Source organism: Diceros bicornis, chromosome 24, assembly GCF_020826845.1.
Source record: "Diceros bicornis minor isolate mBicDic1 chromosome 24, mDicBic1.mat.cur, whole genome shotgun sequence".
Taxonomy (NCBI): domain Eukaryota; kingdom Metazoa; phylum Chordata; class Mammalia; order Perissodactyla; family Rhinocerotidae; genus Diceros; species Diceros bicornis.
Window position 1 is genome coordinate 2,655,360 of NC_080763.1, and position 72,089 is coordinate 2,727,448.

At 39.4% G+C, this 72,089-nt stretch overlaps 1 protein-coding gene and 1 pseudogene across 1 annotated transcript; both read left to right on the plus strand.

Moving 5' to 3' along the window:
• The first annotated feature begins 33,756 nt into the window (after nucleotides 1–33,756).
• LOC131420748 (olfactory receptor 8H1-like) lies at nucleotides 33,757–59,047 on the plus strand. The gene is given in 3 exon segments (XM_058566910.1): nucleotides 33,757–33,795; nucleotides 57,940–58,298; nucleotides 58,301–59,047. Coding segments are annotated over 2 exon segments (942 nt in total). The 5' UTR covers nucleotides 33,757–33,795; nucleotides 57,940–57,958; the 3' UTR covers nucleotides 58,903–59,047.
• Nucleotides 35,355–36,274, plus strand: LOC131420749 (olfactory receptor 8I2-like; annotated as a pseudogene).
• Nucleotides 59,048–72,089: the final 13,042 nt, after the last annotated feature.

Here is a 72,089-nt window from a genome sequence, read left to right on the forward strand (position 1 = left end):
GTCACAGTAAGATGTGATAGACCACAGAAACCTGGGAGTGACACCTGAACCCTAAACCTAACGCTATCCCTAACACTAACTCTAACCCGAATGTGAACCCTAACCCTAACATGAACCCGAACCCTAACCCGAAACTGAACTCGAACACTAACCAGAACACTAAACCAAAACCTAAGCATAACCCTAACACTAACCCGAACCAGAACAATAACTCTAACCCTACATAACCCTAACTCTAAACATAACTTGAACTCTAACCCTAACCCTAAGCCTAAACCTGAACTTAACCCTAATCCTAAACATAAACCGAACTCGAACCTGAGCCAGAACTCTAACCATTAACTAACCCTAACCTTAACCTGAACCTGAACCCTAACCATAACCCGATCCCGAACACAAAACCTAACCCTAACCATAATCAGAACACTAAACCTGACCCTAACGTGAGCCCTAACCCTAACCCTAACCTGAATTCGAACCCTAACCCAAACCATAACCCTAACCATAAACTGAACCCAAACCCGAACACTAACCAGAATAATAATGCTAAACCTAACCGTAAACCTAAACCTAAACTTAACCCTAACCCTAAACCTTACCAATCCTGAAACCTAAACCTAAGCCTAAACCAAATCAGAACACTAACCCGAGACCTAAACCTAACACTAACACTTACCCTAACCCTAACACCAACCCTAACCCTAACCCTAACATGAACCCTATGCTTAACCCTAACCCCAGCCCGAACCCTAATTCTAAACCTAACCATATCCCTAACCATAGCCCGAAGCCTAAACATAAAACTAACCCATACCCTAAGCCTAACCCTAAACCGTACACTAACCCTAACACGAACCCAAACGCTAACCCTAACCCAAAACCGAACCCGTACCCTACCCCTAACCCTAACCTGAACACTAACCCTAACAATAAACCTAACCCTAGGCATAACCATAACATAAACCTAACCCGAACCCTAACCAGAACCCGAACTCGAACCATAACCCTACCCCTGACCCTAACCCTAACAGTAACCCTAAAACAAACCCATACCCAAACCCTAACCACAAACCTAACCAGAAACCTAACCTGAACTCTAACCAGACCCAAACATAAAATTAACCCTAACCCTAACATTAACCCTAAACCTAACCCTAAGCCTAACTTTAACTAACCGGACCCTAACCCTAACCCGAACCCAACCCTAACCCTAACCCTAGCTCTAACGCTAACCCTAACCCTAACCCGAACAGTAACACTATCCCTAACTCTAACCCGAATCCGAACCCCAACCCAAAACCTAACTCTAAACCTAACCCTGACCCAAAACCTAACCGAACCATAACCCCATGCTAACACTAAACCTAACCGGATCTTGAACCCAAACCCTAACTCTAACCATAATCTGAACACTAACCCAAAACCTAAACCTAAACCTAACCGTAACCCTAATGCTAAAACGAACCCTAACTCTTAATGTAACCTAAACTAACCCTAAATCTAACCCTAACACAAACTCTAACACTAACACTAAACCCAACCTGAACCCTAACCTGAAAACCAACACTAACCTTAACCAGAACACTAACCCTAAGCCTAACTCTAACACCAACCCTAACACTAAACCTAACCTGAACCATAACCCTAAACCTAACATTAACCCGAACCTTATCCTGAAACCTAACTCTAACCCAAACCCTAACAGTACCCTAAGAGGAACCCTAACCCTAAACCTAAACTGAACCCTAACCCTAACCCAATCCATAACCCAAACCCAAACCCTAAGTCAAGCCCTAAACCTAACCCTAACCCTAACCCAAAATATAACCAGAACTCTAACCATAACACTGACCCAAAGTCTAACACAACCCTCACCCTAACCCTAAACCGATCCCAAACCAAAAGCTTAACCCTAGCCCTAACCTGAACACAAATCATAACACTAAACCTAACCCTAATCCTAAGCCTAACCCTAACCCTAACCAGAAACCGAACTCAAACCGTAACCCCAACCCAAAACCTAACCCTAAACCGAACCTGTACCTGAACCCTAACCAGAAACCTAACATTAAACCTAACTCTCAGCCTAACACAAACCCTAACCCTAACATAACCCTTAACCTAACCTTAACCTGAACTCTAACCCTAACCCTAATCCTAAACCAAACCCTAACCCTAACCCAAACCCTAACCTGAGCCCTAATCCTAACCTTAACTGGAACACAATCATAACCCCAACCGTAACCCTAATGGTAACCCTAACCCTAACCCTAATCATAAACTGAAACATAACCCTAACCATAACAATAACCCTAACGTGAACCCTAACCCAAACCCGAACCGAACCCTAACCCTAACCACAGCCCTAACCCAAACCCTAAACCTAAACCGAATGATAATGTTAAGCCCAATCCTAAACCAAAACCTAACCCTAACCTTAACCCTACCCTAATCCTAACCCTAACCCCATACTAAACCCGAAAACTAAACCTAACCTCAATCTGTACACTAGCCCTAACCCTAAACCTAAACCTAACACTTACCCTAACACAAACCCAAACCCTAAAACTAACCCTAACCCTAACCCTAGACCTAACCAGAACCCTAACTCTAACCCGAACCAGAAACTTAACTCTAAGCTGAGCCCGAACCCTAACGCTAACCCTAAACATAAGTTGAACCCTAAGCGTAACCCTAACCATAAGCCAAACCAACCCTAACACTAACCTGAACCCAAACCCTGAAACTAACCCTAACCTGAACCCGAACCTGAAACTGAACCCTAACCCTAAACAGAACCATAACCTGAATCTGAGCCCGAATACTAATCCTAACCCTAACCTGAACCTTAACCCCAACCCTAACCCCAACCAGAACCAGAACCTTAACACTAACACTAACCGTAATCCTGACCAGGACCATAACCTGAACCCCAAACCTAACCCTAAACTAAAGGCAAACCCGAACACGAACTCTAACACTAAACCGAACCATAAACCTATCCCTGACCTGAACCTGAAGCCTAACCCTAAACCTATCCCTAACTCTAAACCTAAACCTAACCCTATCCCCAACCCAAACAAGAACCCGAATCCAAACTCTAACCCGAACCATAAACCTAACCCGAACCCTAGCCCTAACCCTAACCCTAACACTAAACCTAATTCTAACCCAAAGAAAACACAAAATCTAACTCTAACCCAAACCCGAACCACAAAACTAACACTATCCCTATCCCAAAAATCTAACCAGAACCCTAACCCTAACACTAAGCCGAAGTCTAACTCGACCCTAACCCTAACCCTAACATGATGTCAAACCCGATCCCTAACACTAATCCTAACCTAAACTCTAATCCTAACACTAAACCTAACCCTAATCCTAACCATAACCATAACCCTAACAAGAACTCTAACCCGAAGCCAAATTTGAAACCTAACCCTACCTCTAACCCTAACCCTAAACCGAACCCATACCCGAACCCTACCATAACCCTAAACAGAAACCTAACCTGAACCATAACACTAACCCTAACTGGAACCCAACCATAATCCTAATCTTAACTTCAACAGTCACTCTAAATCTAACCCTAAACAAACCCGAAACCTAACCCTAACCCTAACCTTAACATAACCCGAACACTAACCCTAAACCTAAACCTAACCCGAACCCAAGCCTAAACCTAACCCTCACCCAACACTAAGCCTAACCCTAAGCAGAACCCTAACGCTATCCCTAACTCTAACCCAATACCTAACCCTAAACCTAACGCTAACCCTAACCTGAACACTAACCCAATCACTAACCCAAACCCTAACCCTAACCATAATCCAGACACTACCCCTAAAAGTAAACCTAACCCTAAACCTACTCAGAAGCATAATCCTAACCCTAACCCAAACCCAAACCCTAACTCTAACCATAAGCCCTACCCCTAACCCGAGCCCTAAACTGAGCCTGTACACGAAACCTAACCCTAACCCTACCTAGAACCCTAACACTAACCCTTACCCAGCCCTAACCCTAAACCTAACCCTAACCATAACCAGAACCCTGACTCTGGTTCTAATGCTAACCATAACACTAACCCTAACCCTAACCTGAAACCTAACCCGAGCCCTAACCCTAACCCTAACCCTAACAGGAATCCAACCATAACCCTAACTTTATCCGTTAGGGTAACGCTAACACTAACCCCAAACTTAAACTGCAACCTAACGCTAATCCTAATCCTAAACCTAACCCGAACCCTAACCCTGACCCTAAACCGAACCCAATACTAAGACTAACCCCAGCCCTAACCTTACACCTAAACCTAACCCGAAAAATAATGCTAGGCCCAACCCTAAACCAAAACCTAATTCTAACTTTAACCCTAACCCTAACTTAAACCCTAATCCTTTAACACTAACCATAACCCTCACCATAACCTTAACCTGATCCTGAACACGAAACATAACCCTAACCCTATTCGAATACTAATCCTAACCCTAAGCCTAACCCTAACCCTTACCCTATCCTTAAATCTAACCCAATCCATAACCCTAACCATAAACGGAATCCCAATTCAAACTGAAAGCCTAACACTAACCCTAACCCTAAATCTAACTTTAACCCTCACTCTTAACCTAATCCTAACCCGAAAACTAACCCGAACCCAAATCAGAACCCTAACCCTAAACCGACCCCTAACCCTAAACCTAGCCATAAGCCAAATCCTAACCCGAACCCTAACCATAAACGATACCTAAACCTAACCCTGCCCTAACCCTAACAGTAAACATAACTTGAACCTGAAACCTAAACCAAACATGAACCCGAACCACAACCCTAACAATAAACTGGACCCGAACCGAACACTAACCAGAACCCTAAAGCTAAACCTAACTGTAACCCTAACCCTAACTTTAAACCTAACACTAACCCTAACCCTAACCCTAAACCTTACTCAAACCCTAACCCTAACCCTAACCCTAAACCTTACCCAAACCCTAACCAGAACCCTAACCCTAACCCTAACTGTAACCCTAACCTTAACACTAACAATAACCCTAACCCTAACTCTAACCTGAGCCCTAACCTAACCCTAAGCAGAATACACCCATAACCCTAACATTGACACTCACGGTAATGTTAACCTTAACCTTAAGTTTAACCTGCAACCTAACCCAAACCCTAACCCTAACCCAACTCGAACCCAACCCTAACACTAACCCCAGCACTAACCCTAACCCTAACCCGAAAGATAAGGCTAAGCCCAACCCTAAGGCGAAACCTAATCCTAACCTTGCCCTAACCCTAACTTAAACCCTAATCCTCTAACCCTTACCCTAACCCTAACTGTAACCCAAACCCTAACCCTAACCTTAACCCTAACCCTAAACCCTAACCCAAACCCTAACCCTAACCCTAACTCTAACCTTAACATGAAACCTAACCCTAACCCTAACACGAACCCTCGCCTTTACCCTAATACGAACCCAAACCCTAACCCTAACCCGAACCAGAACCCTCACCCTCATCCTAACACTAACCCTAACCTAAAAGTCTAACCCTAACCCTAAAGTGAACCTGAAACCTCAAACTTTATACCTAACCATAACCATATCTATAATCCGAACCCTAATCCTAACCCTAACACTAACTATAATGCAAATCCACACCCTAACCCTAACTCTATCCGAAAACTAACCCTAACTCGAAGGCTAACACGAACCCTAACCCTAACGCAAACAAGAACCCTAACTCTAACGCGAACCTGAACCCTAAGGGTAACCTATCACGTATCCTAACCCAAACCCTAACCCTAACCCAAACCCAACCATATCCCAGACACTAAACCTCACCATAACCCTAAATCTAACCTTAAACCAAAGACTAACACTAACCAGAACCAGAACCCTAACCCTAACTCTAAAACGAAACATAAACCAAACCAGAACCCTAACCCTAACCCTAACCCTATCACTAACCCTAACCTTAACCCGAACACCAATACAAACCCTAACCCTAACCCTAAACCTAACCCGAATCTTAACCCTAACCCGAACCCGAACCATAACTTTAACATGAACCGTAACCCTAACCCGAACCAGAACCCGAAAACTAACAATAAACCTAAAGCTAACCCTAAGACTAACACTAACCCTAACCCAACCCAAACCCTTACACTAACCCTAAAACTAACCCTAACACTAACACTAACCCTAACCCTAACACTAACTCTAACCCTAATGCTAACTCGATTCAGAACCTTAACCCTAATCCGAACGCTAACACTAACCCTAACCCTAAGACGAACCCTAAACCTAACCCGTAGTCTAACCCTAACTGTAACCCAAAACATCACCCAACCAAACACCAAAACTATCCATAACTCTAAGGAAAACCATAACACCAATCCAAAACCTAAGGCTAATGCTAACCCTAACCCTAAACCTAATCCTAACCATAACCCTAACGTTAACCCTAATCCTAACGTAGAGCCTAACCCTCTAAACCTAAGCCTATCCATAACCCTACCCATAACCTTAAACATAATTTTAACCCTAACCCGAACTCTAACCCTAACCCTAAACCATAACCCTCTCCCAAACCCTAACCTGAACCCAAAACTAACCCGAACCCTAACCCTAACCTTAACCTGAAGCCTAACACTAACCCGAACCCTAACCCTAACTCTAACCATGAACCTAAACATAACCCTAACCTGAACCCTAACCCTAACTATAACCCTGAACCTAAAACTAACTCTAACACTAACCCAAACCCGAACCCAAACACTAGCCCTAACCCTAACACTAACCCTAACCCAATCCCTAAACCTAACCCTAACCCTAGCCCAAAAGCGAACCTTAACCCAAACCCGAATGCTAAATCTAACACTAACACTAACCCTAACCTAAACCTCAACCCTCTAACCGTAACCATATCCGACAATGCATGTGAAGTCACACAACAACCTGGTGATGTCACTGACATTGGGAGTTGTGTCTCTAAGGAAAATGAGTGTCAATTCACACAAACAATGAGAGTTACACAAAACACACAAGTGGGATTTAAGTCAGAGTAAAATGTGAGAGACTTAACAGTAACCTGAGAGTGACACCCGAACCCTAACCATGACTCTATCCCTAGTCCTAACCCTAACCCTAACTCCAAGGTGAACCCTGACCCTAACAGGAACCCGAACCCTAAAACTAACCATAACCCAAAACTGAACTCGAACACTAACCAGAACACTAACACTAACCTAACCAGAACCCTAACTCTAACTCAAACCGTAACCTTAACCCTAAACCTAATCCGAACCCAAACCCTAACCTGAACCGGAACTCTAACCCTAACCCTAACCCAAACCCTAACCCTAATCCTACTTAACTCAAACTCTAACCATAACTCGAACCCTAACCCTGAAACCAACCCTAACCCTAAGCCTAAGCCTAAACTGAACTCGAGCCGGAACCCGAATGCTAAACATAACCCTAAACCTAACCCTAACCCAAACCCTAAGCCTAACCCTCACCCTAACCCTTACCAGATCCTGAACATGAAACCTAACACTAACCCTAATATGAACAATAACTCTAACCCTAAACTAACCCTAACACTTACCCTATCCCTAAGCCTAACCCCAAGCATAACCCTAACCATAACTGAAGCCAAACTCGTACCCAACCCTAACCATAACCATAACCCTAAACCTAACTGTAACCCTCACCCTTAACCTCACCCTAACCTGGCCACTAACCTGCCTGAATAGGACCCTAACCAAACACTAACCCTAAACCGACCCCCAACCCTATCCCTAACCCTAACCCTAACTCTAGCCAGAACCATAACCCTAACCTTAAACATAACTCGAACCTGAAACCGGAACCTAACATGAACCAGAAACCTAACCCTAACCCTAAAGCGAACCTGAACCCAAACAATAACCAGAACCCTAACGGTAAACCTAACCGTAACCCTAACTGTAACCCTAACCCTAACCCTAACCCTAAACCTAAACCAAAACCTAATGCTAACCCTAACCTGAACCCGAACCTCAAACCTAACCCTAACCCTAACATGATCCCAAAAACAAAACCTAACCCTAACTCTAATCAGAACACTAAACCCAACCCTAAACCTAAACCTAACACTTACCCTAACATGAACCCTAACCCTACCCCTAAAACTTACCCTAACCCTAACCCTAATTCCAACTCTAACCCTAACACTAAACTGAACCCTACACCTAACCCTAACTTGAACCCGAACCCTAACTCTAAACCTAACCCGAACCCGAACCCGAACCCGAACTCTAAACCTAACACTAACCTGTACCATAAGCCAAAAGGTAACCCAAACACTAACCAAACCCGGACCCTAACACATACCCGAACCCTAACTGTAACCCTAACATGATCTCGAAACCGAACACTACCCAGAACCCAAACCCTAACTCTAACTGTAACCCTAAATCTAAACATAACCAGAACCCTAACCCGAACCCTAACCCTAAACCAAACCCTAACCCAAACACTAGCACTAACCCTACCCATAGCCCTAACCCGAACACAATGCTAAACCTAACTGTGGCCCTAAATATAACTCGAACCCTAAGGATAACCCTAAACCTAATGCTAACGCTAAACGTAACCCTAACACTAATCCTAACCCAAAACCCAACCCTAACACTAACTTTAACCAAAACTTAATGGAACCCTAACCCTAATGCTAGCCTGAAGTCTAACACGACCCTAACCGTAACCCTAACCTGATGCCAAACCCTAACCCTAACACTAACCCTAACCTGAACACTAATCCTAACACTAAACCTCACCCTAACCATAACCATAAGCATAACCCTAACCCAAACCCTAACCCGAACCTGAACTTGAAACCTAACCCTAACCTTAAACCTAAACCTAACCCTAAACTGAACATATACTCGAACCCTAAAGATAACCCTAAACAGAAACTTAACCCGAACAAAAACCCTAACCCTAACCGGAACCCAACTTTAACCCTAGCCCTAACAGTAATGCTAACCCTAACCCTAAACCTAACCCAAAACCTAACACTAACAATAACCTTACCCTAATCCAAACCATAACCCTAAGCCTAACCTGAACCCAACCATAAACCTAACCCTAGCCCTTATGCTAACCCTAACTCTAACCCGAACCCTAACCCAAACCGTAATCCTAAACCTAAACCTAACCTGAACACAAACCCTAGCCCTAATCATAAACCAAAGCCTAATCCAACGATAACCCTAACCCTAACCATAACCGTAACCCATCCCCGAAAATGAAACCTAACCCTAACCATAATCCAAACACTAACCCTAAACATAAACCTAACCCTAACCCTAACTGGAAACCTAAACCTTACCCTAACACAAACCCTAGCCCTAAATCTAACCCAAACCCAAACACTAACCCTAACCTTAGCTCTAACACTAATCTCAACCCGAAACCTAACCCGAACCTGAACCCTAACCCTAACCCTAAACAGAACCTAAACAGAACCCTAACACTAACCCTAAACCTAACCCTAATCCGATTCCGAAGCAGAACCCTAAACCTAACCCTAACCCGAATGCTAACCCTAACACTAAAACTAACCCTCACCCTAATCTGAAACCTAACCGTAACCCTAACCCTAACCTGAACACAAACCCTAAAACTAACCCTTACTCTAACCATAAACCCTAACGCTAATGCTAATCCTAAAACAAGCCCATACCTGAACCTAACCCCAACCCTAACCAGAACCCTAACCATAACCCTAACCAGAATCCAACCGTAACCCTAACCTTAACCATTACAGTAATGCTAACCCTAACCCTAAACTTAACTGCAACCTAACACTAACCCTAACCCTAAACCTAACCCGAACCCTACGCCTAACCTGAACCCGAACCCGAACCCAACCCTAATACTAACACCAGCCCTAAACCCTAACCCTAAACCTAACCCGAAATATAAGGCTAAGCCCAACACTAAACCAAAATCTAATCCTAACATTAACCCTAACCCTAACCCGATGCTAAGACTAATGCTAACGCGATCCCGAACACGAAACCTAACCCTAACCCTAATCCGAAAACTAACCCTAACCCTACCTAAACCTAACACTTACCCTAACCCAAAACCTAACAAGGACCCCAACTCGAACACGAACCCTAACACTAAAACTAAACTGAACCCCAAGCCTACCTGGAAACCTAACTCGAAACCTAACCCTAACCCAAACCAGAAACCGAACTCTAAGCCGAGCCCAAACCATAAACCTAACCCTAACCCTAACCCTAAGTCAATCCCCAAGCCTAATCCTAACCCCATCCCTAACCCTAACCCTAACCCTAACCCTAACTTGAAACCTATCCCCAACACTAACACGAACCAGAATCCGAAACCTAACACCAACACTAAGCCCAACCCTAAACCTAACCCCAACCCTAACTCTAACCTGAAGAGTAACCATAGCCCAAACACTAACCCTAACCCCAACCCTAACCCTTACCCTAATTCTAACCCTAAACCTAACCAGAACACTAACCCTATCCCTAACCTGAATGCTAACCCTAACCTTAACCATAACCCTAACCCTAACCTGAACCCTAACCCTAACCCTAATCCTAACCAAAACCTTAAGCAGAATGCTAACCCTAACCCTAACCTTAACATCAACCCTAAACCCAACCCTCACCCTAATCCTAACCTGAACCCTAACCCTAGGCCTAACCTGAACCCTAAACAGAACCCTAACCCTAACTGTAATGCTAACTTGAACCAGAACCAGAACCCTAACTCTAACCCTAACCTTAACAAAACCATAGCCCTAACCCTATACCTAACAGTAATTGTAACCCTAACCCTAACCTTAACCCAAAACCTAACACTAACTCTAACCCAAACATGAACCCGAATGCTAATCTGAACCACAACCCGAAACTGAACCCAAACCAGATCCTGAAACCTAACCCTAACCCTAACCCTGACCCAAATCTGCACCCTAACCCTAACCGAACCCTAACCCTAACCGAACCCTAACCCTAACCAGAACCCAAACCCTAACTCTAATCCTAACCCGAACCCTAACCCTAAACCTAAACCTAGGGGTCCGCCCAGTGGCTTAGCGGTTAAGAGCACACACTCCGCTACTGGCAGCCCGGGGTTCAGATCCCAGGCGAACACTGACACACCGCTTTTCTGGCCATGCTGAGGCGGCATCCCACATACAGCAACTAGAAGGATGTGCAACTATGACATACAACTGTCTACTGGGGCTTTGGGGAGAAAAAGGGAAAAAAAAAAAAAGGAGGAGGATTGGCAACAGATGTTAGCTCAGGGCCGGTCTTCCTCAGCAAAAAGAGGATTAGCATGGATGTTAGCTCAGGGCTGATCTTCCTCACCAAAAAAAAAAAAAAAGAAAGAAAGAAAAGAAACCTAACCCTAACTCGAACCATAACCTTAACACGAACACTAACCCTAACCCTAAAGGGTAACCCTAACCCTAACCCAAACCCAAACCCGAACCATAACCCTCTAACCCTAACCCTAACCCTAACAGTAACGCTAACCCTAACAAGAAACCTAACCCTAACCGTAACCCTAAACCGAACCCTAACCTTAACCCGAACTCTAACCTAAACCTTAACCTGAACTCCAGTAATGATTCACACTCAGATACAAAGACGTTTCTTTCTGTCAACTTACAAACCGAGTGAAGAAAGTGTGTTCTCTAAGGAATTTGAGAGTGTTCCTGTCTCTCGGAACTCCACGGCCGTGTTTCCAAACATGCTTTGGGATGGTGATCCTTAGCAGGTGGAAGGAAGAGAGACTGGGCATGAAGTTACTTCCAGGAATGGGTGTTATCCATCGTTTAACTAAGCTGCAGTAGTGATTTTCACTCAGATACAAAAATGTTTCCTACCAACTACTTACAAGCCAGGAAAAGAAAGGACCTTCTCTAAGGCATGTGAGTGAGATTCTCTATCAAGGCCCTTCACTTCCGTGTGCGATACCTGGTTTGGGAAGGTGATCCTTTGGAGTATGAAGGAAGGGAGATTGGACACGAAGTTGATATCAGGAATAGCTCATATACATAGTTTAATTCAGCTTTACTAATGATTGCTACTCAGGAAAAAAAAACATGTTTCTAATCATCTACTTAAATTCCGGGATAAGAGAGTGTGTTCTCTAACTCATTCGAGAGTGGTGTTGTCTCAATGCCCTACATGGCCCTGTTTTGAAACCTGCCTTAGGAAGACTATCCTTAGGAGATAAAAGGAAGGCAGACTGGGAAAAAAGGTATTTCTAGGAACTGGTCTTATGCTTAGTTTAGCTCAGCTGTAGTAATGCTTGCCAATCAGATACAAACATGTTCCTAACCATCTACTTAGAATCTGGTATCCAAAAATGCATTCTCTAGGCTTTTGAGTAAGATTCTGTCTCAAGGCACTACATGGTCCTGTTTCCAAACATGCTTTGGGAAGGTGATCGTTAGGAGCTGGAAAGATAGGAGATTGGGCATGAAGATACTTCCAGGAATGGGTGTTATCCATAGTTTGCTCAGCTGTAGTAGTGATTGCCACTCAAATACAAAGATGTTTCTTACCGTCTACACACAAGCCAGGATAAGAGTGTGCTTTCTCTAAGCATGTGAGAGAGATTCTCTCTCAGGGCCCTACATGGAATGATGCAAAACCTTCTTTGGGAAGGCAACCCATAGGAGCTGGAGGGAAGGCTGATTGGGCATGAAGTTACTTCCAGAAATGGGTGTTATCCATTGTTGAACTCAGCTGTAGTAGTGATTGCCACACAGATAGAGAGATGTTTCTTACCATGTACTTACAAGCCGTGATAAGAAACTGCCCTCTCTAAGGCATGTGAGTGAGATTCTCTCAAGGCCCTAGATGGCCCTTAGTAAAACATGCTTTGAGAATGTGGTCCTTAAGAGCTGGAAGGAAGGGAGTTTGGGCACAAAAATATTTCCAGAAATAGGTGTAATACTTAGTTTAACTCAGCTGTGGTAATGATTGCCTCTGAGAAACAAAAATGTTTCTAACCATCTACTTACAACTCTGGATATGAAAGTGTGTTCTCTGAGGTATTTGAGAGTGGGCCTCTCTCAAGGCCCTACAAAAATCTGTTTCCAAACCTGCTTTAGGAAGGTGATACTTAGGAGCTGGAAGGAAGAGAGATTGGACTCAAAGTTATTTCCAGGAATGGGTGTTATATTTAGCTTAGCTCAGCTGTAGTAATGCTTGCACACCATATACAAACACATTCCTAACAATCTACTTAGAATCCGGTATCAGAAAGTGCATTCTTTATGGCTTGTGAGTGAGACTCTATCTCAAGGCACTACTCGGTCCTGTTTCCAAACCTGCTTTGGGAAGGCGGTCTTTAGGAGTTGGAAGGAAGGGAGATTGAGCATGAAGTTACTTCCAGGAATGGGTCTTATACATATTTCACTCAGCTGTAGTAGTGATTGCCACTCAAAAAAAAAGGTGTTTCTAACCATCTACGTACCAGCCAGCAGAAGAAAGTGCATTCTCTAAGGCGTGTTAGTGAGATTCTTTCCCAAGGATCTACACAGTCCTGTTTCCAAACCTGCCTCGAGAAGATGATCCTTAGGAGCTGTACATAAGGGATATGAGGCATAAAGTTACTTCTAGGAATGGGTGTTATCTATATTTCAACTCAGCTCTAGTAGTGATTGCCTATCAGATAGGAAGTTATTTCTTACCTTCGACTTACAAGACAGGATAAAAAAATCCCTTCTCTAAGTCATGAAGCTGAGATTGTCTCTCAAGGCTCTTCATCACGCTTTGTAAAACCTGCTTTGGGAAGGCGATCCTTAGGAGCTGGATCAAAGGACGCTTGGGAGTGAAGTTGTTTCCAGGAATGGGTCTTATATGTAGTTTAACTCAGATGTAGTATTGATTGCCACTCAGATACATAGATGTTTCTTACCATCTACTTACAACTCAGGATAAGAAAGTGCTTCTCTAAGACATGTGAGTGAGATTCTCTCTCAAGGCCATACATGACTTTGCAGAAAATATTCTTTGGGAAATTGATGCTTAGGACCTGTAAGGTAGGAAGTTTGGGCACGAAGTTGTTTCCAGGAATGGGTCTTATACATAGTTTAACTAAATTGTAGTAATGATTGCCACTCAGAAACAAAGCTGTTTCTAACCATTTACTTCCAACTCGGGATAAAAAATTCTGTTCTCTAAGGCATTTGAGAGTGATCCTGTGTCAAGGCCCTACATGGCCCTGTCTCCATTCCTGCTTTAGGAAGGTGATCCTTAGGAGCTAGAAAGAAGGGAGATTGGGCACAAAGTAATTTCCAGGAATGGGAGTTAAACTTAGTTTAGCTCAGCTGTAGTAATGCCTGCCACTCAGGTACAAACATGTTTCTAACCAGCTACTTAGAATCCAGTATGACAAAATGCGCTCTCAATGGCTTGTGAGTGAGATGCTGTCCCAAGGCACTACACGGTCCTGTTTCCAGACCTGCTTTGAGACGGCGATCCTTAGGACCTGGAAGGAAGTGGTTGGACATGAAGTTACTTCCAGGAATGGGTGTTAACCATAATTTTACTCAGCTCTAGTAGTGATTGTCACAAAGACAGACTGATGTTTCTTACCATCTACTTACAAGCCAGGATAGGAATGTGCCTTCTCAAAGGCATGTGAGTGAGATTCTCTCTGAAGGCCCTACATGGACGTGTGCAAAACCTTCTTTGGGAAGGAGATTCTTAGGAGGTGGAATGATGGGAGATTGTGTAAGAAGTTACTTCCAGGTATGGGTGTTATACTTTGTTAAATTCAGCTATAGTAATGACTGCCATTCAGATACAAAGATGTTTCTTATCATCTACTTACAAGCTGGGAGTAGAAAGTGTGTTGTCTGCTGTATGATCTCACTCATATGTGGAATATAAACCAACACATGGACAGAGAAAACTGGACTGTGGTTACCAGGGCACTGGGGGTGGGGGTGGGCACAAGGGGTGAAGGGAGTCATATATGTGGTGATGGACAAACAAAAATGTACAACCCAAAATTTCACAATGTTAGAAACCATTAAAATATCAATAAAAAAAAAAAAAGAAAGTGTGTTGTCTGAGGCATTTGGGAGTGGTCCTGTCTCAAGGCCCTACACAGCCCTGTTTCCAAACCTGCTTTATGAAGGCGATCCTTAGGAGCTGGAAGGAAGGGAGATTGGGCACAAAGTCATTTCCAGAAATGGGTGTTATACTTAGTTTAGCTCAGCTGTAGCAATTCTTGCCATTCAGATACAAACATGTTCCTAACCATCTACTTAGAATCAGTAAGTACGCTCTCTATGGATCGTGAGCAAGATTGTCTCAAGGCACTACATGGTTCTGGTTCCATACCACCTTTAGGATGGTAATCCTTAGGCACAAGAAGGATAGGAATAGGATATTGTGCATGAACTTAGTTCCAGGAACTGGTGTTATCCGTAGTTTAACTCAGCTGTAGTAGTGATGCCACTCAGATAGAAAGATGTTTCTTACCATCTACTTACAAGCCAGGTTAAGAAAGTGCCTTCTCTAAGGCATGTGTGTGAGATTCTCTCTCAAGGCCCTACATGGCCCTGTGCAAAACCTGCTTTGGGAAGGCAATCTTTAGGAGCGGTAAGGAAGACAGATTGGGCATGAAATTACTATCAGGAATGGTTGTTATACATAGTTAAACACAGCTGTAGTAATGAATGCCTCTCAGATACAAAGATGTTTCATACCGTCTACCTTCAATCCAGGAGAAGAAATTGTGCTCTCCAAGGCATTTGAGAATGATCCTGTCTAAAGGCCCTACATGGCCCTGTTTATAAACCTGTTTTTGGAAGGAGATCTGTAGCAGCTGGAAGGAAGGGAGATTGGGCACGAAGTCATGTCCAGGAATGGGTGTTATACATAGCTTAGCTCAGCTGTGGTAATGATTACCACTCATATAGAAACTGGTTCCTAGACATTTATTTACAAGGGGGTTCAGAAAGTGCCTTATCAAAGGAGTACGAGATTCATTCTTAAGGCACAAAATGGTATTATGCTACAAACCTGGTTCAGGTTTTTCCCCCTTACAAGATGGAAGGAAGAGAGGTTAGGCACAAATTTATTTCCAGGAATGGGCGTTACACATACTTCTGCTAAGCTTTTGGAATGATTGCCACTCATATACAAACTTGTTCATGGAATTCTACTTAGAATCCTGCATCAGAAATTTCCTTCTCAAAGGAATGTGAGATTAATTTTCAGGTCCAGAAATGGCATTATGTTCCAAACCTGGTTGAGGAAGGTGATCCTTACAACATGGAAGGAAGAGAGAATATGCACAATGTTATTTCCAGGAATAGGTCTTATACATAGTTTAACTCTGCTTTAATAATGATTGTCACTCATTTGCAATCGTGTTCCTGCATATGTACATATAGGCCTGGATCAGAAAGTGCCTTTTCATAGGAATGTGAGATTCCTTCTCAGTTTCCGAAATGCCAATATGTTCCAAAACTGGTTTAAGTAGGTGATGCTTACGAGCTGGAAGTAAGAGAGATTAGGCACCAAGTTATTTTCAGGAATAGGTGATATATATTTCATCCCAGCTGTAGTAATGATTACTACTCATATTCAAACTTGCTCCTAGACATTTACTTACAAGCCATGTTCAGAAATTGCCGTCTCAAAGAAATGTGAGATTCATTCTCAATGCCCGAATTGGCATTATTTACCAGACCAGGTTTAGTGTTGTGATCCTTACATGATTGAAGGAAGCAAGATAAGGCACAAAGTTTTTTCCAGGAGTGAGTGTTATACATAGTATAGCTCACCTCTACTAATGATTGAAACTAATATACCAAGTTTTTCCTAGACATCTAGTTAGAAGTCAGGATTAGAATGTGCTTTCTCAAGGTAATGTGAGATTTGTTCTCAAGGTGCGAAATGGCAATATGTTTGAAATCTGGTTTAGGTTTGTGATCTTTACGAGATGGAAGAAAGAGAGATTAGACACAAAGTAACTTCCAGGAATGGATGTTATACGAAGTTTACCTCAGCTGTAGTAATGATTACCAATCCTATACAAACTTGTTCCTAGACATCTACATGAAAGCCAGGATCAGAAAGTTCCTTCTCAAAGCAATATGAGTCTCCTTCTTAAGGACTGAAATGGCATTATGGTCCAAATCTGGTTTAGGTTTGTGATCTTTAAGAGATGGAAGGAAGAGAGATTAGGCACAAAGTTATTTCCAGGAATGGATGTTATACCTAGTTTGTCAGCTGTAGTAATGACTGCCACACCTATACAAACTTGTTCCTAGATATCTACTTAGAAGCCGGTATCAGAGAGTGCGTTCTCAAAAGAATGTGAGATTCCTTCTAAAGGCCCGAAAGGGCACTATGTTCCAAACTTGGTTGATGAAGGTGGTCCTCACGAGCCAGAATGAAGAGAGATTGGGTACGAAGTTATTTACAGGAATGGCTGTTAGTCACAGTTTAGCTCGGCTGTAGTAATGATTGTCAATCATATACAAACTTGTTCCTAGACTTCTACTTAGAAGCTGAGATAAGAAGGCTCCTTCTGAAAGGAATATGAGGTTCCTTCTCTTTTTTTATTTTTTTTTTTGAGGAAGATCAGCCCTGAGTTAACATCCATGCCAGTCCTCCTCTATTTGCTGAGGAAGACTGGCCCTGAGCAAATATCCATGCCGATCTTCCTCTACTTTATGTGGGATGTCACCACAGCATGGCCTGACAAGCAGCGTGTCGTTACGTGGCCAGGATCCAAACCTGGGCCACCAGCAGCAGAGGGCATGCACTTAACCACTATGCCATGTGGCTGTACGCTATGAGGTTCCTTCTCAAGGCCCGAAGTAGCATGATGTTCCAAAAATGGTTGAGCAAGCTGATCCTGATGAGATGAAGAAAGATAGATTAGGCACAAAGTGATTTCCAGGAATGGCTGTTACACATACTTTAGCTCCTGTAGTCATGATTGCCACTCATATGCAAACTTGTTCATAGAGATCTACATACAGGCCGGGAACAGAAAGTGCCTTTGCAAAGGAATGTGAGATTCCTTCTCAGGGCCCAAAATCACAATATGTTCCAAACCTGGCTTAGGTTTGTGATCCTTACTGGATGGAAGGAAGAGAGATGGGGCATGATGATATTTTCATGAATGGATTTATACATAGATTAACTCAGGTGTAGTAATGATTGCCACTCATATACAAACTTGATCCTAGACATCTACATAACCCCAGGATCAGAAAGTGACTTCTCAAAGGAATTTGATATTCCTTCTCAAGGTCTGAAACAGCAATATGTTCCAAACTTCATTGAAGAAGGTGGTACTTACCAGCTAGAAGTAAAAGAGATTGAGCATGAAGTTTTTTTCCAGGAATTTATGTTATTCATAGAATAGCTCAGTTGTCGTAATGATTGGCACTTATATAGAATCTTGTTCCTGGATATCTACTTAGAAGCAGGGATCAGAAAGTGCCTTCAGGGCCGGCCCCATGGCTTAGTGGTTAAGTATGCACGCTCCGCTGCTGGTGGCCCGGGTTCGGATCCCGGGTGCGCACCGATGCACCGCTTCTCCGGCCATGCTGAGGCCGTGTCCCACATACAGCAACTAGAAGGATGTGCAGCTATGACATACAACAATCTACTGGGGCTTTGGGGGAAAAAAATAAATAAATAAATAAAAATTATAAAAAAAAAAAAGTGGCTTCAAAGAAGTGTGAGATTCATTCTCATGGCCTGAAATGGCATGATGTTGGAAACCTGGTTTATGTTTGTGATCTTTATGAGATGGAAGGAGGAGAGATGAGGCACAAAGTATTTCCAGGAATGGTTGTTATACACCGTTTAGCTCAGCTATAGTAATGATTAACACTCATATACAAACTTGTTCCTAGACGTCAATGTTCTGGACAGAATCAGAAAGTGCCTTCTCAAAGGAATGTGAGATTTCTTCTCAAGGCATGAAATGGCAATATGTTCCAAACCTGGTTTAGCTTTGTGATCCTTATGAGTTGGAAGGAAGAGAGATGAGGCACAAAGTTATTTCCAGGAATGGGTATTATACATAGCTTAGCTCAGTGGTAGTAATGTTTGCCACTCATATACAAATTTGTTCCTAGACATCTACTTATAATCTGGGATCAGAAAGTGCCTTCTCAAAGGATTATGAGATTCCTTCTCAAGGCCCAACATGGCAATATGGTCCAAAACTGGTTTAGTTTAGTATTGCTTAGTGCTAGAATTAAGAGAGTTTATACATGAAGTTATTCCAAGGAATGGAACTATAAATCATTTAACTCAGTTGTAGTAATGATTGATGCTCCAATATAAACTTGTTCCTAGACATCTACTTACAAGAAGTTATCAGTGAGTGTCTTCTCAGAGGAATGTGAGATTTGTTCTCAACGACTGAAATAGCATATGTTCTAAACTTGGTTTAGGAAGGTGATTCTCACGAGCTGAAAGGAAGAGAGATTGAGCACAAAGATACTTCCAGGAATGGGTATTTTATACAGTTGAGCTCAGCTGTAGTGATGATTGCCACTCATATACTAACTTGTTCCTAGGCATCTCCTTACACGCTGGGATGAGAAAGTGCCTTCTCAAAGGAATGTGATACTCCTGCCTAAGGCTCAAAAGAGCAATATGTTCAAAACCTGGGTTTAGGAATGTAATCCTTCAGAGCTGTAAGGAAGAGAGATTGGGCATGAAGATATTTCCAGAAATGGGTGTTATCCATAGTTTAGCTCAGCTGTAGTAATGATTGCCACTCATATAAAAAGTCATTTCTAGACATTTACTTACAAGCCTGGGTCGGAAAGTGCCCTCTCAAAGGAATTTGAGATTCAATCTCAAGGCCAGAAATGACATTCTGTTACATACCTGTTTTAGGTTTCTGATCCTTATGAGATGGAGGGAAGAGAGATTGGGCATGAAGTTATTTCCAGCAATGGGTGTTATACATAGTTTAGCTAAGTTCTAGTAATCATGGCCACTCATTTACAAACTTGTTCCTAGAGCTCTCTTTAGAACCCAGGATCAGAAAGTGCCTTCTCAAAGGAATGTGATATTCCTTCTCAAGGCCCGAAATGGCAATATGTTCCAAACCTGGTTAAGCAAGGTGGACCTCATTTGCTGGAAGGAAGAGAGACAGGGCAAGAAGTTCTTTCCTTCCTTGCTACTGGCAAAAGTGTTTGAGCAGTGGTATTTTGTCTTTCCATTGGGAAGCAGCCTCAGTGCAGGCAACGAACCAAAAAGAAGAAAAGGTACTTTCCATTATGATCCTCAAAAACTAAAAGGAAATATTTTTCTCCACAGAGTATGTTCATTAGGTGGGTATTATAGATATTATCTCCCAGCTGCAGTGGAAAGTTTAAAAGCTCTCAGGGGTAGATCCTCCTCAAACCTACTTGAAAGTAGAGTTAAGCAAGAACTTTCTGGCATTACATGGGAGAGAATTCTATTTTTTTTTTTTTTTTTTTGGTGAGAAAGATCAGCCCTGAGTTAACATCTGATGCTGATCCTCCTCTTTTTTGCTGAGGAAGATTGGCCCTGAGCTAAAATCTGTGCCCATTTTCCTCTACTTTATATGGGACGCCACCACAGCATGCCGTGGCAAGCAGTGCGTTGGTGCGTGCCCGGGGATTAGAAACTGCAAACCACAGGCCACTGAAATGGAGCATGCACACCCAACTGCTTGCACCACTGGGCAGGCCCTGGGGAGAGAATTCTCAAGTGAATGTCGTTAACAGCAATGTTGGGAAAGGCAATTTTCAGGAGAGTCCTCTACAGATGCAAGCAAGATATTATCTCCACACTGGCCTTTCATTTCACAGATGCTATAGATACTCTCTCTCAGCTGTACTGAAATTTCAAAACCTCTCATATGAAGATGTTACTTACAGTTATTGGGTACCTGTGTTAAGCAAAATTGTTCATCATGATATGCTAGTGAGACCCTGAGTGCAGACTGAACTGCAGTGTATTCAAATTCTGTTCTCAAGATAATCCTAAACAGCTACAAGGAGGAGTTTCTCTGAAGAGTCAACTTTCATTGAATGGATGGTAAAGATAATCTGCACCACCTGTAGTGATAGCTGTCATAGGAAGATGTTCCTGAAAGCTACTGGCAAACTTGGTTGAGCAGTGGTGTTTTGTTTCCACATTGAGAAGGAAGCCTCAGCGCAAGGAATGAACAGTGAAGAGAAAAAGGCACCTGAACATATGATCCTAAAAAGAAAAAAGGAAGAGTTTTTCTCCACAGAGTATTTTCACGGAATGGATGTTAGGGATATTCTCTCCCAGCTGCAGTGGAAGGCATAAAAGGTCTCTGAGGCAGATCCTCCCTAAAGCAACTGCTAGCAGAGTTCAGCAATATCGTTCCTGCATTACAAGGGAGAGAATTCCTAAGTGAACGCTGTTGACTGACATGCTGGAACTGCAATTTTCAGGACAGTCCTATACAGATACAAGCAAGAGATTTTCTCTAACTAGACTTTTATCTTATGGATGCTATACATACTCTCATAGCACGACTGAAATTTTAAAACCTCTCATATGAATATGTTACTAACAGCTGTTGACAACCTGTATGAAGCAAGAGTGTGCATCATGATATGCTAGTGAGATCCTGAAACACAGATTGAACTGCAGTGTGTTTGAAGTCCTTATGAAGGTGATCCTATACAGGTACAAGAAGAGGTTTTATGCCCACTGTACTTTCATTGCATAGATGCAAGAGAGCTTCTTTCTGAGCTGTGGTGAAAAGTTGAAACTCTCATAAGAAGGTGTTCCTAACAGCTACTGGCAAAGTAGGTTTATCAAGGGTGTTTTGTCTTTACCTTTGGTAGGATGCCTGAGATCAGGCAATGAACTGAAAAGATGAAAAGGCACTTTAAAATATCATCCTTAAAAACTAAAAGGAAGTGTTTTTCTTCACAGTGTTCTTACACATAATGGATGTTACAGATATGCTCTCCCAGCTGCGGTGCAATGTTTAAAAGCTCTCAGAGGAAGATCTTCCTTAAAGAATCTTGCAGCCTGAGTTCAGTAAATACCTTCTTGCATTACATTGGAGAGAGAGCCTGAGTGAAAGTCTTTAAAAGCAGTGATGTAAAAGGCAGTTTGCTGGATGATCCTATACGGATACAAGCCACTGATTTTCTTCACACTGGACTTTCATTTTATGGATGTTATAGACACGATTTCCCAGCTGTACTGAAATTTTAAAACCTCTCATATGAAGATATTGCTAACAGATATTTGCAACCTGTGTTAAGCAATAGTGTTGATAGTGATACACTAGTGAGACCCTGAATGTAGACTGAACTACAATGTATTTAATGTCACTCAAGAATACGATTCTAAAAAACGTCAAGAAAAGGTATTCTTCACACGGTACTTTCCTTGAATGGATGTGATAGAGTTTCTTTCCCAGCTGTGGTGACAAGTTTAAAATCTCATAGGAAGGTGCTCCTAGTAGCAACTGGCAAAGTAGGTTTACAGAGGTGTTTTGTCTCTACATTGGGCAGGATGCCTGAATGCAGGCAATGAACTGCAGAGATGAAAAGGCACTTTGCAATATGATATTAAAAAGCTAAAAAGACATTTTTTCCTCCACAGAGTAATTGCATGGAATGTATGTTATAGATATTCCATCTCAGCTGCATTGAAAAGTTTAACAGCTCTCAGAGGAAGATCATACATAAAGGTCCCTGCAAGCTGAGTTCAACAAACACTTTCTTGCTTTACTTTGGAGAGAGAGCTGAGTGAAGGCCATTAAATGCAATGAGGGAAAAGGCAATTTGCATGGTGAACCTACACAGATACAAGCAAGAGATTTTCACCAAACTTGACTTTCATAGTATGGATGTACTCTCTTACAGCAGTAATGAAATTTTAAAACCTCTAATTTGAAGATGTTTCTTTCCGATTTTGGCCACCTGTGTTAAGCAATATGGTTCATCATGATATGCTAGTGGGAACCTGAATGCAGTTAGAACTGCAGTGTATTAAAAGTCTCTTCTCAAGGTGATCCTTAACAGTCATGAGCTGAAGTTCCTCTGAAGAGTCAACTTTCATTGAATTGTCATAACAATAATCTGCACCACCTGTAGTGATCCTTTGAAAGCTCTCCTAGGAAGATGCTCCTGATGGCTACTGGCAAACGTCATGAGCAGGGATGTTTTGTATTTCCATTGGGAAGGGAGGCTCAGTGCAGGCAACGAACGACAAAAAGGAAAAAGCACTTTACCATCTGATCCTAAAAAGCTAAAAGGAAGAATTTTTTCTCCACAGAGTACAGTCATGAAATGGATGTTACAGATATTCGCTCCCTGCTGCAGTGAAAAGTTTAAAAGCTCTCAGAGGGAGACCCTCCTTAAAGATACTTCGAAGCTGAGTTCAGCAAACATTTTTTGCATGACTTGGGAGAGAGAGCCTGGGTGAAGGTCATTAACTGCAATGTTGCAAAAGGCAATTTTCAGAATAGTCCTATACAGATACACACAAAAGATTTTCTCCACACTTGACTTTCATTTTATGGATGTTATGGATACACTTTCCCAGCTGTACTGAAATTTTAAAACCTCTCATATGAAGATGTTACTTACAGATATTGGCCAACTGTGATAAGCAATAGTGTTCGTCATGATATTTTACTGAGAAGCTGAATGCCAATTGAACTACAGTGTATTCGAAGTCTCTTCCCAAGATGATCCTAAACAGCTACAAGCAGAGTTTCTCTGAGTCAACTTTCATTGAATGGAGCTTAATGATGGTCTGCAAAACATGTAGTGGTAATTTGAAAGCTCTCCTAGGAAAGTTTCAAACAGCCACTGGTAAACTTCATTGAGCAGTGGTGTTTTGTCTTTCCTGCGAGAAGGAAGCCTCAGTGCAGGAAATGAACGGCAAAGAGGAAAAGGCACTTTAATATGTGATCCAAAAAAGCTAAAAGGAAGATGTTTCCACCACACAGAACGTTCATGGAATGGATGTTATAGACATTCTCTCCCAGCTGCAATGGAATGTTTAAAAGCTCTCAGGGGAAGGTGCTCCTTAAAGATACTTGCAAGCTGGGTTCATCAAGAACTTTCTTGCATTACAAGGAGAGAATTCCTAAGTGAAGGTCATTAACAGTAATGATGTAAAAGGCAATTTTCAGGATAACCCTGAAAATTTTATATCTGTTTATACAGATATAAACAAGAGATTTTTCTCCAAACTGGACTTTCATTTTATGCTGTTATATATACTCTCTCCCAAATACTGAAATTTTCAAACCTCTCCAATGACGATGTTCCTAACAGATATTCGCCACCTGTGTTAAGCAATAGTGTTCATCATGACATGCTAGTGAGACCCTGAGTGCAGATTGAACTGCAGTGTATTTGAAGTCACTTAGGAAGATGATCCTAAACATTTACAAGAAGAAGTTATCTTCACGATGTACTTTCATTGAATGGATGTGATAGAGCTTCTTTCTGAGCTGTGGTGAAAAGTTTAAACTCTCATAGGAAGGTGTTCCTAACCGCTACTGGCAGAGTAGTTTTAGCAGTGGTGTTTTTTCTTTACATGGGGAAGGAAGCCTGAGTGCAGACAATGAAATGCAAAGATGAGAATGTAATTGACAACATGCTCCAAAGAAGCTAAAAGCAAGTGTTTTCCTCCGCAGAGTACTTACATGGAATGGATGTAATAGATATGTTCTCCTAGCTGCAGTGAAAAGTTTACGACTCTCAGAGGAGGATCGTCCTTAAAGATTCCTGCGAGGTGAGTTCAGGAAACACTTTCTTGCATTACATGGGATAGAGAGCCTGAGTGAAGGTCTTTAACTGCAGTGATGTAAAAGCAATCTGCAGCAGGATCCTATAAAGAGACAAGCCACAGATTTTCTCCACACTTCACTTTCATTTTATGGATGTTATAGATACTCTCTCCCATCTGTACTGAAATTTTCAAACATCTCAGATGAAGATGTTACTTACAGATATAGGCCACCTGTGTTAAGCAATAGTGTTTGTCATGGTATGTTCGTGAGACCCTGAAAGTGGATTGAACTGCAGTGTATTAAATGTCTCTTCTCAGGATGATCCTAAACAGCTACTAGCAGGCGTTTCTCTGAAGAGTCAACTTTAATGGAATAGATGTTAAATATAATCTGCAAAACCTGTAGTAATTCTTTGAAAGCTCACATAGGAAGATGTTCCTACCAGCTACTGGCAAAATTGGTTGAGCAGTGGTATTTTGTCTCTACATACAGCAGGAAACATCATTGCAGGCAATGAACAGCAAAGAGGAAAAGGTAATTTACCATGTGATCCTAATACCTAAAAGGAGGAGTTTTTCTGCACAGAGTATGTTCACGGAATGGATATTAGAGATATTCTTTGCCAGATGCAGTGAAATGTTTAATAGTTCTCAGAGGAGAATCCCCCTCAGAGATACTTGCAAGCTGAGTTCAGCAAACATTTTCTTGCATGACTTGGGAGAGAGAGCCTGAGTGAAGATCATTAACTGCAAAGAGGGAAAAGGCAATTTGCAAGATGATCCTATATAGATACAAGGAAGAGATTTTCTCCACACTTGACTTTCATTTTATGGATGCTATAGATACTCTCCCCCAGCTGTAATGAAGCTGTAAAACCTCTCACACGAAGATGTAACCTACGGATATTGGCCACCTGTGTTAGTCAATAGTGTTCGTCATGATACGCTACTCAGACCCCGAATGCAGATTGAACTGTAGTAATTAAAAGACTCTTCTCAAGATGATCCTAAACACCTACAAGCAGGAGTTGCTCTGAACAGTCAACTTTCATTGAATGGATGGTAACGATAATCTGCACCACCTGTAGTAATAGTTTAAAAGCTGTCATAGGACGTTGTTCCTAACAACTACTTTCAAACTTCTTTGAGCAGTGGTGATTTGTCTTTCCATTGGAAAGGCAGCCTCAGTGCCAGCAATGAGGGGCAAAGAGGAAAAGGCACTTTAACATATCCTAAAATGCTAAATTTAAGAGTTTTTCACCACGGAGTAGGTGCATGGAATGGATGTTAGAGAAATACTCTCCCCACTGCAGTGGAAAGTTTAAAAGCTCTCAGGCAGATACTCCTGTAAAGTACTTGCAAGCAGAGTTCAGCAAGAACTTTATTGCTTTACATTGGAAAGAATTCCTAATTGAAGGTCGTTAACTGCAACGTTGGTAAAGGCAATGTTATGAGAGGTTTGGAGGATTCGATCGGAGATGTAAAAGAAACTTTTCACTCCAAACTAATGGACTGAAGGTATATTTTATTATATAGAGGTTAGTAAAGGCAATAGTCTGCAAACAGATCTGAATAGGTCAAATATTAAGAGGGAAAAACACCAGCTCGATTGGAAAGGGAAACACCAGATCGGCTGAGATAGCGGCAGATTTGAATAGGTCACAAAATATGAGGGAAAAACATCAGCTTCATCGGAAAGGGAAACATCAGATTGACTGAAGGGAAATGACACAAATCAACTGGAAAGAGAAACACCAGGTTGACCGAAAAGAGAACACATCAGATCAATTACTTCACAATAAATCAATTACTCACAACATCCATGCCCCACTGCCAGGAGAGTCCCTTTAATTGACACGGGTGGGTGGGAATCACACGTCCTGGGCAAGGTGTCCCTTCCACAGGTGGAACTCTCACCAGGCCTCGGTTTTCAGCAGTTTATATAAGCAGTTACAGAGTTTACATAACAAGCATTTAGTGTTCCCATGCACAAATAGTTATCAGTGGTGTACAAGCACTGAGCCCCCTGGCTATCGTTCCAGCCCAGTAGTTGTGTACGTGCATTGTTTTCTCTGGTTATCATCCCAGCCTGGCACAGATGGCCAGTCTGTCCCAGGCTGCGGCACCCAAAGGGCCTTGAAATTTTTACACATTGCAACTATCTCCATGGGAGAAGGGCCAGTTCCCACCATGCAGAAAGCAGCTTTTATATTTCTTTTTGTGCTGGTGGCTGTAGGTCAATGGAGCGGCCAAATATGGCTGTACTCATGTCAAGACAGGCAATTACCAGGATAGTCGTATACAGATAGAAGCAAGAAATTTTATCCATACTGGACTTTCGTTTTATGGATGTTATAGACACCCTCTCCCAATTGTACTGAAATTTTAAATCCTCTAATGTGAAGATGTTACTGACAGATATTGGCAACCTGTGTTAAGCAATAGTGGATCATGATATGCTAGTGAGACCCTGATTGCAGATTGAACTGCAGTGTATTTAAAGCCACTTAAGAAGATGATCATAAACACTTACAAGAGGAAGTTTTCTTCACGGTGTACTTTCATTGAATGGATGTGATACAGATTCTTTCCGAGCTGTGGTGAAAAGTGGAAACTCTCCTAGGAAGGTGTTCCTAACAGCTACACGCAAAGTAGGTTTAGCGGGGGTGTTTTTTTTATGTCAGGAAGGAAGCCTGAGTGAATGCAATGAACTGCAAAGATGAAAGGCACTTTACAATATGATCCTAAAAAGCTAAATGGAAGTGTTTTCCTCCACAGAGAACTTACATGGAATGGATGTTACAGATATTCTCATGCAGCTGCAGTGAAAGTTTACAAGCTCTCAAAGGAGGATCCTGCTTAAAGCTCCTTACCAGCTGAGTTCAGCAAGTACTTTCTTGCATTACATAGGAGAGAGAGCCTGAGTGACCGTCGTTAACTACAATGATGGAAAAGGCAATTTGCAGGGGGATCCTATACACATACCAGCCAGAGATTTTCTCCACACTTGACTTTCATTTTATGGCTGTTATAGATACTCTCTGCCAGCTGTAGTGAAAAGCTTAAAAGCCCTCCAAAGAAGAGGTGACTTACAGCTACAGGGCTCTTGAGTTCAGAACGGGTGTTCTTTCATTATATTTGAGGGAAAGCCTGAGTGTAGGCCATGAAGATCAATGATTAAATAATTCACTCATCAAGATGATCCTCAATAACTAAAATGAGTTTTTTTCCACTGTGTATATTATTTCAATGGGTATTATAGATATTTTCTCCCAGCAGTAGTGAAAAGGTTAAAAGCTGTCATGGGAAGATCTTACTTACAGCTAATGGCAACCTTTGCTCAGTAAGAACATTCTTTCATTTAATGTGAGAGAGAGTCTGAGTAAAGGTCGTGAGCTGCAATGTTTGAAAAAGTACTTTCAGTGCAGATGCTAAACAGGTACAAGCAAGAGTTTTTCTCCACACTGTGCTTTTCATAAATGGATCTTATAGATATTCTCTTCCTTGTACAGTGAAAAGTTTAAACCCTCTCATAGGAAGATGCTCCCTAACAGCTATTGGCAAACCAAGTTCAATGAGTACATTCTTTCATTCCATATGTGAGAAAGCCTGAATGAAAGACGTGAACTGCAACCTTTGAAAAGGCACTTTTTAAGATGATCATAAATAGATAAAAAAAGCAGTTTTTCTTCACACTGTACTTTCATTGAATGCATGTTACAGAAAATCTGTACCATTTGTAGTGAAAAGTATAAAAGCTCTCAGAGTATTTTCCCTATAGCTACTGGCAAGCTGAGTTCAGCAGAAGTGCTCTTTCAACATATTGGACAGAAAGCTTGAGTGTAGACTATCAACAGCTTATGTGTGATATCAGTCATGTGTCCTTTATGATATTACTCATATGTTTATGTGTGCCATCACTCCCATTGTTATGTGTGACATCACATAAGTAGTGTGACATCAATCCCACTGCTATCTGTGACAACAGTGACGTGTAACTTGTGACATCACTCCCATTGTGTGCATGTGATATCACACACTTTTTTATGTGTGATGTGACACACATGGTTATGGGCGACATCACACCCCTTGTGTGTGTGTGACAACATCCTCCTTGTGTGTCTCATCAATTGTGAGTGACATCAACCTTAACTGTCATATGATATCAAACCATTATGTGTGGTGTCACTCCCAGTATTATGTATGACATCAAACCAATTGAGTGTGAAATCACTCTGATAGTGTGTTTAACGTCACTCCAATGGTGTGAGTGACATCGCTCACATTTTATGTGTGACATCACTCCCACTGTTATGGGTGACATCACACCCAATTTGGGACATCACACACCTTGAGTGTGATAACACTAGGATCGCCAGTCACATCTCTCAAATTGTGTGATATCACTCCCATTGTGTGTGACAGCAGTCATATTCTTAACTGTGATGTGACATCCACTGTTATGTATGAAATAACTCCCAGGTTTCTGTGAAATCTCTCATATTTTACTCTGACATATTGCACTTGTGTTTTTCTGTAACTCTCATTGTTATGTGTGAATTCACACTCATTTCCATGAGAGACACCCCTTCCATTGTCTGTGACATCACCAGTTTAGTGTATGCCATCACTCACATTTTGTGTTTAACATCACTCAATGTGACTGTGACATCACACCAATGGTGTATGTGTGACAAGGCTCTCAGTTGTATGTGAAAACACACCCATTGATATGTGTGACAGCATTCACATATTTTTGCGACATAACTCATATTTTTATGTATGAAAGCACTCCTATTGTGCGTGTCACATCATTCACATATGTTGAAATCACACCAATTATGTGTGACATCAATCCAATTTAGCATAAGAAATCGCTATTTTTACTTTTGATGTTGCTTCAATATTCTGTGTGACTTCACAGTATTTGTCGAGGACATTACTCTGCCTGTGTGACATCACTCGCATGGTTTATCTGTGACTTCACTCACATTTTGTGTGACATCTCTCTGTTATGAGAGATATGACACGTGTTGTGTTGTATGACATGAGAACAACAGTGTGACTTCACTCCACTTATGTATGACATCATATGAATTGTGTGACTACACTCTCACTGCTATGTGTGACATCATTGATGTGTCCCTTGTGATATATCTCACATTTTAAAGTGTGACTTTACTCCCATTGTGTGCATGTGATATCACTCCCTTCTTTATACGTGACGTGACACACATGGTTATGGGTGACATCACACCACGTGTGTGTGAGAACTTCCTCATTTTTTTCACATCATATCTATTGTTTGTGACATCAACCTTAATTAGCATATGATATTCCAACCATTATTATGTGTGATGTCACTCACAGGTATTATGTATGACATCACACCAATTGAGTGTGACAACACTCTGATAGTGTGTTTGACATCACTAAAATGGTGTGTGTGTGACATCGCTCACATTTTGTGTGTGACACCACTCCAATCATTATGTGTGACATCACACTCATTTTGGGACATCACACACTTTGAATGTGATAACACTAGGTTAGCCTGTCACATCTCTCAAATTGTGTGATATCACTCCCATTGTGTGATGGCAGTCATAGTCTTAACTGTGATGTGACATCCACTGTTACGTATGAAATCACTCCCAGGTTTCTGTGAAGTCTCTCACATTTTACTCTGACAAATCCCACTTGTTTATTTTGTGTAACACTCATTGTTATGTGTGAATGCATACTGTTTTTCCTTAGAGACACCACTCCCAATGTCTGTGGCTTCACCGGGATGGTGTGTGCCTTCACACACATTGTGTGTCTGACATCACTCAATGTCTGTGTGACATCACACCAATTGTGTATGTGTGATAGTGCTCATATTTGTGTGTGAAAACACACCCATTGACATGTGTGACACCATTCACATTTTTTGTGACATAACTCACATTTTTATGTATGACATCACGCACATTGTGTGTGACATCCCTCCGATATAGCATATGAAATGGCTATTGTTACGTGTCATGTCACTCCCAATATTCCATGTGATGTCACACTAATTCTCGAAGACATAACTCTACTAGTGTTGTGACATCACTCCCAGGGTGTTTCTGTGACTTCACTCACATATTTTGGGGGACACCTTTCTGTTATGTGTGATATCACACCTGTTGTGTTGTATGACATCACACCAATAGTGTGACATCACTCCCACATATGTGTGACATCATTCACGTGCCCTTTGTGATATTACTCTCATGTTTATGTGTGACATCACTCCCATTAAGTGTGACATCAAATGAATTGTGTGACAACACTCCCACTACGTGTGACATCCTTGATGTGTCTGTAGTGACATAACTCAAATTTTAAACTGTGACATCACTCCCATTGTGTACATGTGATATCACTCCCATTGTTATGCGTGACGTGACACACAGGGTTATGGGTGACATCACACCACTTGTGTGTGTGTGACAACCTCACTGTGTGTCACATCAATTATGTGTGACATAAACATTAATTAGCATATGATATCCCAACCATTATTATGTTGGTGTCACTCCCAGTATTATGTATGACATCACACCAAGGGAGTATGACAACACTCTGATAGTTTGACATCACTCCAACGCTGTGTGTGACATCACTCACAATTTATGTGTGACATCACTCCATTCATTATATGTGACATCATACCCATTTGGAAACATCACACACTTTGAGTGTGATAACACTAGTATAGCCTGTCATATCTCTCAAATTGTGTGATATCACTCCCTTGTGTGTGACGGTAGGCATACTCTTAACTGTGATGTGACAGCCACTGTTATGTATGAAATCACACCCACATTTCTGTGAAATCTCTCACATTTTACTCTGACTTAAATCCCACTTGTGTGTTTTGTTTAACTTTCATTGTTATGTGTGAATGCACACTCGTTTTCATGAGAAACACTACTCTCATTGTCTGTGACATCACAAGGTTGATGTGTGCCTTCACTGACATTGTGTGTTTGACATCACTCAATGTGTGACATCACACTAGTGGTGTATGTGTGACAGGGCTCACATTTGTGTGTGAAAACACACTCATTGATATCTGTGACACCATTCACATTTTTTTATGACATAACTCAAATTTTTGTGTATGACATCGCTCCTATGGTGTGTGTCACATCATTTCCATATGTTGACATCACACCAATTGTGTGTGACATCAGTCCAATTTAGCATATGAAATCGCTATTGTTATGTGTGATGTCACTCCCAATATTCCATGTGACATCACACTAATTCTCGAGGACATCACTCTACTAGTGTTGTGACATCACTCCCATAGTGTTTCTGTGACTTTACTCATATATCTGGACTGACATCTCTCTGTTACGTAAGATATCATGCCTGTTGTGTTGTATGACTTTACACCAATAGTGTGACATGTCTCACACATATGTGTGACATCAATCACATGTCCTTTGTTATATTATTCACATGTTTATATGTGACATCACTCCCATTATGTGTGACATCATATGAATTGTTTGACAACTCTCCCACTGCTATATGTGACATCGTTGAGATGTCCCTTGTGACATAACTCACACTTTAAATAGTGACATCACTCCCATTGTGTGCATGTAATATCATTCCCATCCTTACGCATGACATGACACACATGGTTATGGGTGACATCACACCACATGTGTGTGTGTGACAACATCCTCATTGTGTGTCACATCACATCAATTGTGTGTGACATCAACCTTAATTAGCATATGATACCCCAACCGTCATTATGTGTGGTATCACTGCCAGTATTGCATATGACATCACACCAATCGAATGTGACATCACTCTGATAGTGTGTTTGACACCACTCCAACAGTGTGTGTGTGACATCACTCCAATCCTTATGTGTGTCATCACAACCATTTTGTGACATCCTACACCCTGAGTGTGATAACACTAGGATAGCCTGTCACATCTCTCAGATTGTGTGATATCACTCCCACTGTGTGTGATGGCAGTCATATTCTTCACTGTGATGTGACATCCACTGTTATGTATGAAATCACTCCCAGATTTGTGTGCAATCTCTCATGCACTCAGCGTGAAGTGGCAGTTTGGGGAGAAGACTGCAGAGCCCTTAGAGTCTTATCCGTAGAGCCAAGCCAAACTATCCCTCTCTTCCATACCTGGAGCTAACACTGCAGAAACTCCCTCCGCTCCAGGTCTTAAGGATCTCTTACACATAACTTCCAGGACACACTGCAGCTACAGCCTTCTCTGAGAGGCATTCCCTCAGATTCACTGAAGAACACCCGTTCTCCACTCAGCCTGCAAATGGCAGTTTGGGGAGAAGACTGCAGTGCCCTTAGAGGCTTCCCGAAATTCTGGTACCCACTCCTCTCTCACATTTTGAAATGCAGCTGGATTTACCAAAGAAGCATATAAGGCAGACATGAGTCTTGGATAAGATAAAGGCCTCAGATGATCCCAGTCTTCCTGTCCGGCTATGTCATAGAGTCCCAGGAGGCTGACTGTGTAGTGATGAAAGAAGGTGGGCACTCCCTCCCCCAGGAAGGAGTTGTTGGCATGGCTCAGGAGTATGCATGTCTCACCCATGCCAGGTCGCCATCCACCATCCACTTGATCACCAGCGCACCTGGACTCTGATGGCCTCTGGGCAGGTTCCCCTACCCAGGCCCCGCCCTGGCCCGGGGTACAGCCCCAGCCCGCCTGACGGCTCCGCTGTGCACAGCAGCCCCGCCCCCCGCCCCACCCCATCCCCCAGCTCCCCAGCCTGAGAGGAGGGGGCGGCTACCTGGGACGCTGCTGTAACCGCCTTGGTTGCTGGCCGAATGCCCTCCTGGGCCTGGATCGCCAGCTGCCCACTGCGTGGGTGCCGGAGCTCTCTACCTGGCCCGGCCTCCCTCCCCCAGGAGGATCATCGGCTGGATCGTCTGCTTGTAAGCTTATGTTTTCACTTCTAACTCCTCTTCTGGGTTGTTTATTCCTGTAAGGAAAAGACCGCATCTTGTTCAGCTTCATAGTTCCAGAACTACTGGGAAAGTGATTATCACATAATAAGTTTGCAATTTGCTCACTTGTTTGATAATTTGGTGAGTTAATTATTTCATAAGATTTTCTTACCTATCATTTACTAGCGTATTTGATACTGAAGGGTAGATAAATAATAAAAACAGTCAAAAGATTAGGAGTTTTTCCATCCATTACAGTAAAAAAAAAAAAAAAGCCACTTATTGGAATCGGGTTTATTTAAAGTGATGAGCATAAAAGTTGTAAACAAAGATATGAGGTAGTTTCCCATGCAGAGTAATGAAACAAATATCTAATAAGATAACCTTTGATTTGTCAGAGTTCTAGTGAATATGGAGTTGACAAGAGGTAAATGGTCCATGTAGGCAAGGTTACCGTGAAACTGAGGGCAGGGACAGCGCTCACGGAAATTAACACCTGCTTGACCACTGCAGAATGCCTCATGCTAATATGTAGCATGAAGTTATAGTTTGGGCCCGCAAATACTACTTCTGGTTATTTATCTAAAGGAAACAAATCAATGTGTATTCTGCATTACTTTTTAAAAAAATAAACAAATATCGTGATTAATACAAATGCCCAACAGTGAAAGAAAGTTTAATAAATGTGTATTTACAGGTATAAAGTCATTTATATTAAGGACATAAAACAAATATTGATTGAATACATACTACATTCTCAATATCATGCAAGATGTTTTATATGTATTATTGAATTTCATCTTCACAAACACATGGGGCAGGTACTGTTACCGCCCAATGTGGAGCCTTCTGCTCACTGCAAGACATGCCAATAGTCAAGAGGCAAGGTGGTAGGAGAAAAAGGACTTTTTTTATTACAGCTTGCTAGAAAGAGGGAAGATGGCTGACTCATGTCCAAAAGAACCATCCTAAGGGGGAAAAAGTCTTACAGCAGTTATATAGACTGGTGGGTTATTGGGGAGGTGGTTAGGAATGTTGACCTTCTGGTCTTACAGACTGGGAGTCACCACACCAGATCTTTCAGTTTTCATTGATGATGGCTATTAGCATAGATTCTCTGTTGGGGGGTCATCACCTTCCTAAGGAACTCAAAAGAACAAAGTTATCATCTTATTGCAGCTGGGAGGTACATGCACAAGCAGGGGTCATAAAATCAACATAGCAATTAGATCTCCTGGAGGGTGCATATCCAGCTGGGCTAGTTAGTCAGAGGTCATTCGAAGTTACAGTAGGATTTCTTTTCTACAACATGGATTCCCTCATGTCAACCTTGTCTTGAGCCTGTATCAATGTACTTCTATTGTCAGTTTGCAGACACAGACACTGAGGATCAAAGAGATAAAATTAACTTGCATATTTGCTTTCTATCTGTTGCTGTCTCATTATTGGAGTCTAAGTCAACTTTGAGTATTAGCTCTTTAGATGTGAATCCTTCTCTAACTTTTGTTATTGTTATCCAAGTAAGTCAAAGGCCTGAGTTGATAAAAATGGCTGAGAACAATTTCACTGAGGTGACTCTCTTCATCCTCTCTGGATTTACCAATCACCCTGAGCTACAAGTCAGCCTTTTCTTAATGTCTCTCTTTATTTATCTGTTCACTGTTTTGGTGAACCCTGGACTAATTGTGTTAATCAAAATTGACTCTCAGGGCCAGATACTATGTACTTTTTTTCTTAGTGATTTAGCATTGTTGACATATTTTATTCCTCTACTGTAACACCCAAGGCATTGGTAAATTTCCAATCCAAACAGAAAATCATCTCCTTTGTCAGCTGCTTTGTTCAAATGTACTTTTTTGTGGGTTTGTTGTATAGCCAGTGTTTTCTTCTGAGGTCAACAGCCTGTGACCACTACATAGCAATCTGCAATCCCCTATTGTAGTCTATGGTTATGTCCCAGAAAGTATGTAACTGGCTGGGAGTAATGTCATATACCATATGCTTCACAAATTCTCTGATATCCATCTGTGTGATAAGCAGTTTGTCATTCTGTGATTCCAGCATCAATCATTTTTCCTGTGACACCACAGATCTTTTGGCCCTGTCCTGTGTAGACACATCCAGCACAGAAATGGTGCTCTTTCTTCTGGCTGAGTTCACTCTTCTTAATTCTCTCCACATCATCACTGTCACTTACACTGCCATCATCTCAGCCACCCTGAGGATCCAGTCTGCAGGAGACAGAAGGCCTTTCCACCTGCGTGTCCCACCTCATGGGTGTAACTCTCTTCTATGGGTCCCTGATTTTCACATATTTGCAGCCTGATAACACCTGACCCAGGCACAGGTGGCACCTGTATTCTGTACCATTGTCATTCCAATGCTGAATCCACTAGTCTTTAGTCTGAGGAACAAAGACATAAAAAATGCTCTCCTGAGAGTCAGACACAGAAAACCTTTTCCGTGACAAATCTATGCATGTTACAGTGAAAACAAACCTGGATGGTTTCAGGCATTCAATTGCTCGAACAATTAGGAAAATAGTAGAGTAACCTCAAAAGGCATAACACAAACTAAATGATAACATAGAGTCTTGAAATTTGGGAGGTGAATTATTTCTTTATTTGATTATATGGACTACTGAATCATCGTATTAGGAGTTCAAATCAATACATAAATTATTCAGATGTAGACACGCACAAGTAAGTAAAGAAGTGTCTGATGAGTGACTGAATCCACCCTGAACATCCATGTGTGAGTGTGCCATCACACTGAAGCATGTTAAACAATTATTAAATTGACTTTTCATATGGTTTGACATTCTGTTTTCTCAGCCATCAAAAAATTGAGAATAGAAAATTAGTAGATTAAGAGATGGTAACTCTTAAGTGTTATTAACAACAAGAAATGATAGCTGATAGCCTGAGGGCAAAGGAAAGAGCACAGAATTAACATAAGAAATATAAGCCACAGGAGGGAGGGTGGACTAGGTCAGTTCAGTGAGGTGCAAACACTAATGATGGCAACAGACATGAGATCATATAGAGAAATCTCAATAATGTGGATTCGTTTTGCCATAACAGTTAAAATTTTGATCATTTATTTGTCAAATGTGATCTTTGATTACATACAAAAGTGATGTATTTATGAAGTGGAATATGTTCTCCATCAAAATCAGCAGTTCAATTTCTAAATAACCATAATGTGCCTCCCTAATTTCAAAGACCTCAAAAACTTTTAAAGGTGTGTGTGCGTGTGTGTTTCGGGGGCTGTGTGTGTAGGTAAATGAAGCACTACCTGTAGTTTAATTCCTGAGACTTTTTTTTTTGATGTTTTAGTGGTTTTTAACATTGTGAAATTTTAGGTTATACATTTTTGTTTGTCCATCACCATATATATGACTCCCTTCACCCCTTGTGCCCACCCTCCACCCCCTACACCCACTGCCCCTGGTAACCACAGTACAGTTTTCTCTGTCCATGTGTTGGTTTGTATTCCACATATGAGTGAGATCATACAGTGTTTGTCTTTCTCTTTCTGGCTTATTTCACTTAACATAATACGCTCCAGGCCCATCCATGTTGTTGCAAATGGGACGATTTTGTCTTTTTTTATGGCTGAGTAGTATTCCATTGTATATATATACCACATCTTCTTGATCCAATCATCAGTCAAGGGACACTTAGGTTGCTTCCACTTCTTGGCTATGGTGAATAATGCTGCAATGAACATAGGGGTGCATAAGCCTCTTTGGATTGTTGATTTCAGGTTCGTTGGATAGATTCCCAATAGTGGGATGGCTGGGTCATAGGGCATCTCTGTTTTTAATTCTTTGAGGAATCTCCATACCGTTTTCCATAGAGGCTGCACCAGTTTGCATTCCCACCAGCTGTGTATGAGGGTTCCTGTTTCTCCACATCCTCTCCAACATTTGTTGTTTTTTGTCTTGGTGATTATAGCCATTCTAACAGGCATGAGGTGATATCTTAGTGTTGTTTTGATTTGCATTTCCCTGATGATTAGTGATGTTGAACATCTTTTCATGTGCCAATAGGCCATCTGTATATCTTCTTTGGAGAAGTGTCTGTTCATTTCCTGTGTGCATTTTTTGATCAGGTTGTTTGTTTTTTTGTTGTTTAGTTGTGTGAGTTCTTTATATATTATGGAGATCAACCCCTTGTCAGATGTATGTTTTGCAAATATTCTCTCCCAGCTGGTGGGTTGTCTGTTCATCTTGATTCTGGTTTCATTCGTCTTATAGAAGCTCTTTAATCTGATAAAGTCCCACTTGTTTATTTTTTCTTTAGTTTCCCTAGTCTGGGTAGGCATGTCATCCAAAAAGATTCCTTTATGACCAATGTCAAATAGTGTGTTGCCTATATTTTCTTCTATGAGTTTTATAGTTTCAGGTCTCACCTTCAGGTCTTTGATCCATTTTGAGTTAATTTTTGTGAATGGCGATAGCACATGGTCCACTTTCATTCTTTTGCATGTGGCTGTCCAGTTTTCCCAACACCATTTATTGAAGAGACTTTCCTTTCTCCATTGTATGTTCTTAGCTCCTTTGTCAAAAATTAGCTGTCCGTATGTGTGTGGTTTTATTTCTGGGCTTTCAATTCTGTTCCATTGATCTGTGTGTCTGTTTTTGTACCAGTGCCATGCTGTTTTGATTACTATTGCTTTGTAGTATGTTTTGAAGTCAGAGATTGTGAAGGCTCCAGCTTTGTTCTTTTTTCTTCGGATTTCTTTAGCTATTCAGGGTCTTTTGTTGCCCCATATAAATTTTAGTATTCTTTTTTCTATTTCTGTGAAGAATGTCGTTGGGTTTCTGATTGGGATTGCATTGAATCTGTAGATTTCTTTAGGTAATATAGACATTTTAATTATGTTTATTCTTCCAATCCACGTGCATGGGATATCTTTCCATTTCTTTATGTCATCATGGATTTCTTTCAATAATATCTTGTAGTTCTCATTGTATGGGTCCTTCACCTCCTTGGTAAGATTTATTCCTAGGTATTTTATTCTTTTTGATGCAATTGTAAATGGTATTATCTTTTTGAGCTCTCTTCCTGTTATTTCATTATTAGCATACAGAAATGCAACTGATTTTTGTAGATTGATTTTCTACCCTGCGACTTTGCTGTAGTTGTTGATTATTTCTAATAGTTTTCCAACAGATTCTTTAGGATTTTCTATATATAAAATCATGTCACCTGCAAATAGTGAGAGTTTCACTTCTTTGTTACCTATTTGGATTCCTTTTATTCCTTTTTCTTGCCTAATTGCTCTGGCCAAAACCTCCAGTACTATGTTGAACAGGAGTGATGAGAGTGGGCAGACCTGCCTCATTCCTGTTCTCAGAGGAATGGCTTTCAGTCTTTCCCCGTTGAGTATGATGTTGGCTGTGGGTTTGTCATAAATAGACTTTATTATGTTGAGGTACTTTCCTTCTATTCCCATTTTGTTGAGAGTTTTTATCATAAACGGATGTTGTATCTTGTCAAATGCCTTCTCTGCATTTATTGAGATGACCATGTGGTTTTTATTCTTTGTTTTGTTGATGTGATGTATCACGCTGATTGATTTGCAGATGTTGAACCATCCCTGCATCCGTGGTATAAATCCCACTTGATCATGGTGTATGATCTTTTTAATGTATTGCTGTATTCGGTTTGCCAATATTTTGTTGAGGATTTTTGCATCTATGTTCATCAGCGATATTGGCCTGTAATTTTCTTTCTTTGTATTGTCTTTGTCTGGCTTTGGTATCAGGGTGATGTTGGCCTCATAGAATGATTTAGGAAGTTTTCCACCTTTCTCTATTTTTTGGAATAGTTTGAGAAGAATGGGTATTAAATCGTCTTGAATGTTTGATAAAATTCACCGGAGAAGCCATCTGGTCCTGGACTTTTATTTTTTGGAAGGTTTTTGATTATTATTTCAATCTCTTTACTTGTGATTGGTCTATTCAGATTCTCCATTTCTTCTTGGTTCAATTTTGGGAGGTTGTATGAGTCTAAGAATTTATCTATTTCTTCTAGACTGTCCAATTTGTTGGCATATAATTTCTCATAGTATTCTCTTATAATCCTCTGTATTTCCGTGGTATCCATTGTAATTTCTCCTCTTTCATTTCTAATTTTATTTACTTGAGCCTTTTCTCTTTTTTTCTTGGTAAGCCTGGCTAAGGTTTTGTCGATTTTGTTTATCTTCTCAAAGAACCAACTCTTTGTTTCATTAATCCTTTCTACTGTTTTTTGGTCTCAATTTCATTTATTTCTGCTCTGATTTTTATTATTTCTCTCCTTCTGCTGATTTTGGGCCTTGTTTGTTCTTTTTCTAGTTCTGTTAGGTATAATTTAAGGTTGCCTATTTGGGCTTTTTCTTGTTTGTTAAGGTGGGCTTGTATCGTTATGAGTTTCCCTCTCAGGACCACTTTTGCTGCATCCCATATGGTTTGGTATGGCATATTTTCATTTTTGTTTGTTTCCAGATAGTTTTTGATTTCTCCTTTAATTTCGTCAATGATCCATTGGTTGTTCAGTAGCATGTTGTTTAATCTCCACATTTTTGTCACTTTCCCAGTTTTTTTTTCATGGTTCATTTCCAGTTTCATAGCCTTATGGTCTGAAAAGATGCTTGTTATGATTTCAATCTTCTTAAATTTATTGAGGCTTGCTTTGCTTCCCAACATATGGTCTATCCTTGAGAATGTTCCATGTGCGCTTGAGAAGAATGTGTAGTCAGCTGTTTTTGGATGGAGTGCTCTGTGTATGTCTACTAGGTCCATCTCTTCCAGTTTTTCATTTAAGTCTACTATTTCTTTACTGACTTTTTGTCTGGATGATCTATCCATTGATGTAAGTGGGGTATTAAGATCCCCTACTATTATTGTGTTGCTGTTAATGTCTCCTTTTAGGTTTGTTAATAGTTGCTTTATGTACATTGGTGCTCCTATGTTGGGTGCATATATATTTACAAGTGATATGTCTTCTTGGTGGAGTATCGCTTTTATCATTATATATTTCCCTTCTTTGTCTGTCTTAACCTGTTTTATCTTGAAGTCTACTTTGTCTGATATGAGTATGGCAACACCTGCTTTCTTTTGTTTGCCATTAGCTTGGAGTATTGTCTTCCATCCTTTCACTCTGAGCCTGTGCTTGTCTTTAGTGCTGAGATGTGTTTCCTGGAGGCAGCATATTGTTGGGTCTTGCTATTTAATCCATCCTGCCACTCTGTATCTTTTGGATACAGAATCTTTTGGATTGGAGAGTTCAATCCATTTACATTTAGGGTAATTATTGATATATGAGGGCTTAATGTTGCTGTTTTCTCACTTATTTTCTGGTTCTTTTGCGTTTCCTTTGTTTCTTGTCCCATTTGTTTTGGACTGCCAATTCGGTTTGGTTGTTCTGTCTTATGACTCTTCTAGTTTTCTCTTTGTTTATCATATGTGGTTTTGTTTTGATTATTTGTTTAGTGGTTACCTTGAGGTTTGTGTAAAAAATCTTGTGTATGAGATATTCCATTATCTGATGGCCTCCTATTTCCTTATACTAAGTCAGTTCAATCACTTTCCTCTTTCTCTTCTAAGTCGTTCTTGTTATACCTTATTCTATCTTGTGTTGTGGCTGTGTGTTTACAGTGATGAGGTTAAATTTATTTTTGGTGAATTCCTTCCTTTGATCTTTGAGTTTAGTATTTAAGTGGTTGCTAACCTATTCCGGTAAAGATCTACTATTTTTCTGAGTTTATCTACCTATTTTTCTCCTTGCTCCAAGCTTTGTATTCCCATTCTCTTCTTTTTTTCAGGCCTGAGGGCCTTCTTGCAGTGGGGGTCTCATGGCCATCAACTCCCTTAGCTTTTGTTTATCTGGGAGAGTTACTATTTCTCCATCATATTTGAAGGATATTTTCACTGGATAGAGTATTCTTGGCTGAAAGTTTTTGTCTTTCAGTATTTTGAATATATCATTCCAGTCTCTCCTAGCCTGTAAAGTTTCTGTTGAGAAATCCGCTGAGAGCCTGATGGGAGTTCCTTTGTACGTTATTTTTTGTTTTTGTCTAGCTGTCCTCAATATTGTTTCTTTGTCATTGACTTTGGCCAGCCTAACCACTAAGTGTCATGGAGAGGGCCTTTGTCTGTTAATATATTTAGGTGACCTGTTGGTTTCGCTTACTAGTATTTCCTGCTCCTTCCCCAGATTTGGGAAATTCTCAGCTATTATTTCCTTGAATAGGCTCTCTGTTCCTCTTTCCCTTTCTTCTCCCTCTGGAATACCTATAATTCTCATGTTACATTTCCTAATAGAGTCAGATATTTCTTGGAGACTTTCTTCATTTCCTTTTAGTCTTAGTTCTCTCTCCTCTTCCATCTGGAGCATATCTGTATTCCTATCCTCTAAAATGCTAATTCTTTCCTCCATATTGTCAGCTCTGTTCTTTAAAGATTCCAGATTCTCCTTTATCTCCTCCATTGTGTTCTTCATCTCCATCAACACTGATTGGTTTTTCTTGATGATTTCAATGGCTTTTGTGAAGAAACTCCTAATCTCATTGAATTGTTTGTCTGTGTTATCTCATATTTCGTTGAGTGTTTTTATGATAGCTACTTTGAAATCTCTGTCATTTAGATTATGGATTTCTGTGTCTTCAGGGTTGGTTTCTGGGTTCTTGTCATTTTCCTTCTGGTCTGGTGATTTCATATATCTTTGCATTGTGGTTCCTGTGTTGGATTTGTTTTCCCTCATCCTGGAAATTTCTGGTTGCAATTTCCACCCACCACCACTGTGTGGTGGTAAAGGTCTGTGTAATCTAAGCCCCCTGCACTCTGCCGCGGTTGTTCCGCTGTGATCCTCGGTTTCTCCGCTGTGATCCGCGGGTCGGATCGCTTGATCTGGTCTGCCACAGATTGCTTGGTCTGGTCTGGTCGGCTGAGCTGCAGGGTCCGGTTTGCGGGGGGGGGGGGCTCTCTCTTTTGCCCTCTGGGTCCCTGGCGGGGGGCTTCTCGTTCGCCCCTCATTATCCGCTAATTCCTGAGACATTTTGAAGGCATATATAGAGACTCTCATTTCTCCAAATCAAGCAGAAAGACTTTGTTAATTCTACAGTATTAAAAGGAGAAACTGGGTTTTTGTTTTATTTTTCTTCAAAAAGAGACTTTAAGGTAAACCCCGTTTAATACACTCTCCTAGGCGTTGTTACAAAATGACCACTGGAAAAGGTGTATCTGTCCCTCAGTACAGGCTTTACTGTGCATCAATCACTGAGCAGAAGTCAAAGGAGTTAGGCAACCACATTTAAAATATGTGTTGAAAGGAACTGAAGACTAATTTGATGAGGTGCTCTTAAAAGTAAATGTGTGTTTATATTTCTCTTTCTCCAACAAGATTGTAAGCTCTTTGCGAGGAGTTTACTTATTCATATTTGTGCTCTCCACAACATCTAGCAAATATATTGCATACAAAATATGTAAGAAAATATTTTCTTTGCTTGTGAAAGCACAGTAATGAATTCATTAAGATCAAGGATTCTACCTTACTCATGTTTGTAATCTTTCTTTGGTATTTGGACAATTTTGTGCATGCTGCCATTAAAAAATATTACTTTATGATGATTGGATAAAGAAGATGTGATATATATATACAATGGAATACTACTCAGCCATAAAAAAGACAAAATCATCCCATTTGCAACAACATGGATGGACCTGGAGGGTATTATGTTAAGCGAAATAAGCCAGACAGAGAAAGACAAACACCACATGATTTCACTCATTTGTGGAAGATAAACTAACACACAGACAGAGAGAAGAGTTTGGTGGTTACCAGGGGGAAGGGGGTTGGGGGGTGGGCACGAGGGGTGAAAGGAGGCATTTATATGGTGACTGACAAACAGTAATGTACAACTGAAAGTTCACAATGTTATAAACTATTATGACATCATTAAAAAAGGTATAATAGTTTAGCTGAAAATTCTAGAATTCTTTCAAAAATATTTCTTGCTTATATATTAGAAATGGCATAGTAATTAACAGATATATTCTTTTACAAATGATTTTTTCCTGAATGATTAGGATACGGAAATAAGTATACACAGAATTATACTTTGTATATATGATTTTAAATAATTGGACTCAACTGGTTAGGCATTCTCATATCTCATACATCACAAACAAATCTCCCGTAAAGAGAATCAGTCTTCAGTCTTGGGAGTGGCTGAAGGTAACTTATGTGAAGAGATCTGTGTGTACAAATGTATATACTGGTCTTTGGATTTTTAATTTTCTTCTCTGATCTATATTACTGAGGTCTGGCTCCTGCAAACTTCATTTTAGAGTGTAATATTTTACATTATAAACTATTATAAGTGATAACTTATGAAACATACTATGCTTTATTTCAGGGACACATTGAGGCTACTATCTATCTATCTCATCACTCATTCCCTTTTATTAAGTTTTCATGAGATATTTTTCCTTCTAAGCACAGTGTCTGATTCAGACTGGTTGCTCTGAATATTTCTGATCATCATCATTGAGAACTATTAAACTGATTTTATTTCACTTCTTTTTCTTTTTCTTCCAAGGATTTTCATTTATGCATTCTAAATACAATGCTCAATTTTCTATAATTGTGTGAAACATCATGGCTTCTGCACCTTACTTATATTTACACTTGCTCTAATTGTATTATTTTTATTTTCACTTGCATTGAATATGTATTCTTCTATAGATAATTTCAAAAATTAATATTTATTTAGTATTAATAAAATTATGTATCTAATTGTTCTTTTTGTGTGTGTGTGTGAGGAAGATCAGCCCTGAGCTAACATCCATGCCAATCCTCCTCTTTTTGCTGAGGAAGACTGGCCCTGAGCTAACATCCGTGCCAGTCTTCCTCCACTTTATGTGGGACACCACCACAGCATGGACAAGCGGTGTGTCGGTGCATGCCCTGATCCCAACCCGGGCCGCCGGCAGTGGAGTGCACGCACTTAACCACTACACCACAGGGTCAGCCCCTAATTGTTCTTTTTAAGTTATTAATGTTTTCTTGCTGGTCTCTCTCCAGGAACAAAAGATGTGCCACACTTTTCTTGCTCATCATAAGAAGTAGTAATATGTTTTATTTGTCCAAAGTTATGATTAAATGTCCATATATAATTTTCGATATGCTCTTCATATTTGTCCCTGGCATACCATACCTCCCATCATTCTCTCTTCTAGCTGCTCTTTCTGTACCTTCCCTCTAGACTCTGTGATACACATCTTTCCAGAATGGGCCATGCATACCTTTGTCTTCTCTTCTTTCTTTCTAATGCACTCTCCCAGGACTCTTGCTCTTAGCAGATTCAGATGATCAACTTCATAATATTTAGGCCTATGTCCTAGAAGTGATCATAGTACGTGAAATTTGCCAGACATCTTCTTTTTTTTATTACAATGTAACAAGACATTCACTTTAAAATATATTAGGTGTATTGGGCTCCAAAATAAAGGCACTGAGTTATTTTATGGTCTGTTAATCTGTGATGCCTTTGTAATGTTCCTGTGAACCATTTGTAGTCCTTGAATTTATGTTCTATTTCACCACCTTTAAGATACCTTTTCTATCAAAATTTTAAAAAGGTTATTTTTCTTAATTTGTTTTATTTCAAGAAGTATTGCAGGAATTCCTTCAGAAAAATTATTCAATGAAAATAAAATAAACTGAATGAAATTGACTTTTTGATATCATGTAGAGTCAGACTCACTCTTATGCCTATACACAAAGATTAGAGGTCCATTCAGAAATTAATTCCAGATCATTATCTGATAATTGGAGAAATTAGTACAGAGTAAGTTAGGGTTTTGCAAAGGATATTTGCTGTTCAAAATATGGAGATGGGAGAATGAGTAGAGAAAGTAGCTAAAAGTAACTAAAAGTAACAAATAAGAAAGAAAAATGCCTTTAAAAAAAAACTGTAGTACCTTGACCATACTATTACCTTGACCATACTATTTCTGATTGCTTCCTCATGCTCCTATTCCAGAACCCCCTGAAACTGTTGGCCAGATATCCATTTATGATTATTCTTAAAAGTCATATAGATAAGCAATGTATTTTCAGACTCCCACCAGGTTCCTTATCGATAACGTGTCTGACATGCTTGGGTTACCATGGTAACAGGCGCTTCAGTTGTTTTTCAGGAACTGAGAGTCAACTCCTTGTCCAGTTCAGGCCAGTTGAGACCACTAACTCATCAACTTTGTGTGAATGTCCAATAGGTGATCCTTTGATGTCAGGGGACCAAAAGCTCCACCCTCAGATCATGTTCATGCCACCATTTTGTGGACATGCATCCTATGAAGAGCAATGAAGCTTGACTGGGCTTGTGCAGATAACCAATTACCTTACTGCTCCTCACCTCCAATCATTATCCCCACAATTCAGACCACCCTGCCCCTTTATCCCATAAATATCCTTAACCTTCATTTTAGGGGAGGTGGATTTGAGCCTTGTTCTACCATGTCCTCACTTGGCTGCCACTCAAATAAACACTTTCTCTGCTGCAAAACTGGTCATCTTAGTGATTGGCATACTGTTCAGCAGGCAAAGTGAGCCTGGTTCCATAACACCCCCATCCCCTATACTCGTTTACATTTTATTTCTTTTCTTATAGTACTTTTCATCTTCTAACATGTTGTAGCAGTAATTTTTGTATTTTTTTCTCTTTCCTCCTGCTGAGAATTTATAATCTATAAATACTATAATTGATAAGGCCAAACTTGATTATCAACATTTGAATCTTTCTTTCCTAGCATCTATGAATTGTTTATATTAGTTGATTACAATTAATCCATAAATTTATAAAATTTAACTTAAAGGAGTCACATTTTCTCAATACAATGCAATGCAATTTAAAAATAAAATTTAAAAGATAAAAAATAATGTTATTTTAAAAATAATCTTAAATTATTTTTAATCAAATAGGAAATTAAAAAAATAACTTTAGATTATCTATATAATGTGCCACAATAAGAATAATTAATATAACTACACATAAATTAAAAGTAAAGCAACACTCAGATAAATAATGCAAATATTAAATTCCTGTATTATTAAACAGGTAACAGAAAGTAAATAAACATTTATTACTAGGTGCTAGAGAAGAAAACAATGACTTCAACCTGAAAGGGAGCAGAATTTGCTCTCCCAAAATATACGTCTTTGGATTATCTTGTGCTGGTTATTTTTAAGAAACAATAGACACAGGAGAAGCTCTGAGAACCTAGTAGAAGTTACCCTTTTGTAAGAGACATTTATAAGGGAAATCTCCATTGTAAGGCCATCTCCCCCTCAGTACCAGGAAAAAGAGGATGACTAAATCTCTAGCAACTCCTATCAGTGGAGAAGACATGGACTTAAATCTGCATAAAGACTATGCCCTTGTTTCCTGTGCTTTACCTGGTGGCCTCCCATAACTGGCCCCCACTCCCCCATCATCTTCTTTTGTCTTTAGGTGGAGATGATATTTAAGATGGTGGCTTGGGTCATTTTGGGGAGTTACTCAGTTTTCCTGGGTGTCTTCCATGTATACAGGAGGGCATACATGCTATTAAACTTCTGCTTGTTTTTCTCCAGTTAATCTGCCTTTTATCACAAGGGGGTCTCAGCCAAGAACCTGGAAGAGTAGAGGAACATTTTTTATTTTTCCTCCCCCACAAACCTAATAAAGAATGGGAAATAAAATGATGAAATTTAGATAAGAATTAATAAATCAGAAAGCAAGAAAAATATTGAACTACATTTATTCCAAAAAGAAAAAGGAGTCATTCTTTCATGAGTCAAAGAAGGGAGAGGGAGGGAGGAAGGGAGGAAGGGAAGGAAGGGAGGGAGGGAGGGAGGAAGGAAGGAAGGAAGGAAGGAAGGAAGGAAGGAAGGAAGGAAGGAAGGAAGGAAGAAAGGAAGACAATAGCTAGAATAATCCAGGCGAGAGAGAGAAAAATATATATATAAGAAGCATAGCTTAAGCTGTAATGAGCTAGGGACTGAAACTACATCATCATTAAATCAAGAGATTTAAAATCTCTCATCAGACATTGGTTTCTGCCATGACACAATAAATGGTACAAGAATAGCCCTGAACTCATAAACAACACTAAACGTGAACAAAATGGTTTCAATGTTGGGAAAACATTGAGCAAGAAAACCTTGCTCCTGGTCATTTTGCAATCACCATACCTACTGAGGCGGCATTTACACTGAGAATTACCATTAGTCTCTCATTTGGCTTAACACCCAAGGTTACCTATTGTCAAATAGGTTTATGCTGGATTTTTAATCTCCAAATAACCCTGCTTTAGCAGCACTAAACTTTTGATGACTGGAAGAATTCTCCTCCGAAGTTCATCGAAGATATAATACATAAAAAAGTAGCTCCTTTATTCACACCAACAAATTATCTCCTGAAATTCTGGAGTACGAGCAGGCTTTCCTGTAAGAGGCACTTTTAAATCTACATGAAAACTGATTTCATTACTATTACTGAACCAAGTGGGCTCACCTCCTGCTGAATTAAATAAGACTCTACACAAGGAAGTTGTCTCACAAAGTAAAGTGTATTTGCAGCAAATAGGAGGCCATGAGGAATCACTTCCAAAGTCAAGGGACCTCTGAACAAAGGGAAGCAGGAACTTTTATTTGGTTGGGAAAGGAATATTCAAAAGGGAAAGCTGAGTATTCACTGGCACAGGCTCAGTTGGAGAACATGCTTCCACATAATGAGGCCTAAGCTCCTCCTGGAGGAGCATTAAAAATAAGGCAAAGGTCATGGGCGTAGCTCTAGTGGTGAGGCTTGGTCAGTTTCAGGATGGCTGGTGGTTACATCTATTTAACATACAAAAGGAAAAGAAGCAACTTGAAAAAACAGTTAATTGCTTCCAAACCCACCTTTGAGTTTCTCGAGGCACCTAGTTGATGACATTACCATGAATTAATACAAGATTCACAAGAATATTTTAATCTGATTCTCAGTCTATCCCTTTTCAGATTCTTCCTTTGCTTCCTCATCTTGGACAAATAATCCTCAATAAAATATTGCAGCTTTCTTTTCATATTTTAATTTCTTTTCATTCTTATTTAAGAAAGTCTTTGACCTGAACATGGACAGAGGAAGTGAGTTTTGGGCCACTAATTAACTATGAAATGTTTACTAGTCTCAGTGCTGATTTTGCCTCCTGCCCTCCTTTTTCTTTTATAAAATAAAAAACAAGTACACTAAAAGAGTAAAACAAATTGAACAAATTTTGCCATGTGGACGAATTAGGTGACTGCAAACCAGAATGGAGAGCCTGCACCACATTTTCCTTGTGATGACTCGAAATATCTATTTATCACCTAACGAACACTTCTAGAGGGAAGTCAATTATGGAGTGCCATTCAATGCATAAAAGATAAATTGGGGGTTTTATCAAAGGATAATACAACATTGGTCATGATATACTATGAAATTTTAATCATAAGATGAGGATTGGATACTGAATATACAGTATAATGTAGGCGGAAGAGGGAGAATCTCCCTCTGCCCTTTTCCTTAAGGTTCTTATGGCTGGCCAAATAATTAACAAGACAGGTTAACAGGAGAAAATAATACCAAGTTTAATAACATGTATACATGGGAGAAAGCAGGGACACAGCGTTTCTCAAGACAATAGCAGAAATTCTCGTCTTAAATACCATGTTCAGCCAATGACAAAGGAGGATTTTGGGGGTGAGGGGAGTCAGTTACAGGAGATTACCACTAAAGCACACTAAACAAGAGTAAGGTTTATTATGCAGCCCCAAGGCCTCACCTTCCACATTGATAAGTCTCTAGAAATGAGCTCATCCTCCCTCTTCCCAATACAGAGAGGGAGATACCTTTACAAATGGAGACTTCCCTTGTAAATGTAAACGTCTGGCAACTCCTCGCAGGGTCATATAGAGAATGTGGCCAGAGAGACAGAACTTCTGATAAGAGGGGCTTGTTGGTGCCTTTCCTATTGTAATCTCTATCCTACATTATCTTTACAGCCATCATGATAGATCTGTTACAGGAAGGAGCCACCATGTCAAATTCTTTAGGCAGTTAGTGGAGGAGGTCAAATGTGCCTAGAGAAAACAACCAAGGTAAAGAGATAGATTTCAGCATGGCCAAATCTTGATCTCCCACAGTCCCGCCTTTGAAACTAAAAGTTTCACAGTCTTTTTGAAACTTAAAGAAGTTTCATAGTCTAGAAGCTGAGTTGGTAGATTGTTTCATCTCACTGAACCCATTTCTTAGTCTTGATAATAGATCAGTTCAATTAAGTTCTTTTTGGAAGGTGGTGATGCAGGTGGGCTCTCAAGGTTATGCCTATATTGTGGAAGCAAGCAATCAAGTATTTAATAGAAGCATTTCTATAAAAGAAAAACAAGGTTAATGGTTGGAGTAAGTTGTAAAGCAGTTTTTGAGTTCAGAGGACAGCCAGTGAAGAAGAATTTTAGATGTCAGCTTCAAAGTATCTTTTGTAGTTTAAAATGTCTCAGATGGTGTCGTCAGGTCATCTCAAGTTTATATCAAGTCTATCAGCTTCAGTTTGTAAGGCTTCAGGAAAAAGGGCAGGTTCAGTTTTCAGTGATTTCAAATGAATATGATGGAAAAAATCAAAAACGCTAGTTTGGACATCTGTAGCCAGATATTTCAGGAGACTAGAAGAAATCAGGATCCAGTCCAGTCAACAGATATAAAACAAAAACCTTAAAAGACAATTAACAAAACTAGGATCTAATATCTGCAAATGTACACTATAGTTTTTACTGAAATATAATTTTTCTCTCTAAAATCACCCTCATTTTTATCAAAGATAGCCAAATTAAATTTAACTAGTTTGCAAAATAAGTCTAGTTCCAATAGAGTTGGCCCAATTATTTACATAAGTACAGCAAGAATAGCAATTGATCACATAGGCTCTTTTAAATCTGCTTTGCTGGAACTTTTTATAAGGAATCTCAGATTTAACTTTAAAGGCCTCTCCAGGCCAGGAAAGCCAAGCCAAGGATTTTGTCATCAGACTTCGCCTGTAATACCTACAGATTTGGGTGAATTCTTCTCTTCCGAGGTTCCCCAAAATATTTCGAGGTTCCTTGTACCTGCCAGATAAGTGACATTCTTTACTTATCCTGGTAAGTGTTGCTTGGAACATAAGGTACCAGGCTAATATTTCCACGTGGCTTTATTCCATAAAGTCCAATCTTTATTCCTCAAAAGCTGTATGGTTATATCGCAAATATGATGTTCTAGTCACAACCTTGGTAATATAACCAGTGTTTCTAATTGTGTCCTGTTATAAGGAGAACAGATTCTTATTGAACTTATGTAAATAACTATATTGCCATGAAAACAACAATACTCACTTACTAAGAGTTTCTAAATTTGAGGGATCAGATAGAGAGAAAAAGATAAATATTTTAATTTTACTTACAAAAGTATCATTTACCAAATTTCTATAAGTCATAGCTATCTTGGGAGAAAAGAGAATAAGTTTTCTTTAAATCTGAAAAAAACAAAACATTAAAAATTCAGCAATACTTCAAATGAAAAATCATAAAAATTATAATCATCTTTATCAGTTCATTTAGTCCTGTGTAATCCATTCTTGATCCCAATCTTTTTGTTAGCTGCTTCATGAAGTTATCAGTCTCTCCAACAGATTTCTGTAATTTCTTACCCAGTTCAATTTTATGATCAGAAAGTTTATCAGAAGCCTGTACTTCAGTGTAAATGTCAGAGTCCTTTCTATGAGTTTTTCTGAAGTTGAAACATTTTGCAAAAGCATTAGAGCAAAGAAATAAGTCTGTAAACAACAAGACCTCAAAATGGCAACTGACAGAGAAATTTGGTTAATTTTGTGACATATAACATTTTAAAATAATAATAACCAGAATTATGACTGATTATCAGGACAAATCAGCATTTCAGTAATGTTATACAATTTTAAAACATTTATATGAATAACATTTACCCACATAATAGCACCTAAGCAGGCTTATCATCATTTGTCTGACAATGCTTCCCATGTAATTTAACATACTGAATCAACCTAATAAGTTTAGTATCTTTCTCTTTAAGAGAGCAAATTTCTTTGAGAAGTTCTAGGGCCCTTTGAAAATTTTCAAAGTAAAAAAAAGACTTTATTTAAGATATGAATTTTGGGGAGCTTGTCAAAAATATAAAAAGTCAAAGCAAACAGAGCATTAACAGTCCAAAAAGCCTTAATAGAGAGACCTCAGTCTTTTGAACACAGGAAATTATTTTAACAGTTGTTTTTTTTTTTGGTAGACTTACTCAAAGGTAAAGAAAAATCTTTTATAACCTTTTTATCAAGTTTAAGCAAATTATCTTTTTACGAGAAATTTCAATTTTGTACCAGCTTATTTCTGCTATTAAAACTCATTTACTTAATTAAATTTATTTTAATCTTAGCCAACTTGACCATGTAAAAACTCCTTTTCTAGAATTTTTCTTCCACAAACCTTTTATAACTTTTTTTTTTACATTCAGAATTTGTCCCATGTCTTTCTTTTCCCTTCTAGTACTTGAGGACAAATTTATCTTTCTTAATCAACCAAACAAAATATTTCTATTCTTTGTTCCTTCTTTATACATCTTACTTTTCCTGTACACAGACATATTTTTTTTAATATTTAGTAGCTTCAATCACATATACTAATTAGAAATTTTAACACTTATAGACTTTGACTTCTAAGTAAAAACTAAGTAAGCAGTTATAAACTTTTTTTTTTACATTAGCATTTTGTGGATTGGAAAATTTATGAACACTTCATAACTTTTAGAAATATGTTACTTTATAGTACAATCTTTTAATAAAACACATGTTTACCAATAGACCCAAAACACCTTTTAGTTTTCCTGTAATGAAAAGCCAAAAGTAGACAAACGTAAGTTTAGCAATCAACGTCTAATATCTTATGTTATTTGGAAATGATCTACTCAACGGAATTTTTATCATAAAATTTAACAAAACTCTAAAGTTTTAAGTCACCAAAAAGAGTTTGGAAGCTGTAACCACCATAACCCATAATTATTGTTTAAAGTTCATCCAACATTCATCTTTTTCACAACTATTTAGTTACTTATTTCCAATAATTATTTAGATTGCCTACAAGACTTCATAAGACTTTAGATAAAATTAGCCATCATTTAAATTATTATTTTTGTTAACCAGTTCTGTAATAGAAATAACATCAGTTTTTTTCTACAAAATTTCATGTAAATTTCATCACCTCTTATACCTTTAAACATAGTTATCATTAAGATTTTTATCAATAGGTCTTGGTCTTCTAATTTTGGACAAGAGAAGCATTCCCAGTCAGACATTTTAAAACATACTCAGGCAAAGTTGATGTAACCTCTTTATATAAAATTAGCTCAAACATTCTAACCTTTATAATCTTATCAACACTTACACTTTTACATGTTCTCAATTTAATTGTAACCTGAGTCAAGGTCTTAAGGTTAGTCAAATTTTTTCGTTCCTTTTTTCTGGCCTTTTCCTAGGTACCAGTTAAACAATTATGTGAGAGCTCTCAAAACAATATTTTTTCCCCCAATTTAGAAGTTTTTCCAATTTAAAGGATCCGTCGTCTGGCCATTGACAAGTAGGATCTTCATTTGTATATTTATTCCAATAGTGACTCGAACCAATAAGCCTTTTTAAGGAAAGATCCGGAGGTAACTTTCCACGCTTAGAATAAATCTACCATGGACGCAAGAGGCATCCCTGTTGAGGGCGCAGATGATGTAGCCCCCATGATCCACAGAATTCACTCCCAAAGATATTCAGAAAAAGTAAAGACCTTCGTTGCACAGGCAGTAAGGATGGTGTAGTGAAAACAGTGTCTCCAGTCTCCCACAATAGTGTGGGACGCCTCCAGTCACAGACCCGCTAATCTGTGACACCGGGCAGGCAATACTGGAATGGGATTTTTCTAGCACTAACAAGCAACAAAGGTTAAGACAACAAAAGCCCTTATGGACTGGGCCCTTTCTGACAAACTCCCCTGAGAGCTTGGCACAGCCGGACAAAGAGACAGTTTGGAACCCCAGTCTACTCGACTGGCCACCAAGGTGCACCCTGGTAAATGCACCTTCCGTATGGTGGAGACCAAGGAGAATATTCTCACTGGTCACAAAGCCAAGTTTTCTCAGGACACAGAACAAGACAGAAGGAAAAACCTCATCCGGTTTTTTTTTTTTATGTGCACAATGACAGCTTTAGCCTCACCTTAGGTCTCTTGGAGCCAGAATAATACCTAGCGGGGGAGGTGCCGCGGGGTTGGGGACTGTGTGCTTTACAGAGTACCTCGTCGTTGCACGGACATTTTCTTGCAGTTGGCAGGGGACCTGTGTCATCTACCCCATTCCGTGGCCCAACTTATCCTGTCATGGGAGTCTTCTGAAAGTGGTGAGCGCCCTAATGGCTCTTAACTGCTCGACCCGTGCCCACCAAATTTGCGGCCTTTTTGGCTTCCAAGATGCCCTTGGCAATGACCTTCACTTTATGTGCATATTAACCCACAGCAAAGTTTGTAGACGCCAGTCTGGTGAGACCTGCAAACTCACCAGTCTGTGGGGCCGGCCCGGACAGCAGGCTTATAGGGCCTATGCCTGCGTCCTACCCTATGGTATTTCCTTCTTATGACAAAAGACACAGACAAAAGAGAAAAACAGAGACTACCTCTGGGAGGAAAAGGGATCAAGATCAAAACAAAGAGTACTCTACCAAATTTAAACCAAGAGTCACTAAAAGCACAAGAAACTAGTTTCCCAAATATTTTCTCCTGCCAATCTAAATTTAGAAAGAAAAAAAATTCTCACCATTTCCTTCCGCTGGACTCCACAGATAGAGATTCCGGGAGGCTGACGTGGTAAGAAGTCTTACCGTTTTGCCGGCTTTTGTCAGGCGTTCCCATATCTCATCATCTGCAGTAGTCCAGGGAGAAGGCAGGTCTTCCAGCCAGAGAAGGCAAATTGCCAGCCAGTGTGGATCCTGCCGACTACGCCAAAACTGTAGGAGGAAGAGGGAGAATCTCCCTCTGCCCTTTTCCTTAAGGTTCTTATGGCTGGCCAAATAATTAACAAGACAGGTTAGCAGGAGAAAATAATACCAAGTTTAATAACATGTATACATGGGAGAAAGCAGGGACACAGCGTTTCTCAACACAATAGCAGAAATTCTCGTCTTAAATACCATGTTCAGCCAATGACAAAGGAGGATTTTGGGGGTGGGGGGAGTCAGTTACAGGAGATTACCACTAAAGCACAGTAAACAAGAGTAAGGTTTATTATGCAGCCCCAAGGCCTCACCTTCCACATTGATAAGTCTCTAGAAATGAGCTCATCCTCCCTCTTCCCAATACAGAGAGGGAGATACCTTTACAAATGGAGACTTCCCTTGTAAATGTAAACGTCTGGCAACTCCTCGCAGGGTCATATAGAGAATGTGGCCAGAGAGACAGAACTTCTGATAAGAGGGGCTTGTTGGTGCCTTTCCTATTGTAATCTCCATCTTACATTATCTTTATAGACATCATGATAGATCTGTTCCAAGAAAGAGCCACCATGTCAAATTCTTTAGGCAGTTAGTGGGGGAGGTCAAATGTCCCTAGAGAAAACAACCAAAGTAAAGAGATAGATTTCAGGGTGGCCAAATCTTGATCTCCCACAATAACAACAATTATGCAAATCTATAGGTACAGAAATAAGCATTATATGAACAAAAGAAAATAATTGGGAGAAATTCATCAAAATATTCCAACAGTTTTGACTTGTTTTCAATTTGTTCTTTAAATTTTGTCATATTTTATTTTTTTCCTAATGAACATGTATACTCCTATGATAGTGTCTGGGGAAGAGGGAGAATCTCCCTCTGCCCTTTCCCTTAAGGTTCTTATGGCTGGCCAAATAATTAACAAGACAGGTTAGCAGGAGAAAATAATACCAAGTTTAATAACATGTATACATGGAAGAAAGCAGGGACACTGCGTTTCTCAACACAATAGCAGAAATTCTCGTCTTAAATATCATGTTCAGCCAATGACAAAGGAGGATTTTGGGGGTGGGGGGAGTCAGTTACAGGAGATTACCACTAAAGCACAGTAAACAAGAGTAAGGTTATTATGCAGATTTAAAGCCTCACCTTCCACATTGATAAGCCTCTAGAAATAAGGCCATCCCCCCTCTTCCCAAAACAGAGAGGGAGATACCTTTACAAATGGAGATTTCCCTTATAAATGTAAATGATTGTCTGGCAACTCCTCGCAGGGCCATCCAGAGAATGTGGCCAGAGAGACACAACTTTTGATAAGATGGGCTTGTTGGTGGCTTTTCTATTGTAACCTCTATCTTACATTATCTTTACAGCCATCATGATAGATCTGTTCCAGGAAGGAGCCACCATGTCAAATTCTTTAGGCAGTTAGTGGGGGAGGTCAAATGTCCCTAGAGAAAACAACCAAGGTAAAGAGATAGATTTCAGGGTGGCCAAACTTGATCTCCCACAATAGTATCACTTATTTAAATATAAAAATGTCTCACGGTGAAAAATGTATCCTTCCATTCCTGATAGTTTCAGTCATAGAGTAATTAAGTATTTTTCTAGAAATAGCATCTCCAGCACCTCAGGCAAAAATTTAGAGCATCCAAAGGAAGACCAATTCATCAGGCCCTTCATTGTGTGGTTTGTAAGGGAAAAGACAACTATTTTCTCAAAACCTAACATATCTGCAGTTAGTCCTTGAACTTGTGTTCTCAGAAACATGCCAAGCAGTCTTCCTTTGAAATTGGTCCCCAGGGATGACAAAATGTTGCAGTATCATCAATCCCTCTTGTATGAGGGGCCCTGGAATTATGACAGTGAGAGGCAAGGCACACTCTGCTCTGCTTATGTTCACAGTAGCTCCTGATATTCTTTTCAGACATAACTTCCTGGCAAAACTTCCACTTGACTGGGACCTGAACAAAATTTGTAGGTTGATCTATTTTTGCCTCAGAATAAAACAGAAGTGAATGCACTAAAATTTAAAAAGAACTTATCTCAAAAAAACAAAATATTATATTACAGAATTTTTTGACTCAAATGGTTTTTATATTTTATTTGTGAGGTTGACAAATATCTAGACAGATAACACTGGAAGACAGTATTTTCCATGAACTTTGGCTCACAGCAAGTATTATTCTCAAAGTTAGAGGGTTTTAGTCAGGATCAAATAAAATGGGGGCATTATCAGAAGAGTATGCATACACATATCATTTAGACCGTACCCTAAGTCATGTCAGGATTTGTGGAAACAGAAATAGAGAGTTGATAGAATCGGAGTCTACAGCAATGTACATATTTTAGAAATACGATTTTTGGAAGAAGTTTGGTTTTGAATGGTCAAGTTAGGAAAACCATTATATTTTTTGAAAATTAATACTAATATGTGGCTTATAATTTTAACACATCCTACTAAAGTCCTCTAAGGTTGAAACTTATTTGTCATTAGTATTAAATAATATTGGAAACAAAAGGACAGTAAATAAAGAGTTAAAACTGTTTTCCATCATTGTTTAGTATATGTCTAGCATTTTTCTCAGGTTTGCTGAAGTTAGTTATAAACGGGCATATAGTGTTATGACTATGCTTGCTGGAGTCAATCTATCTGGGTAGAATCACAGAACTAACATTAAATAGCTCTGACTCTGGTTAAGTTACTTAAACTGTCTGCGTGCTTTTTCTCTTCTAAAAATTGTGGCTAATGGTAGCAACTATGGTATAAAATTCTCATGTGGATTAAATGCATTAATAAAGAGAAGAATTTAGAGCAGTATCAGGCTTATTCTAATTATGCAGTATGTTAGCTTTTATTACATCATGTCCAAATGTCAATTTATACTTTTTTCTATATTTGGTTGAAAATAGAATTTTTCGATCATATTCTGTAAACCACTCATTATTATCAATTTCTAAAAATGCTAAACTTATATAACTATGCCAGGTCATTCATACAAATATAAATCTTTTGAAGTCATTCCTGCTAAGTATCAACTTTGATTTCTCAACAGTTTAAAGCAGTTGAACACAATGGATAGAAAGAACAATACAGACATGCCTGACTTCATCCTTATGGGATTGACAGATTCTGAAGAGATCCAGCTGGTCCTCTTTATGCTATTTCTCCTGATACACCTGATTACTGTGCTGAGGAATGTGGGGATGATACTGATAATCCGCCTGGATCTCCAGCTACATACTCCCATGTATTTTTTCCTCAGTCACCTGTCATTTCTCAATCTCAGTTACTCAGCCGTCATCACACCTAAAACCTTAGAGAACTTAGTGACTTCCACCAGATATATTTCATCCATGAGCTGCTTCGCCCAGACGTACTGTTTTGCCTTCTCAGGTGCCACTGAATGTTTCCTGTCTCCTTATTGGCCTATGATCACTATGTGGCTATCTGCAACCCTCTATACTACCCAGTTGTTACGTCTACAAGACTCTGCAGCTCCCTCATCTTTGGGTCCTATTTGATTGGCTTTACAGACTACTTTGTCAATATACTTCGCATGAGCAGATTGAATTTCTGCAACTCCAATGTAATCAATGGCTTTTTCTGTGACACATCCTCAATTTTAGCCCAGTCCTGCACTGACACATATGACATCGAATTCATGACATTCATTGTCACTGGCTCCACCTTAATGGTGTCTCTTATAATATCTGTGTCTTATTTGTCCATTGTGTCTACTGTCCTGAAAATTACTTCAACTTCAGGAAAGCAAAAAGCCTTCTCCCCTTGTGCCTCCCATCTCCTGGGAGTCACCATCTTCTATGGCACTACGATTTTTACTTATTTAAAACTGAGTAAATCCTACCCATTGGGAAAGGAACAAGTGGCTCCTGTTTTTTATACTGTTGTGATCTCCATGCTGAATCCATTCATTTATAGAATTAGGAATAAAAAAGTGAAAAACACTCTCGTTAGAGTCATGCAGAAAAGAGAGGGCTCCAGGCAATTAATATAATAGTGATGCTAAACTTTTAAGCTCATCTTCTCTTCCTTCCCTATAGGGTATTTCCTTGGTGTCTTTCCAAAAACAATTGAATTCTTTAATTTGTTTGTATTTCTGTTGAACCATCCTTTACTTAACCAGATATGATCTTGGACATTTCCAGGAATATGTCTTTAGAAATTCATATTGTAATTGGAAATCCTGAAATATATATTAAATCTATGGTCTAAATATATGTGTTTTTAAGGGCAATTGACATACAAAGAGTTGTCATCTTTTAAGCTATATCAAATAAATTCCCATGCATACTTCAACTTTAGAGAATTTTATTATGAAAAAGAGCTCCATTTTGGGCACAATGAGATCATTTATTTATTGTATAGAGAAGAAATATAGCAGAGTGATTACAAGTACTTTCTTTGGCACCAAACATTCCAGGATTTAGATTCTACCCTTTTAGCTGTAGAACCCTTAGTAAGTCACTGAAACTTTAAGCCTCAGTTTCCTCAACTGCACAAGATAAATAATAACTCCAGGCCCATAGAGTTATTGTAAAGATTAAATCAGTTGGTGGATGTAAAGCATGTATGGCAGCACTAATGAATGCTGGCCATTATCATTAGAAGACTTCCATTCCTGCAATATTTTTAGTGCACAGTGGCTTTTTTTCTTTTTTTTTTTTTTGTGAGGAAGATCAGCCCTGAGCTAACATCTGCCAATCCTCCTCTTTTTGCTGAGGCAGACTGGCCCTGGGCTAACATCCATGCCCATCTTCCTCCACTTTATATGGGACGCCGCCACAGCATGGCTTGACAAGCGGTGCGTAGGTGCACGCCTGGGATCTGAACCAGCGAACCCTGGGCTGCCGCAGCGGAGCACACGCCCTTAACTGCTTGTGCCACCGGGCCAGGCCAACAGTGGCGTTTTCTTAAAGAATATTCACTTGTGTTTTATTAATTCCTTTTGGTTAATTTAATTGACAAATACACAAACAGCTAAGGAAAAACAGCACTTCACATTTTGGATTTAGAATGGTATACGTTAACATTGGAGAAAATTTGGGTAATATTGAAAAAATTAAGAAAAATCTCTGGAACAATTATTAATTTTGTATGTGTTCTAGATCGATAGTTATGAATGTATGTGCATATATTACACATACAAGCAAAATTCCTGTTGTTTTCCGTGTATATTTTTGCAGCTTTCTGTATACACTTACAAGTTTAACCTTTGATAATATCTGTCATTGAAACCTGTGAGATGGACATGTTCTTCGTACATCAGAAAAATCAAGACTCTCATCTTACAATGCTTTTGACCTGAAATGTAAATTCCTCAAGTTAAAAATCTCATGCAGTGATACCTCTTCGGTGGTTATTTGCTAAACATTTTAAAACTCTGCCTTTCTATGATGTGTCAACAAGCATCAGTAAATTGTTTCTGTGTGGTAATTCTGTGTATTTTAAAAAATCATTGCCTTTCTCTCGATTTTTATAGGTTTGCTACGGTCATTAAAAATAAATCCTTGAATTAGATGCTTGACTCATTTGTTTTAAAATTTTTAACAGAGACAAGTTGTAAAGCTAAGAATTAACAATAAATTCAGATTTTGTGGCAACCTATAAGCTGTAGTCAGGTAGAGTGCTAAAATTTCCTTTATTTTTAAATATTTTCTCTACTTAATCTAGAATTGCAGTTTTAGTTTTCTCTACTATTTATAGGTTATTTAAGAATGTATTTCTTCATTTTCCAAGTATTTGATTTTATTCTGTAAACTTTTGTAACTAAATAGATTGTTTTCATTCAAGCAATAATGACTATAAAATTTTTATTTTTTTGAAATTTGTATTGCTTTCTTTGCAAATTATATTTTATTATTTTCCTAAATATTTTTTAAATGTTTAAAATGAATTGCAAGCTCTCTTTTAGAAGTTAAAAGTTTTAAAAAATTTTACTAATTCAAAACTGTCAACTAACATTCGATTTTTAAAATATGCATTATTTTCCCCTACTTAATTTATTTTAAAATTTTCCTTATGTATCAATGCCATTTTAAGCTATGATTTATTTTTGCTTTGATATCCGTTGTTGTCCAGACTCTATATTTACAGCTATTGCTATTTGTTTTGGATAAGTATTTGATAAACATTTATTGTTTAATAATATGCTTTTTTGGCTCACCTTTTATCTTGTATAAGCATTATGTCATCATATATTTTTGGGCTCTTTTCATTTTCCTGGTCTTTTTTATAAACTAAGTTTTCACCTTGCTTTTATTAATATCTATTTCTATAACTAGGGAATTTTTATTCTGTTGGTTAGTGTTAGCAAAAATGGTCAACAGATTCTATGATTTTGGAGACAATACTCAAGTTGAGGAAATGTTGAAATGCTAATTAAATTAAATTCTAATTAAATTAAGACTAACTTATACTCTTTATAACATAGTTTAGAAAGCCTATATATAATGTTATTACATACAAGTAACATAGTCTACGGCAATATGAAAGATTTAGACTATTTGCATTTGCCCTGTAATTTCCTTGTTATATTAGCGCACATCATATTTTATGCAAGACGTAGTCTGAAGTAATATAAGACGTAATCTTCCTATTTATGGTGCCATATCAAAATGCTATTTAATATAAATACAATAAAGAAAATAAGACAACAATAGAGCATGCCAAAAATATGAACAGCTGTGTTTGCTCCAAATAATTGACAGACATAATGGTAATAACTTATTTTGCTGAGCACTTACCATGTTCCAGACAATATTCAAAGGGCTTTAGATTTATAATTAACATAGTTTATCTACACAAGGTAACTTTCAAGTAGGTACTAGCAATATCCACATGTTAATCTCATGTAATGGAAAGCCATCTTTCTACTTGTTCAGGCAAAGACATAAGAATGATTCTGGAATTTTCTCTTTATCTCATACGCCTCACATCCAATCCACCAGCATATTATGTTGACTCTACATACAGAATATATTTGGAATCTAACTACTTCTCAACACTTTCTCTGCTACCACCCTGGCCCAAGAAACCATTATCTCAGTCTCAAAATTATTGCTGCAGCCTCCTAGCTTGTCTTTCTGTTTTGGCCTTATCCTTCTTGAATTTAATCTCAATGTAAGAGCCAGAGTGATTCTGTTAAACAGTGAGTTGGATCAGATCACTTTCTTCAAAAATCCTAAAAGGCTTCTCATCAGAGTAAAAACCAAAGTGTTTACAAGAGCCCACTGGTCCAAAGGGACCATGTCCCCACTCCTCACCTGTATGCCTTCATTCCTTATTCTGTTCATCACACTCACTTTGTTTTGACACATGACCTCCTAAATCTTTCTGTACGGGTTAATCCTGATACTGCCTGGAATGTTTGCATTTTCTCTTCTTCATTCTGAAACTTCCTTTTTGTACATAACTGCATGCTTTTTTATCCTCTTCTTAATAAGAACATCCGTACCACCTTATTTAAAATCGTGCCTATTCCTGTCCCTCTTTCATGCTTGATTTTCCATAACTATTATCTTCATCTAACATTTTATATATTTAGCTCATGCCTTTTTTTTCTTGTCTACCACCTCCATGTATGCTCAATGAGTCCAGCATTTTTGCTTACTTCGTTCAAAATTGTATCCCCAGCACCTAGAACATTGTCTCAATAAACGTGTCTGAAGGCTGAATTTCACGGATGATGAAACTGGGGTAGAGAGATGAAACAACTGGTTCACGGTCACTCCACTAGTTAAAGAACAAGCTCACATTTGAACCCAGACAGTCTAACTCTACAGTTCACACTCTTCATCACCACTCTATGATCGGGTTTTTTCCTAAAAAATGACACTACTATTATCAGAGTTAAAAAAAATGGAATTCATTATTATATTAAAGAAAGCATTAAATAAAATACCTGGGGCTGATGAAAGCTGCATGTTGCTTTCAACAGTGTGATTTTGGCAATACTAGCTAAATATTTCAAACATATAAGTACAGTTCTATTTACAGAAAGAATAATTCTGTAAAAGAAAGAACAATTTATCAGAAGATGGAATGGTGTTGGGAAAAGAATCTTATTACTCAGAGTACAGGCTACCCTGGTGTAACAAAGGGATTCAGAAACAGAATAGTTCAAACAAAGAAAAAAGTATTCTTGGTCATAATCTTGCAGAGTTTAACTGACTAGGGTTTGTGGATGGCTCGTTCTCACAAGGTTCTCACCTGGGACCTAGGTTTCTTCTATGTTGTTGATCTGTTATCTCCCAGATGTCCTCTTCAGCATCATTGAAGAGGGTTCATCTAACACTCTGTGCACATTCCAGTCTCAGAGAAAGGTGAGATTTTCACACTGGAAAAACAATTCCCAAATTTTTGTTCATACAGATGGCTTTTAAGGAATAATTCAATTTATTTAATAGATTCAGGACTATTCAGGTCACTCATTTCTTCTGATGTGAACATCTTTAAGCAGCTGTACATTTAGTTTATCAACATTATTAGAAAAGAGTTGTTTATAATATTGTATTATTATCCTTTTAACGTTTGTGAGGACCAAGTGATATCCCTTCTTTCATTTCTGATATTGGTAATGTATCTTCTCTCTTCTCAATGGTGACCATAGGAATTATAATATGCATGTTTAGTATATCACAGTAGACCTGAAATAGCATACAGCACAACTTTTAATTTAAGAACCTTAGAGTCATAAAGGCCCAATTCTTCTATCCCATTCTTTGTGCTATTTTTGTAATAAAGTTTACTTTTATGTATGGTTTAAACCCATAATGCATCAGCAAAGTTTTACTTAGTCATTTATTTTTTAAAGCAATTAAAATGAAAAATCCAGCATTTGTTATATTTATCTTCATTTTTACATTGTTGGTGTTATTCACTTCTTTGTATATACCCGTGTTTCCTTCTGTTATAATACTCCTTTTGTCTGGAAAATTGTTGAAGAACAATTCTGCTGGCTAAAATTTACTTCAGTGGTGTATGTGCACACACAGGTGGGTGATTAAAGTGTGCCCTTAAAAACATACAAAGAACAACAACAACGGCAACATCAACAACAAAAATTAAGTTAACAGCAGAGATTGAAGTCCTTTAGGTGTAAAGCTAAGAAAGATGCACAGAGGATTGCTGGGAAGATGGTGGCATAGGAGGACTCAGAACTCACCTCCTGCCACAGACACAACAAATTTACAACTACCCTTGGAAAAATTACCCCTGAGAGAGAACTGGAAACTGGATAAAAAGAACCCCCACAACAAGGGACAGTGCTGACTGAGGTGGAAGAGGCAGAAATACCTTTCTGGAGAGGAAAAGGCCACATTCTAGACATGGTTTCATGGCACCTCATGGCTGGGAGCAATCTTAAGCCATACAAGAGATCTGCCCCACCTTGCAATGCCTGAAACAACTGTTTGCTGCCATGCCTGGGGCAGGCCCCAGCCAGCTGCACTCCTGAGAGAGCTGACAACAGCCTTGCAGGCTGGAGGCCTACAGCAATTGTGAGCCCCTGAGCCTAGCAACCAGCCACACTGGGGGCCTACTCACTCAACAGAAAAACTGCAGCAGAAATGTGCTTTTAGACCTTGCAGCCAACTGGGCTGGAGCTCCCCCCACCCAATAAAGTGACTGAAGGGACCATAGCAGCTGCATGCAGCTGAGCATTACAACCAGCCAGCTAGGGGGACAGATTAGCCTACCCACGCACCTGCAGTAAGAGCAACCCCGCCACAAGAGAAGGACACATGTAATCCACACAGGGGACACTCCTGGAACATTTGGAACTGGTGACAATAGGGAAGCACACTGCTGGGCATCATAACGCATCTCTTACATAAGGCTACTTCTCCAAGGCTAGACCCAGATCTTCCATTTCTTAGAAGCCCACCGCTTTCTGGGAGAGCTCTCCTGGCTTCTGGCCTCCTCTGGCTTCATGGCTGACTTCTGCAGGTGGATCAGATCATCTCTAAGTTTGGAAATGTTTGGAAACAGGGTAGAGGGGACACAACATGGCTCCTACAGATCCCTGGCTGGGAGACTGGAATGGAGAAAGCCCTGAGCCCCGAGCCCATCTGAACACCCTCGTTCAGGCTGTCATGCCCCAAATGCCCCAGGACCAGAGGATGAGCCTGCCTCCCGCAGCCCACCCCTTCTGAAGAAGGGCGACAGGCCCACACCACCGTGGGAAGAGGGGCAGCCTGGACTGTCAGCTTGGGTGTTGCCTGTCCCTATCCTCCTCGAGGCATTCCAAGTCTCCTTCACTCCCTGGCCTCCTCTGGCTTCTCTGCCCTGGGCTGGGGCCCGTGAGAAATTCAGAGCAGGAGCAGACAGAGGCCCGCAATGTGGGAGGCACGGTCATGCTAAAGAGAGCAGTAATAATGGCTAACATTCCTTAAGCGCTTCTAAAATGGGGCACTTTATATAGATTGACTCATTTAATCCTCACAGCCACCCTAGGAAGTCAGTACTACAATATCCCTATTTTACAGATGAGGAAGCTGAGGCCCACAGCAGTTGAGTAACTGGCCCAAGGTCTTACAGCTAGGAAGCAGGGTGGGGAACATGGTGGTCTACCCCAGAGACTGCATTCTTACCCTCTACATCTGCACGGCCCAATACAGTAGCCACTAAACTCATGGGACTATTTAACTTTGAAATAATTAAAATGAAATACAATTAACAATTCAGTTCCTCAGTTTCACCAGCCACCTTTCAAGTGCTCAGAGTCACACATGGCTAGTGGCTACCATAAAAAAATAAGGACTTAGGTTCTGAGAAGAAATCATTCTGATGAGAAGTCCTATTGTTTCAATAGGGGCTGTAGTAAAATTTTAAAAACAGCTGCTTCAGATTTCTTGTTCCCAGTTTGCCCTTCCAAGATTTACCAAAACTGAGGTTTCAAATGCTGTAGGTAAAAATCACCCTTTGATCTTTTCTTGCTCAATCTTTTGAGATTAAAGATGCTATAAATTCCTTATAATCTTCCTATTTAAAGAGAATGCTTTTCCTCAATCCAAGATGATTCACACCATGCTGATTTCTGAAGCTTTAATACTGCTTCTGAGGAGAGTCACCTTACTGTCCTGATGACATGATCTTTGCTTCAGATGATTAAGGCACAATTCAAAGTTCAAAGTCACTTGTGCCTCTTTTATTCTCTTCCTCTCTTCCTTCCTGTTCCTCTCCCTCCCTCCCTCATTTCCTCCCTTCCTTCCTTCTGTTTGTTTTAAATGGAGAACAGAACCCGTAGCTGACATCAGAACTGGCTTATGAGCAGATACTTAAGTGTTTCTAATTACATATTAATAACAAAGGCAGATTAGATTTTTTAAAAAAGAAATTAAGTATTAAAATACACATTAATTGCCTTAGAAGACTGGCAGGATTGGCTTTTTATTCTTGTTAAAAAAAAAAAAAGGGGGTCACGAATTAGTTTTCTTTCCTTAAAAGATAAACTAGTCCCTTTGACTCCTGGTATTTCTTACATACATTTCTTCTGCAACTGCTCTCATAAATTGCTGACATGGGAGACCTTTCACGAGAGGTGACATCATCGGTCTTGTACTGACCAGGATACAGAACTTCAGGTGGATCATCTTATCCTCTTTGTGAAGGGCCTACAGTTCAACACCTTAAGCCGTTCAGGAAGTCATCCAATCATAAAGGTGAACACAAATACAATCAAGAATAACAGTATTTCAGGCCGGCCCCATGGCTTAGTGGTTAAGTGCGTGCGCTCCTCTACTGGCAGCCCAGGTTCAGATCCTGGGTGCGCACCAACGCACCACTTCTCCGGCCATGCTGAGGCCGCGTCCCACATACAGCAACTAGAAGGATGTGCAACTATGACATACAACTATCTACTGGGGCTTTGGGGGAAAAAAAGGAGGAGGATTGGCAATAGATGTTAGCTCAGAGCCGGTCTTCCTCAGCAAAAAGAGGAGGATTGGCATGGATGTTAGCTCAGGGCTGATCTTCCTCACAAAAAAAAATAAAATAAAATAACAGTATTTCAGGTTTATACCTAATCAAGGTATGTAATCTTAGGTTTTTTAGAAAATCCAGGTTTTATTTTTTGGAAAATTGTACAAGTTCAATTCTTATTTTAAGAGTTGGTGGTTATTTTCTTCTCCCTTTTGCCTCTCATATGAAAGTTCATTGTGATTCTCAGAGTTTGTAGGTTTAAGTGATGTCTCGAATATGTTTAATTTCTCACTTCATAGTGAATTTTTAATCTATTTTTTGAATTGTTATACTATCTTCATGGTTTATTTGTATTCCCTGAATTTGTTTATTCATCTTTTAATCAAGTGACCTTCTATACATTGAGAATATAAAACTGTCTTGCCATTTACTTGGTCTTCTGAATTATCATAAAGATTAAATGACAACAGATCTTATATAAACAACAGATATATAAGTAAAACTCAGTATTATGAACTACAACAGATACCATAATTTTATTCTAAAGAAAACTGATGGCTTTTTAAATACTCCATTTTATGCCATATCCTTATGTAGAAAAGACAGAAAATGACTCCTAGTTGTTTACAATTCAAAACTAATAATTAAAAACCATTTAAAGCATGACTGATCTTGAAAAAGTCATGAATGTTGAACATGGTAAATTACTTTATCTAGGATATAAAAATCTTCTGAAATATTTAGATTTAATCATTTTAAGTTTATGTTTCTCTTAATCTCAAATGATTGACATTAAAGCATAATTTTATGGTAACACAAAATAATAATTGTAAGAGACACAAACATGTATATTCTTAGAGATTTTTTGTTTAATAATTTGCACAAATATGTATCTATGTTTTGGTAAAATGCAATCATACATTAGATATTGTTGAGGGAAGAGGAGGAATCTCCCTCTGCCCTTTTCCTTAAGGTTCTTATGGCTGGCCAAATAATTAACAAGACAGGTTAGCAGGAGAAAATAATACCGAGTTTAATAACATGTATACATGGGAGAAAGCAGGGACACTGCGTTTCTCAACACAATAGCAGAAATTCTCGTCTTAAATACCATGTTCAGCCAACAACAAAGGAGGATGTTGGGGGTGGGGGGTGTCAGTTACAGGAGATTACCACTAAAGCACAGTAAACTAGAGTAAGGTTATTATGCAGATTTAAGGCCTCACCTTCCACACTGATAAGCCTCTAGAAATGAGGCCACTCCCCCTTCCCAAAACAGAGAGGGAGATACCTTTACAAATGGGGATTTCCCTTATAAATGTAAATGATTGTCTGGCAACTCCTCACAGGGCCATCCAGAGAATGTGGCCAGAGAGAGAGAACTTCCGATAAGATGGGCTTGCTGGTGCCTTTCCTATTGTAACATTTATCCTACATTATCTTTACAGCCATCATGATAGATCTGTTCCAGGAAGGATCCACCATGTCAAATTCTTTAGGCAGTTAGTGGGGGAGGTCAAATGTCCCTCAGAGAAAACAATCAAGGTAAAGAGATATATTTTAGGATGGCCAAATCTTGATCTCCCACAATATCCTGCTAAAGTTGACATTCTTAATGGATTCTGAAGTGCCTACCTTACAAAATACATTATATATATGTGTGGCTTTTTTCTAAAATATTAATTATTTTTAACTAACTTGGATAGAAGCCAATATGAATTTTAAAAAATCTTACGGACAGCGAGATATTAAATAATGCAAATCTGATTATTTTAAAAGACCCATAAACAAAACAAACTGCTTGTTTATTTGATTAATCAAATATGAAAGAAATGAGAAACTTTAAGAATGAGAAGAAAAGTATAACCCAAACACAGAGAAGATGAAAAGAATTAGAAGAGGCTACTACAGGCAAATCTGTTTTATAAACTAGAAGAAATCGATGACTGCCCAGCAAAGTAAAAAATGCCAAAATTGACCAAAAAGACATAGAATACTTCAGTGAATAAATTAACCTGGAAAAAAATGGAAAGGTGATGCAAGATCAACCAACAAAATGGCTAGGTAGGCTCACCGCTGAGTTTTACTGAACTTTAAATGACAGAGAAATCACATGTGCTTACACACACCCATGTCTGTACTTCGTGTTCATGCTGTGTCCTGTGGGAGATCAAGATTTGGTCACCCTGAAATCTATCTCTTTACCTTGGTCATTTTCTCTGAGGACATTTGACCTCCCCCACTAACTGCCTAAAGAATTTGACATAGTAACTCCTTCCTGGAAGAGATCTTCTATCTGATGGCTGTAATATAATGTAAAATAGATGTTACAATAGAAAAGGCATCAACAAGCCCATCTTATGTCTCTCTGGCCACATTCTCTGGATGGCCCTGTGAGGAGTTGCCAGACAAACATTTATATTTATAAGGGAAATCTCCATTTGTAAATGTATCTCCCTCTCTGTTTTGGGAAAAGGGGAGATGGCCTCATTTCTAGAGGCTTATCAATATGGAAGGTGAGGCCTTAAATCTGCATTATAACCTTACTCTTGTTTACAGTGCTTTAGTGGTAATCTCCTGTAACTGACTCCCCCCCCAACATCCTCCTTTGTCATTGGCTGAACATGGTATTTAAGATGAGAATTTCTGCTATTGTGTTGAGAAACGCAGTGTCCCTGCTTTCTCCCATGTATACATGTTATTAAACTCGGTATTATTTTCTCCTGCTAACCTGTCTTGTTAATTATTTGGCCAGCCATAAGAACCTTAAGGAAAAGGGCAGAGGGAGATTCTCCCTCTCTCCCCACAGTTTGCTTATTCCCACAAGAGAAAAACATGGAATGACTCATGCTAGTAAACTCTTTGGAGAGAGATTGTGTGACAGGAAGAGGGAGAAGAGAAAATAGAAACACCTTAACACAAAAAAGACCAAGGTAATTTCAGATGGTGATAAAACCAGTGCCAAACAAAGGGAAGAAGAGGTAACACAGCATTTAAAAGTGATGTGACTTTTAACAGCAAGTGTCTATTTAGAGTTACATAAATGTGGGATGTATGTGAACAGACACAGAGGAAAGGCAGGCACAAAGGAAAGAAGAAAGGAGAAACAAAATCATGATTCAGCAACACCTCTTTGCCCAGGAGGTACTCACATAGGTTTTCTCTTTATGGTGGCGAGGGAGAACAGTAAAGGATCTCCTGTTTTGTGAAGGGATCTCCAGATGGGAAAAGCCTGAGACTCACTCACACACTTGAACTAGTCACACTTTCTCTTTCAGCAGGGGACCCTCACCTGTGCAGAAAGCACGGGGGTGAGCAAGTCCTCCCCTGTTCTAACAGTTCATGAGGTTCACTCTTGCCTCACACTCTGCTGTGGGGTGGGGACTGTGGGGAAAGAACGGATGACTGGCATAGGTCCCATCACTCTTCACCTTGTAGCTCTAGGGCCACAGCCCTTTAGCTCATTGAATAGCTTTCATCCTTTTAAAATTTTAATCTCTCTAAATCTCCACTGACAATCACGGACAATCTGAGAAAAAAGGCCAGTGTATTTAAAAACCAAAATAATGTCGCAAAAAAATCAACCATCAGAATTTCCTAAATTGTAGCACAACATTAAAACAGAGTTGTATTATAGATTATAACTTGTGAAAGGCAGGCAAATTCACCTGTAAGTAAAAATAATGGAATTTATTTTATACCTGAAGAAAGAAAAAGATATCGCTAACACTTGGGAATCTCTGGAGGAGAAAAATCTCTAAAAATTGTGAATTACAAGAGTATCTTACTAATGCATTTTGATTTGAGCATGTAAAAAATTCTTCATTTTATTTTATAGAATACGTTGATGATGAAATAAGCATAAGGAAAGAAAACTAGGTGAATTAAGAAGCAAGTAACTTACAAATTCTTTTTATTTAGTATTGTTAAGAAATTTACATGATATGAGTGGTGGCTTGAGTCTGTCTCCTGAGAGCTAACAGTGTCATAAAATAATTTAGACACAATGAACTTTTCTCAGCATTTTGTACATTTTTCTCCTTCAAAACCAATCATTCAGTTGAGATTAGTGAGGACAAAGTTTTGGATAACCCACTGGTTCTAATGTTTTCTCAAGAGTAGCAGTACTTTCACTTCTCCATCTCTGTTGTTTAATATAATAACTTTATATTGAAGGCGCTCAGGGCAAGCTACTCCAGGAAGCACCACTCTGGTATGCGGATTATTTCGAGCTGAAGACAATAAGGACTCAGAGAACTCAGGAAGAATATTTGAGTTTCCCCTCCCAAACTGCCTAAAGAATTTAAAACAAAAGATCTGTTTCAGGAAGGAGTTATTATCATGACTGCTATAAAGATAATGTAAGATAGAGGTTACAATAGAAAAGGCACCAACAAGCCCATCTTATCGGAAGTTCTGTCTCTCTGGCCACATTCTCTGGATGGCCCTGCGAGGAGTTACCAGACAATCATTTACAAGGGAAGTCTCCATTTGTAAAGGTATCTCCCTCTCTGTATTGGGAAGAGGGGGGATGACCTCATTTCTAGAGACTTATCAATGTGGAAGGTGAGGCCTTAAAACTGCATAATAAACCTTACTCTTATTTACAGTGCTTTAGTGATAATCTCCTGTAACTGACACCCCCACCCCCAACATCCTCCTTGTCTTTGGTTGGACATGGTATTTAAGACGAGAATTTCTGCTATTGTGTTCAGAAATGCAGTGTCCCTGCTTTCTCCCATGTATACATGTTATTAAACTTGGTATTATTTTCTCCTGTTAACCTGTCTTGTTAATTATTTGGCCAGCCATAAGAACCTTAAGGAAAAGGGCAGAGGGAGATTCCCCCTGTTCCCCCAACAGTTTCTTAATAATATAGTCTTATATCTTCATAGCTAATCCTTTTTAAATACTCATTACATGCCAGGCATTGATCTAAGAACCTTACCTGTATTCATTCCTTTAATTCTGACACAACTGGATGAGTCGTTGCTCATGTTACAGATGAGGAGACGGAAGCACAGAAAAGTACAGTAACTCGCTAGTAAATTGCAAGCTGGAATTGACACCCAGCCAGAGCTGGGCCTTAACTTATACTGTCTCTTGTCAAAATGATGCCAAAATTCCACCAAATACACATACATTTCTCTGAAAAATGGTCACAGCACTTAGATTCAGATGTTGATTGGCAAACGGAAGCATCATTTAACAACTTGAGATGTTTATCATCTGACTTATAAGAGTCAGAATTCTGGGGGGTTT